Source organism: Sabethes cyaneus, chromosome 3 (genome assembly GCF_943734655.1).
Source record: "Sabethes cyaneus chromosome 3, idSabCyanKW18_F2, whole genome shotgun sequence".
In the NCBI taxonomy this organism is placed as follows: domain Eukaryota; kingdom Metazoa; phylum Arthropoda; class Insecta; order Diptera; family Culicidae; genus Sabethes; species Sabethes cyaneus.
In genome coordinates this window covers 224179615-224251703 of record NC_071355.1, presented here as the reverse complement: position 1 = coordinate 224251703, position 72089 = coordinate 224179615, and the positions used below count along the sequence as shown (strand labels likewise).

The 72089-nt window shown below is 40.6% G+C and overlaps 1 protein-coding gene across 1 annotated transcript; it reads right to left on the bottom strand.

Annotated features, from left to right (window-relative positions):
- Nucleotides 1–24282: 24282 nt before the first annotated feature.
- LOC128744470 (protein Wnt-1) lies at nucleotides 24283–52222 on the bottom strand. Its single transcript, XM_053841510.1, has 5 exons — nucleotides 51918–52222; nucleotides 42897–43159; nucleotides 26765–27063; nucleotides 24843–25147; nucleotides 24283–24762 (listed from the first exon to the last, which is right to left on the bottom strand). The coding sequence occupies exons 1-5, from the start codon at nucleotides 52019–52021 to the stop codon at nucleotides 24456–24458; spliced, it is 1278 nt and encodes a 425-aa protein (XP_053697485.1). The 5' UTR covers nucleotides 52022–52222; the 3' UTR covers nucleotides 24283–24455.
- Between the last annotated feature and the right edge of the window lie 19867 nt (nucleotides 52223–72089).

Here is a 72089-nt window from a genome sequence, read left to right as displayed (position 1 = left end):
CTCACTCTGTCTTTTTCCGAGCCGGTAGGTATTTTTGACGGCGTCTCCCAGGATGTACTGGAATGATTTTGCATGAGCTCGGATGTTTGAAACTGTTTCCACGCTCTCCCATCAAGTTCGTCATTCAACGAAGGCCGATGTGAATCATCAATTGTTCGATTTTGACTGGTTCGAAGTTTTGGGGCCTCCCCATCACTTCAGCATTTCTTGCAGTTGATGGCCAATAAGTGAGGAAGTAATTTGGATAATCGGCACTTAAGCCCATTATTTTATTCGTTATGTTGGAGAGTTGAACCGGAGGCTGCAATCTTTTGATCTGTGGGCTAATTATTTTCTATTAGAAGGAATTAGATTAGCTTGCTAGAGGCTTGAATAGAGAGGAATGCAAGGAAATCTATATTTTCCCGGAGCACTGTTCAGTTCGATAGGTTTCTTAGGTACCAATGCCACGTGGGAACGGTTGGCAATAAGGCGAGAATTGTTCAAATTTATGTAAAATATTTTCCCGCGTGCATAACCGATCGGAACCGATCGATCGAAAGAGCATCCAGAAGGGAGGGAATTTACAATTAATAGATATTTCATACCATAATTAATTGCTTGGAAATTGTTGCGATCGCTTCGCTTCGATTAGAGATAATCGCGAATTTCCTTTTCGGGCCGATCAGCAAGAGAAACCGCTGCGTCGCCGCTGAAGGTCCATATCGGGATGCCAGGAATGCGAACGCGCGATGTGGAATTTTTCGCCAGACTTGGGACTGCGGTCACGAGTAGTCACGAATTAGGTGAGCATTTTTTTGTCCCTTGGCAAGCAAGTATTTTCAGTGGACCTGCAGGTCAGCGTAGTAACATCCTGTCTAATTTGAACAGATCTTTTCTTTTAAAAGCTCTCAATAAAGACAGGTTTCTCCTTACATATTGGTTAAAAGTATATGACTCAGGTAATTTGAAAATTGACTAACTTCAACTCGCCACCAAACTAAGCTCCCTGCAAAACAGTCGCTCAAAACAGCGGTAAAATAATGTCACATTAAAACGGCTCTCCGCTAATAAACAAATTTGCATAAATTATCTCGTCCGGCATTCGAGAGACCCATTAAATTGCGGTCGAAAGATTGCTGCTTTTCCACTTCAACTCATTTGGGCCACCGGAGTCTGGCGACGACAACAACGCCGACGACGACGACGGATTCTACTGCACACAACTGTCCCAGGGGAATGGCCGCGGTTGGATTCTACTCCTTTTTTCCCGCTTGTACATGGTCGATATCGGCGTGCTCGTGACGCGATGTAAATTAAGATTTTATTGATTCATTCACTAATCAAAGTGACAAATTATAGACGAAAAACGGGACCACTCGGTGACTGTCAGTGGGTACCCGTTAAGACGACAGGGAAGAAGTGGTCATACCGGAGCTACACCACTCGATGCCGAGGGCTGCTGGGATTTTTTCCCCGGTAGAGGACTGCAACGCATGAGTGTGAGATTGCTGGCTGGAGATGAAAACGAGAGCAGAATTTGAAATTTGTTGGGACAAATCGTTTTACTAATTTGAGGTTAGGGTAACAGGCAACCGGTTTGCGATTTATATTTTCTCGATCAATCCTGTCCTGCGGAACGCAGGAAATGATACAACCGTGGTTGGCAATATTTATAATCTTATCTTATCCTATCTCACACTAACGCAGCCAATACTTGAAGACATCCTGGAAAATGACGATTGCTTGAATCGAACATTTTTCTTGTGAACGGCCAGGCCAACTGCGCAGCATGTACCGCAAAGATAATTCCAAAGACTCAAATGGAATTAGAAATGATACTTAATTCCATTCAACTCATTGAAATCAAGGGGAAGGAAGAAAGCGTGGACCTCCAGTACCAAACGCTTCCCTTGAAGATATTGATTAATTTACAGATTACATTATGCAATATGCAGTCGTTGGGAGTATCTTTGCTAATAAAAGTTACGTGATACTCCGGACCCTCGGGGATTAACTTATGGCATTAACCAAAGTCAGGCTACAATAGGCCAATAGGTTACAGCGTCTTATTTCGCTCTCTAAAAATAAATAAGACATACCGGCTACCCACAAATAGTTCATTTTAAGCTTAGTTATCAAAGATATATAAAAATTATTCTGCAATAAGTATGTGTGGCACTTGAAGTTAGTGTAGAAAATCCGCTCGCGTTCTTACGTAAAAATTGTCGTGCAATAGGGTAGATGCTCCAGTAATGGAGGGATTATGTCGGGGGGTAGTGTGTAAAGACAATTTAAACGCTCAATTTATCAGTTTTCAATTGAACTACATGATAATATGATGCAGCATAGTGTTGGCTTTAAATACATACCAAAATTATACCATTCTGCTGGTTAATATATCTAAAATATTGATTTTCCTGATATTAGTATGTGCTCCTAAAGTAGTGGTAATGTTCCTATAATAGTGGAAAATTTGCCTATAATAGTGGAATGTTGTTTACCGCCTTAGCAACGCTTGCAATGAGCATGGCAGCATGTGGATAACAACGTAGGCTTGTTAAAATGCTATGGATTGTTACGAATTTCTTAAGAAATTGCACTCTATTGGACTGCAGAAAAGAAATTTGTAATTTTTGCACCAGGCTCTTGCATTTTAACTGTGTATCTTAGATAAAACTGTTAACAAATAAATATTTAACAATAGAAAACTGAAATTATCTCGAAATCCGCCAAAATTATGATATATTTCGAGTTTCCACCACTACTGGTACTACCACAACTACTGGAGCATCTACCCTACTTGGTTCAAGAGCTACGAATTCACAAAACAAGCGATGTCTAAGAAAAACGAAAACTTCTTGCTGTCTTTTGGGAAACAAGAGATTCCGAACTTGTCAAACATTGCCTGGGCCGGCGCTTCCCTTAAGCAAAACAAGCAGCTGCTTGGAGCACCACTTCGAGGGGGCGCCATTTCGCCTACATTAAAAAAAACTGTAGCATTAAATATATAAGTGGTTAACATAAAACTTTCTTCCTTTCCTTTAGCAGCATAAAGCCGGGATGGTGTATCTCACCGCTGTATTGGGTCCTGGGCTATTTGCCACCAATTCGTTGAGCATCTCGACACAAGCATATCGGCTTCAACCTGGTCGAGCCATCTAGTAAGTTGGGTCTCTCTATCCCTAAAGGCCCTCATACACGTACGAACATGTTGGCCGAAAATGTTGGTGAATTCATGTTCGGTCAACACTCTCGCCTATGTATGAGCGCCACGAACCAAGCAGGCAAAAGAAAATGTTGGGCTTGTCGCTCGACCTGAATGACCTGCCAAAATTTAACTCGTTTCCAACCCAACATATGCGTACGTGTATGGGGCGCTTGGTCGATGAAGGTCTAGAAGAACAGATTCACTGCACGGTCATTCGGTATTCTTGCGACGTGACCGACCCATCGTACTCTCCCAACTTTCGATGATTGTACTTTGAGAATCATTCCAAGTAGTTCCTGCAGTGCATGGTTCATACGCCTACACCATTCTTCGCTTTCCGTTTGCGCTCCACCTCCTCCTGATGAAAATCTATTCGCAACAAAACACAACAATCAAAACACTCAGATAAACGTGGTGGGAAAATGGCATTAATGATGTTAAATTATTTAGAAAATTTTCGGAAGAGATTTTCGAATCTCTTCAGAATCCGCAATCCGCAGATTCATCATCGATAAAGTAGCAAGGTATGAGGACGAAGTTTCTGAAGTAACAGGAAATATGAACGGAACTTTTTTGAAGGTTTATCATTCTAATAATGGGTTTCAAGAAACCGAAAATTATTTAAAAGAAATGGCGGTTAACTGTAACCATGACCAGTGTTGCGAAACACGCACTTGTGTGGGCTAATTTTCTCACACACGTGTACTCATTCTAATGAACACAGCCAGCATAAGCATTCCTTTCGAACTCCCGCTCTTGTATATTCATGCACTACAACGCCTTTTACAAGTGTATATTTAGCTAACAGCCACGCTCGTCGCACTCGCACGTCATTGCAGGCTGAGCAACTGATACCGATAACTCACGAGGACTCGCACTCGTACCCGCATGTAGAATCGAGGGCGTAAGATGAAGAAGAAAACAAAAAGTAATGCAAAATCTATACCCCGGTGTGCTGCCCTCACTGGTAGCTGGCTGCTCACGAGTTGTTTGCCTCGTGACTGGTTATGCGGAAAGACGTTACGAGACTGTGCGTTTGCGAGTGTGTAGGTAGTAAAATGTCTGCACACAGCAACGCCGGCTGTTTTTTGTTTGTTCTTTTGTTCTGGGGGCTCCATTTTGATAATTTGCGTGGAACGACAAATTGGCTAGCGCCGGCCCTGAACATTGCCCTCGTGCCCAAGTTCCCCAACCATGCTCGCATTCAAAATCCCAGACAACGCAGCCACCCGGCCCAAAACTTGCACGGCGATTTTACATAATATGCCGAACAGTAAATTGGATTTCCGAAACTGAAATCAAATTTTGTACTTACCTTTAATTTTAGTCGGATTCGGTGATTGTGAGAAACTTCTCAAAGAACTCGCTTGATCCAGCTTATATTTCTATTGCTCCGAGAAAGGGTAGAACAACCTATATTCTTGCTTCTGAACAGATTCAACGCTGATGCAGCTAGAAAGATTAAATTACTGTCCCCAGATAAGTCCATGTATCTTCAGCTGCCATAAAAATGCTCGTCCTTCCGTCAAATCAATTCCTACCAACGGAATGTTCTTATGTCCGATTTCCAATTGCAGGAAATTTTCGTGCTTCCCGTGTTCCTAGTTCGAAGCTCAGCCACTGACACTTTTAAGGTTGATTTCCTTAATCAATCTTCCAGTGTTCTCATTTTGAAACAAAATTCCATTTAGATTTGCACTTTATAAACAAAAAACTGCACAAAAACTTTTTCACGCCTGCTTCTGTTCGCTGTTTGCTACGATCTCGCAACCGTGGTTGGCAATATCTATACCTATAAAAAAAGGATTTCTGTCTGTCTGTCCGTATGTTCCTTATAGAATCGAAAACTACTGAACCCATCGGCGTGAAAATTTGCATATAGAGGTTTTTGGGGCCAGGAAAGGTTCTTATGATAGTTAGAGACCCCTCCCCCCACTAAGAGTGGGGGCTCTTAATCAAATGAAACACAAATTTCTGCATAACGCGCGAACCAATCAAGCAAATGGAACAAAATTTTACATGTGGGTGTTTTTAGAGACAAGAATATTTTCTATGGTGAATTAAGACCCCTCCCCACTTTAGGAGGGGGGGGGGGCTTTCATACAAATGAAATACAAATTTCCTCATAACTCAAAAACTAATCAAGCAAATGGAACCAAATTTGACATGTGGGTGTTTTTGGAGACAAGAATGTTTTCTATGGTGAATTGTAACCTCTCCCTGCTTTAGGAGGGGGGGCTCCTATACAAATGAAATACAAATTTCCTCATAACTCTAGAAGTAATCAAGCAAATGGAACCAAATTTGACAGTTAAGGGGTTTTTGAGGGCAGGAATTTTTTTAATTATGGTTTGAGACCCCTCACCCCTGTGGTAGGGGGTACAAAACATTAATCAATAACAAGACCACCAAAAACTATCAATACTAACATTAGATAATTCAGCGCGAGTCGGCCATAGGCCGCGAGTGTTGCCGGCGACCTGCCGTCGGAAGCGTTGGCCACTGCGGGGGGCAGCCCCCCGTAGAGATCACTTCTATCTAGGTTGATTTATTTTCCTAGATCTACTGACCTCTATTACTTTCCTTCAGTTGGGTCACCCCTGCGAAATGGGACCTTCTTCGAAAAGATGTTCCGTGAAATGGTACATCTCGCGTAAGGTTTTTCGCGAAATGGTATTCTGCGAAACTCTGTATTCCGCGTTATGGTCAACCGAGAATTGGTGTTCCGCAAAATAGTATTCAGCGAAATGGTTCGTAATGATGACGAATATTTAAATGCTATCCGCTTTATTTTATCAGGCTGAGCGATGGGGGGAGTTGTTTTCTACTTTACTGTGAGGAAAATTTGTATATTAAAACACCCATGAACTCCTCAAAAACTTGCAAAACTCGAGATTGTAACAAAGGTCATCCGAGATTCACGATTTATATACAACATAGTTTAATTTGTGGCAATACGAAGTTTGTCGGGTCAGCTAGTTTCTAAATAAAATAAGTAAAAAGCGTGAAAAAGTTGGTTAATTCTTACACCTACAAAGATGCTTCGTGGTTGCTTTGAGGACTCTGCCAATTCTATAGACGAGTTTCTGTGAAATTGAGTGCTTGCTTACCAATGCCAAGTTGTGAACAGATTTTTTGTAAGTTTATTGCTTGTTTTCTGCAAGTTCGATTACCACATTTCGGAGAATGATAGTTCCAGCGGACCCTGCTGCAAGCACTCCATTCAAATAGCTGTAATAGTAGTAAGTAATTTTAACTCACCTTGAGCTGCTCGTCGTCAATTTCTCAAGCGTCTCGACCCTCGCAAGCTAGCTGTAATCGAGACAAGCCATAAAAGTACGTTGGGCCCCTCTATTCCTGGTGCCGGTAGGGCTTTTGAAGAGAATGGATTTCACTGCACAGTTATCCGGCATCCTTGCCACGTGGCCGGCTCACCTTAGGCTTTCCAACTCGTGGTTCATACGCCTACGTCACTCTCCGCTATCCGTTTGTACTCCGCCAAAAATAGTCCGCAACACCTTTCGTTCAAATACGGCAGGTGCAGGTATGTCTTCCGTAAGAAAAGTTACAGTCTCAAGTTCGTAGAAAACTACCGGTCTGATTAGCATTTTGTACATCGTCAGCTTTATGCGGCGGCGAATGCTTCTTGATCGAAACGTCTTACGGACGGAAAAGTAGGCTCGACTTCCAGCTTGAATGCGTCGTTGAATTTCCCCACTAGTATTATTGTCGGCGGTGGAGAGAGATCCCAAATATACGAACTCATCAACAGCTTCTAGTTCATCACCATCAATAGTCACTGTCCGTGGGAGGCAAACGTTACTTTCTCTGGAGCCTCATCCTACCATATATTTTGCTTTAAGTGCAATGATTTGTGATTCAATCTTCCTAGTCTCCGTTTTTAGTCTGGCGTATATTGCCTCCGCCATCCCAAGGTTTCTCTAGTAATGAGGTCGAGGTCATCTGCGAAGACTAGGAGTTGGCTACTATTGCTGAAGATCGTTCCTCTCATTTCGATGCCTGCTCGCCGTATCACACCATCAATAGCGATATTGAATAACATACAGCACAGCCCATCCCCTTGCGCAATCCTCCGCGCGGTTCGAAAGGACTCGAGAGTGTCCCCCAAACGCGCACGTAGCACATGCACATTACTCGCTCCCGGGTAGCTTTGATTAGCCGCGTTAGTTTGTCCGCAAAATCGTACTCGTGCATTCTCTGCCATAGCTGTTCGCGTTCAACTGTATCGTATGCAGCCCTAAAATCCACGAGAATATGATGCGTGGGCACGTCGTGGTCTCGACATTTCTGGAAGACTGTGGGAGAGTAAAAATTTGATCCGTAGTAGCACTACTGTTCACGTGACCCACAACACCCAAAGTGTTAAAGGACGGTCAAAACACAGGTGCGTTGAGACGTGCCAGTTAATACGTTCATACTTTGGTTCTGACGTTCTGAATAACCAAAGTTCCTTTATCAAAGACCAATCCTATACCTTGGTAAGCATGTGAGATTGTTGCAGACACAAGAAACATGGAGTTGCATTGGGATGGACATGTAACCAGAATGCCTGATGAATGAGCTGTCCACGTATCTACAGATAAAAACCAGGAAGAGGTCGTCGCCTGCGGGGCAACATTTGAATCTGGTGGATGTGCGCTGTCGAGGAAGTAAAACGTTCAGCTGGTGTTCGAGACAATTAGAGGACCGTTCCCCAGGTATGATAACAATACAGACTTAAAGTTGCTCGAGTTCTTTCAACATTCGTATTGTCTTAAGATAAATTTTTAACTACAAAAACTAAAAAATTATTCAACCATTTTTACTTAATTACAAACCTTTATACCCAAAAAGTTTCATTTAATTCTGTAACTGCCACTGGCTGAGCTAGCACATAATCCGTCTACTTCAAAATTAATCCCATCACTACTAACAATACAAACTATTTCCATGTTTTTTAACTATTTTGCATATCTCTGGTACAACAGAATAAAAGTTAAAGAGGTTAAGTTCTATCGCTAAATAGATCGACATAGGTTCAAAATCAAAAACTATGAACAACCTGTACGCTGGAACCGATTCCTAGAATGCAGCATGCAGCTGTTGGTACCTACAGCAGTATCGGCGTTTCCAGGGCCTGACTTGACTAGGCCCATGGGAAAACACCGCTTTTCAATTAGAGACACCTTATCGCCAGTGAAAGGGAATCAAACACACTCGAAACGGATTACCGGCTAACTCCTTTCAGATGGTGCCCAGAAGGAATGCAACGAATCGACGAAAAAATGTTTAACCCTTTTTGACCATGTGTGTGCTGGGACGTTTTCATTTTCTGTTTGTTTCCATCTGGCTGACGACAGGCTCGGTTCGAGGTCCCGGCCGGAGTACGGAATCAGTGAAGGCTAATGAGGTGTTCTCACAGGTACTCGGTTTAAAATTCGTCTTCAAGTTGCAAATTTTCACATCCGTTTTTTTTTCAGGTTTGCCGGTCGCACTTGCAAACAACTGAAGCTGGACGGTGTGAACAGGAAAAGAATTTCTGTTGAAATTTATTAATATAGATAAGCTTTTAATTGGCGCAAATAATTTAGCTGTAGAGCTCGATGATAAAGGGATGCACGAAAATGATTAATTTCTGCTTTTAAAAGGTTGAAATTGGTTGACGAGCACGAATGCACGCCGTGGGATATCAGAGCGAACAGCCGACATAATCTATCAGCGGCCTCATCCGATTGGGCTCTAACTGTGTGGAAGTATCAATTTCACAACATAACTTATTCCCTAAAACTGTTAAAACTCACTCGTTTTTGGAAGCTGGACGACGGATGGTCTGCTTCAGACCTCCCTACAAGAGTATAAAGCGTTTTTATAAAACGGTCGAATAAAAGATCTAAACAAGAATCATTTGGAAGGATAGTGGCTGGGCGAACGATGGAAAAAGTATCAAATTCTGATGCGCATGAATGACAGCGCCGTGAATTAAGGTGACAGCCAGTTGCGGTCCAGGTATCATCTGTCCAAAGTCAGGAGCGTTTGACTACTTGACAACCTACTGGATCGAGCAGCCGTTTTTCGTTATACTAATTGCCTAATCAGCTTTGATGAGTTGACTTGCTTTTGCGACTTTATTAGAGTTGGCTGTCTGGCTAGTCAACTGCAAAATTGGATCGAAGTTTCTTCCTGAAGAACTGTAACGTTTCAAAAGACATTACATATGCTGTGCTTAAAAATATCTCAGAACCATGAAACAAGCAATGAATAGTTTATTCTGACAAGATCAAAACCAACTTTGCCTGACCACCCCGCGGGTAATTCCAGAAGAGTGAAGTTATACGCAACAACCTTCAGTGCAACTGTCAGCAGAGTGAAGCACCGTCATCACTCAGCTTGAGCATTGAACCGATTAACTGCGGAAAAACAATCGTAGAACATGATTGTTCAACCACTTTAAGTCACTACCATTTCGGTTGGCGACCTGAACCTGTGAGCCATTGCCACCAACCAAGTTTCGATCTCCACACATGATAGTTAGTTGAAGTGTTTGTTTGATATTCCATTCAATTTAAATTGAATTTTACAGAGACAGCCAGCAAGCAAACAGCTAGCGTGGACATTGCAGCTACATGAGCTATGCCGTGGAGAATAAAATGTACATATTCATTGATTCCCTTCAACCCCACCGTCGTTGGGTTTGATTCCAGTGGATAAACCTAGGTAGGAACGTGGATAGAGAAATTCAAGGCACACTGAAACAGATTAACACCCAAGCTTTGTACACGTAGGCAGGAATTGCGTTGCTATCTTCCTAGACAGTGGCCAGCCGATCCGAACATGGATATACTATGGATGTGCACGATAAAATAAGGTTATAGAATATTTTATCTTAGTAAAATAGAGGATCGAAAATGTAGTAAAGAAAAATTGTTAATTGTTTTGGGTGAACAAATCGACATTTACTTCAACTCAAAGTTTATAAATTTTTATCGTGTCCACTAGCTTTCGGTGGATTGCCTTCAGCCGCTACAGCCGCAACAAAGTCTGTCCAGGAACTTCTACCGCCACTGACTGTACGTGTTTCCAAAGGATCCTTCGCAAATGCCATAACTATTTTTAATTAATTTAAATAACAATGTTGAGGCTTGCCTTATATGCGTTTGGCGTACCTTCCGCTTCGGTGTTGCGTCGAAATGCTCTCCGATTGACGGTATCAATAATGCAAGGAATCTTGCCATTTATATTGACCGTAACAATTCTACTTGCTGCTGCTGCTGCTACAGTGGCGGAAGGGGCAATTGAAGCTGGAAGCGAATCCGATCCGATCGTCAATCAATTTAACAGGTACCTACTCTCGAACAAAAGATGATTAACGGGAGAACGCGCCGCCCGCCGTCGCCGCCGCGCTGCGCCGTCGGTTTAATGCAGGCTGAATATTCCACAGCAAGCTTGTTTGACAGTACGCAATGTCGCGCCGCCGCCGGGACATTCTCGGGAGCAGTGGAATGGATTGTCGGGGGCAAAACCACACACAAAACGCGCCTCACTCGAAGTGTCAGATCTGTCGGATTGCTGACAATAATTGAAACCATTAAAAAGACCCACTCCGAAGATGATAATGATGAGTGTGAGGAGTCCTTCCCCCCTCTAAAGGTGGTATGACCGGGCAGGGAGATGGCATTGATGGAGATGATTATTGCAATGATGTGGCTTCCTTGCAGTATAGATGAAATTGCTTGATCTTCGATTCCGAAGGTATTCTGCCGAAAATCGAACGGAGTCTTACCACCCATATTTTCAGAGGAAGAATCGCAATATGTATAAATTAATGAATGGGTATAAAAGTAGCATTTGGAAGCTATTGATCGGTGTTATTGAGATTAAATCATATTATTATTGATGATTTACTCCGAGCAACAGCTCCGGAGTAGTTTTCTTATATGATAGGTAGTTTACCTTCACAGTTTACGATCAAGTAAGTGTTTTTTTCTGTTATGACAACTGTTATGTTTTCTTTGTTTTGTTATATGCTTTAAATAGCTATCAGGTAGGTATCTATAGAACATTCAATTGCAATGGCAATAGCTCCTAAAAAAGCCGTGGGCTTAAACCGTCATTAGACATTACCCTTCTTTATCGACAGACTTCGCAGCCGGCTGTTTAGAGTACAGGAAAGTTACGGGGCCAGTGTAACGATCCTACTGACTCTATCTAGCAAGTACCATACGACGACTCGAAAATACGTCGACTGGTTTGTTTGACCTAGATTATCCAGTTTTTTTTGCTTTCAGTCAAAGGTTTGGAATTAAAAGATGGTAATGATTTTTATTTTCGATAGTCCATTCTCAATGCTATCCTTTGTTTAAAGTGTATGTTTTTATAGTCACCGGTAGTGCGTCCTCTCGAATATTTACCAAATACAACATAAATTTATATGCTTATCGTACGCATACACAAAATATAGACATTTGCCAGTTCGATCAACTAACTTACTTACTTACTTATGTGTCCATGTCCGCCGGTCCGGCAGAACAAAGGGATGAAATGAGAAATCTGCACTACCGACAGTTACCCACCATGGCTTTAACATGTCGCCAGAACAGGTTCTTGTCTACAGCCCAGATATCGTTGGCCTAGCTGCGTCACCATTAACCTCTGGGTCTGCCTCTTCTATGCCGTCCTTGCGGATTCCAGTCGAGTTCTTCTCTGCAAATCTCGTTCGCTCCTTTCCCCAAGGTGTGTCCAATTCACTTCTAGCTACGTTCACGAGTTTCTGTTGCTATTGGCCATTGACGACTTCGCCGAAGGAGTTCCTCATTGGATATCCAGTTGTCAGGCCATCAGACACGAATGATATATCGCGGGCATCGATCAATAAATATATGCAGGTCTTGCGTTGTCTCCGTTGACACGCCCCACGTCTCACAGGCAAATAGCAGTACGGATTTAAGGTTTGAGTTAAAAATTCGTTGTTTCGTATGTAGAGTGATCTGGTTTGAGCGCGAAATGTTTCACAGACCTGTAAAAGCACTCCTGGGGTACCTGATCGGTGTGGCTATATCAGTCTTGGTACCACTTTCGATCATGGAACATATTCAGAAACGCGAAGCCACCATCGAGCATTGTCTGGTTACCAAGATATTGGAAGGCGACTACCTGCTTAACTTGTTGTCCGCCTACTGCTAAGTTGGTGGGATTGTCCGTGTTCACTACCATACACCTAGTTTTTGCTACAGTAACTGTGGGACCTGCTGCCTGAGAGCTCTCGGAGAGGTCATTACACTTGCCCTGAATATCATTTCGGCGTTGTGCGAACAAGACAATGTCGTCGGCTATAGGTCGATGTCACACGCTATGTCCGAAGGCAATTATTATTTAACTTCCATGCACCTCAGATTTTTCTTCACAGGATGTTAGTATTGGTCAAAACATTTAATTTAGAGAAGGTCCTAAAATATTCTATCTTGGGTTTTTTACAAAATTCAATATTCAAGTTCAATATTCAAGGTTATATAGGGGTCATTCCCTCTCAAATGATCATATCCGTTGTAATCGACCACCTCCGATTTCAACAAAATTTGGTATAATTACTCATTCCGTCCCCACATTCAATTTTCCAAAGTTTTGTACAGATTGATCAATCCCCCTTGCAGTGACGCTTCTCCATTTTTCTCAGTTTTTCGAAAAAACTCATTTTTCATTGCATGTCACTGTAAGGGAGATTGATCAATCTGTACAAAACATTGGGAAATTGAATGTGGAGTTGAAATGAGTAATTATACCAAATTTGGTTGAAATCGGAGGTGGTCGATTACAACGGATATGATCACTTGAGAGGGAATGACCCCTATATAACCTTGAAAATTAAATTTTGTAAAAAACCCAAGATAGAATATTTTAAGACCTTCTCTAAATTAATTGTTTTGACCAATACTAACATCCTGTGAAGAAAAATCTGAGGTGCATGAAAGTTAAATAATAATTGCCTTCGAACATAGCGTGTGTCATTGAGCTTTTCCATCGTTAGGGAAGTCCAAGGCAATTCTCGATTTGGTCTACTGTCAATTGCTCCAACTAATATCCCATCCATAACGATGAGAAATAGAAGTGGTAATAATGTCTCACGCCAGCAGTAACCCTTATAAGGCCGGACAAGATGCCGTTGCGAAAAACCTTGCCCAAGAACGTCTCGTACTGAGCCTGGATGATATGTACTAGCTTATCTGGAAAGCCTCTACGCCTAAGCACGCCCGAGATGTTTTCGTGGCTGAGTCGGTCGAACGCCTTTTCGAAGTCAACGAACACCAACGGAAAAGAGTCCTGGAGCAGGGACGTAAAATGTACTGGTTGGTGACAAAAATGTGAAGGCATTTACCATTTTTTCTTGCTACCAGTCTTGCGACATGTTACTGGTACATAAGCACCGAAAAGAAATGCAAGAACAACGGAAACATCTTTTGTTCTACGTGTCGTACACTCTTCGGTATCGGGGAGAAAATGTCACCAGTCCTGGAGACACTTTTTGTATTCTCTTTTGCCGTTGCGCACGTAAACCAAATAGGGTAAGGTGGTGCAGAATGCACCGCTTAAGCAAAGCATCATTTTGCAGAGCAACGGCGTGTTTGTTCCACGTTTATCAACTTCTAGAAGACTTTGGGATCTTTTTTACACTTACTCCTGGTGAAATTTCCTAACAAAAACCAGTATTTTTTGATATTTTTGACGATTTTTGGCAAGAGTCAAAATCATTAGGTGACGCAGAACGCCAAAGCCCGTGGACAAAACGCTCCAAGTTTGCCCAGCTAGGCGTTAAACGCAACCAAAATATTTACCATTCAATCACCTGTTGGATAAACTCCTAAAACTAGGCTGCCGAAATGGCGAAAGCGTTCGTTATAGCGTTTGTTGCAAACGCTTGTTTGCTGGGACATAATGGTTTCATATTGTCCGTTTCTTTGGTAACAAAACGCGCTGCACACTTTTGTGATGGCTTGAAATCGTCGCAGAAAGAATCTGCTTGGCTGTATGTAAGTTATAAGTATAAATTATGCTTGTCTAACACGTAAGCTATCGATTTACTTGACAAAATAAACGATATTTGCCCTCGCGACGATTCCAGCGATGGTTTCGCCCGCGACGGTTATAATTCATCGCCTACAAAAGGGTGGGAAATTGATAATATTGTAAAAAACTTCAAAATACAAAACAGGGGCAGAATGCATCACAGCGGGATCGAACAGTTATAAAATATTTTTAATTTGCAGTACATCTTTTGTTTCGGATTATTTATTAAAAATGTAGCAATATTATGTATTGTATAGGGTTTAGAATTTGCTTTGAACCTAATTGCACATTGTTTAACTTACAATATTTCATCACACATCAGTTGGAGAAAAGTAGATGATTAAATTTTATTGCCAATTATGTTGAGATATTATCAATTTCCCACCCTTTCGTACGCGATGAATTATAACCGTCGCGGGCGAAACCATCGCTGGAATCGTCGCGAGGGCAAATATCGTTTATTTTGTCAAGTAAATCGATAGCTTACGTGCTAGACAAGCATAATATATACTTATAACTTACATACAGCCAAGCGGATTCTTTCTGCGACGATTTCAAGCCATCACAAAAGTGTGCAGCGCGTTTTGTTACCAAAGAAACGGACAATATATGTGAAAAATATGCATAGTTAATGCCGTTTTTGTGATGAATCATCGAGTATGACAGTATATCAATTAGATAGACTGTATTTATTATAAAATTTGCATACCGACTAGTGGTAAAAGCTTAAGAGAAAACCGTGATTTATTACATGTGGAATGAGATCGCGGATAATCGCTTGATTTTATTGGATGTGGCTATGTTTGATGCTTTTACATGCTACATAATTATGAATTAGCGTGTTTCACACCCAAATAAAATGCGCATTCATAATTTTACCAAATAGTTTCCGCGTTTTTAAGCAATTAATAGCATGGGCCATTCTACCCCCACGGTGCGTTATGGACAGTCCTACCCTACACAGCTTTCCCCCCAAACAACACGGTTTTAAATAAGAAGGTCCCCAATACACCTTATTCTCAATCACTTCTCCATTCTATTCCAACTACAACTGTAAGCAAAAAAACGGCAAATTCCTGTCATTTCTTCACGACATTTTATATGAATGGTCAGCTGACGAACGAAAATACTAGTCTCGACACTTACAAGAGAAAGGCACTGTCGATACAGAAACAGTGCAGAGCGATGGTATTGGTTGAGAGTCTGACATGGAGTTGCATGTGGTAAATGTATAGAAAAATTGTAACCGTTTCAGTCCCTGTCCTAGAGTTCGATGATCTGCTTTAATATAATGCGGAGCGTTATGATATGGTCTACACATGATGGGCTAATCCACCCAGTTAGCTTCAAGGTACGATGCTGGTCTAACAAGCCAGTCGTCGGATATTCGAATCTCGGCAAGACGGTGCTTGCTAGATAGAGTCAGTAGGATCATTTCACTGACCCCTTAATTTTCCTATACTCTAACAGCCGGCTGCAAAGTCTGTCGATGAAGAAGGATAATGTCCAAAGACGGTATAAACCCAAGGCTTTGCTTTTTATGATGAGCTAGCATGGAATCCAGCTTGCTGCCGCCGGAGAGTAGCGTCGATCTTCTCCTGGATTCGGTTGAGGATTACCTTGAGAGTAATACAGAGAACAACTTGATACCAAGCCAGTTAGCGCAATCACCTAACTGAATGCACTAACTGGCGTGGTATCTCGTTGTTTCCTTTTTAGAGACTTTAACCAATATGGTCTGCATCCAGCCTGCCGGAAAAGTTGCGGGTTCCCATATATTGCTGAAAGGCTGATGCATCATCTGGGTTGACAAAGATGGGTCAACTTCGAGCATCTCGGCTGAAATACAGTCTATTCCTGGCGCTCTATTGGATTTCATATTGTTGATGGCTGCTTAAATTTCAACCAGCTATGGCGCCTCAGACTTGAGGGTAATAATGCTGCTAGTTTTGTTGGTTTCTGACATTTGAAACTCGGAAGAGTTGTTCAAAATGTTCACTCCAACGCTTAAGCTGTTCTGTATGCTCAGTCAGTAGCTGACCAGCTCTGTCCGTTAGCGGCATCTTTGTATTCATCCTGGCACCACTAAGGCGACGAGAAATATCGTATGACAAACGGATATCACCAGTCGCGGTAGCGATTTCTTCTTGTTCAGTTAGAGAGTTAGTCCAGGCTCTCTTGTCTAACAGCTTGGTGTATCGTTGACGGGTAGCTGTCTTAGCCGATCTAGTTCGCGCTCGCCTCAATGCCGTCTTTCCCCAACAAACACCGAAGCTGAATTAAAATGCTACTGATTTGGTAGCAGCTGATTTAACTCTGAATGCAGGTGGTAGACGCTGAATAAATAGAATTTGTATTCTATAAGTGTTTAAGCAGCCAACGAATGTGTTATAAATCAGCTGCTCCACATAATAGTGTCTCAAGCAGATTAGGCGCATCTTCAACCTCTCCACAACCCGTCAATATTCTCAATAACTGTGCTATACTAGCTGCATAAACAATTGGTCATCTTAATAAAAAGCCCTTTAACGCCTACTGCATATGAAACGTATCCCAAGTAACAACATTAAAGGGTGTCCCACATCAAATTGTACCACGGTAGAAACGCTGTAGAAAATTACCTAATTGACCGGTCCGATCCTGGCAAACTTTCAGGCAACAAAATAACGGGTGGCAACTAAAATTTTGGAATTTTTTTCTCGAGCTGTCAAAAAAGACAAAGATATACAGGTATACCTCGATAGTACGTACACCCGCACATCGTTTAGCGTACGTACTATCGAAACGTACGTACTATCGAATCACAATTTTTAAGGTAAAGTATTATTTTTATTATACTAAATATTGTCTAAAACTTCCAAATTAGGTAGATCAGATCAGATATTATAAAATAAATAATGATCTTAGTAAAATTATTTTGGAAAAAGAACTACAAATGTTAAAAAATAGTTGAAAAGTAAAGCAAAAGGAATCCAAAAATACCTATTTTTTCAAAATTCTCTCTCAAATTGAAAATTTACATATTTTAATCGAATAAATCTAGGTAAAGGTTTGGTACATAGTTGTAAATATATGCTAGAATGAGGAAACATGACAAGAGGAGCTCAATAGCCGTCATTCGGGATATTTCATTCCAAATCCACTAATATCAATCGAGTGAGCTTCCAGTCTATATGCTGGACACTGAGTGAGTGCTATGAACAGAAAATAGTTAACTACAATAATCGAAGCTGCAGCTGTAGGCTGCGTAAATTGGAGAAGCTCCTATAAGGCTGCTTATCTGCGTAGGAAAGCATACCTATCCCATGTGAATATTGATCGATTTTGAGAAAAATACGGAAGTAGCTTATTTATATCCTAATGTACCTTACAAGCTGTAATTTAGACGGACTTTGTTCGAAAAATTTTCCAAAAAATTTCAAACATGAACAGTTCCATATGCAAAATAAAAGCATAACTGTCCCATAACAATATTGTCCATTATAAACATTTTCTTTTTGCCAATTTAGGTAACAATATTCTTTTAATTTTCGCCTCTATTGAGTGTAATAATATCTTAACAAAAAGATAATATGACAGTAATATTTATTTCTAAGTTTATATCAAAGTTCTACCACGATTTTTTCTTAATCGGCAAAGATTTCACACAGGCACAATTTTCTTCGGCGATGACTGGGAGAAGAGTATTTGATAGAGCGACTTTTCTCTACGTTTCGATTCCACAATGTCCTTTATGGAAATTTTTTTTCATTTGGGAAGTTTTCAAAAAATAGCTCGTGTTGTTTTTTCGACAGCAGAGCATACTTGAAGTTCGAAATTCAAACTTCATCAAGTTTGTATTTAGCAGTGAAGCTGCCCTTTTTTGAATATAGTCTTTCGAATGCCTTCGAGATATTGGGATTCATAAATTGTGTTTTCGAAACCAGACCGCGACGTCTTTCATGGCTTCTTTAATGACGATCTTAAAGTCCTGAAATATTATTGGAGCGTTCCGGTTGCGCATACATTAGTATAGGAACTATCTTCCGCAATGTACTGTTAAAAATTTAAAAAAATACATGTGAGACAGACATGCTTTTATTTAGCAAACGCTTGTAAATAAAAGCATAATTGTCCAATCTTCGAAATTCTGAGAAAAAAAATGCATTTGTGTTTAACTTTACAACCAAATTAATGTGGATAGTTTAATTACTAGTGTAACGTAATTTTTTCTCCGAAGAAAGTAAAATAATTCTTGTATAATGACGACAACATATATTCTCCCGTCGCAGTTGGGAAGAATACGAATCGCAGAAAAGGTGAATTCTCTGAGCAAAAATCTGCAAAATCTAGTAGCGACCATGAGTCTGCCCGGAATGCTTAAATAACTGTTATTTAGAACGCATATTTGATTAATTTACTATTTAAGAACTGTTTTTAATTTTAAAATAATGTTTTTTTACATTATAGAAATAACTAATATTATTCAAAAATTTATAATTATTGAAAACGCATTTGCTTGTATTGACTCATAAATATTCATAAAAATGTTTCTGCTTTATATAGAAACTAAAAAAAATCATTGTTTTTTTTTTAAACTAAAAAAAATCAAGTGTACGTACTATCGAGGTAAATTGTACGTATTATGGAGGGTACGTATTATCGAGGGTACGTACTAACGAGGGTACGTATTATGGAGGTATACCTGTATGAAGAAGATCTGATTTACCGAAATTAAAGATACATTATCCATTGTTGAAAAAAAATAGTGTACATTTGAAAACGGTCCGTAATCAGCTGTTCGGTGAAGCTTTCGTTTGACGTCGAAACAGGAACGTTGTACGGCCGTCATGTCAATTTTGCGAATGCATCTCTTGATTCTACCAATCAACTGTTTGCAATTCGTGGCTCTCCAGTTATTTTTGTACACCAAGGAACTAAAAATCCCGTTGAAATCTTCGATTGGGCACACTGAGACAAATTTTTCGGGTCGTGGTTTCTGGTTAAAAATGGGATCGAATGGGTATTTAGAAATGATTGTGTTTTTTTGGCGTAATGCGATGATGCTCTATCCCGCCAAAACACGTATTGTCCATCTGCATGATGTTTTTGTAGAAACGGGATCAAAATTTTCTTCAAACATTCGGCTGGTGCATCTTAGTTGATAGCCAAACTAGAGGGCTTGTTGTTGAAGAAACGAGAAAGAGAACGATGTCCTTCTGCGTCCATAATTTTCGCTGGTCTTCCACTACCTTGCTTGCGAATAGTTGTTGGGCATCTTAGGATATGGTAAACAGTCGAAGCCGCAACATATTTGCTTTTTAAAGGTTGTACCGTATATTTTTTTGCCGAGATTTCTGTTGCAGTTCGCAGAAATGTACAACGCGCTCCCGAAATGCTCCTTGTTTCGACGCAATTTTTAGCAAAACTGGACAAGCATAAACAAAACAACAAACAAAAAATATTAACGAAAAGAGGAGAGAGAGAGCTAACACATACATACTCTCATTTCTCTCTGAGCTCGTTTGTTGTTGAGCATAAGGGCCACGAAAAAATTCCAAAATTTTAGTTGCCACCCGCTATAAGCTTTTGGCATATTTGTTTCATTCCATTTGCTTCAATACCATAACCGTATGCTCGTACGTATAGAAATCCACTTTTTCGTCCTTTCTTTCTCAGACCTTACCTCTTTGGGATGCGTCCATAGTGCCTGCTTCATAATAGCCTAGTATTTTTCGATGGGCCTTAGTTCCGGTGCATTGAGCATTGGGGGGGGGGGGGGTTATTCATGTCCTTGGTTACGAAAGCTGGCTTCGTACCACTCCAATACAACCTCTGAATATTGGCACGAAGGTAGATCCGGCCAGAAGATCGTAGGGCCCTCGTGTTGCTTCGACAGAGAAGGCAGATGCTTCGGTAAACACTCCTTGAGGTAGATCTGCCCATTTACAGTTCCGGTAGTCACGAACGAATACCAATGGGTAATTTTCTACAGTGTTTCTTCTGTGGTGCAATTTTATGTGGGACACCCTTTATTTAAGCAGTTTGACACAATTGCGTTAAAACCATATCTATAACCTTTTTTTCCATGTGTGGACTCATTACTGCGACCAGTATAGTTGATCTATTGTAATATCGCCCGGGTGTTTGCTGTATGACCTGCACTGCATTTCTTTTTGCTATAATCGCTATTGAGTGAGCGATATACTTATTTTAAATTGTATGCGTGCTTGCGTGTATTGGGGTTTACCCTTCCTTCAAAGCTTGATCTACTTTACCCACTTATTCCTCGCTGCCAGCACTATCCCATATTATAGCCGTCCCTGGCAAGGACTCATTCGTACCTCTGACCAGTACACTTAACTATAGGAGGGACATTTGCACTGTCAAGAGGCTTCAGAGGGTAAATATTGAATTCAGCACGAAGGAAGGGTAAATGGAGGGGCCTGAGAATAAACCCATGCTAAAGTCACTTGACATCGAATGGCTTGATTCTACTAAGATTCGAACCCACGACCACTCGCTTGTCAAAGCAGACTTGGTAACCTTGCGGCTACGGAGCCCCCTATCTATAACCTTTCAAGATCATGGTTCAAAAATAGCTGACTGTCGCAAACCGTTTGAGTGAAATATCGAAATCACCATATCTAGCCAAAAGTCTTTTTCTATAAATAACTAGCTAACCCGACAAACTTCGTATTGCCACAAATTAAACTGTGTTGTACATAAATCATGAATCTCGAATGATCTCTGTCACAATCTCGAGTTTTGCATGTTTCTGAGGAGTTCAACCTTAGATAATTCATTTTGGCAGTTACGTAACTATGAAAGTAATATATACAATATACAAATTTGCAATTTTTCCTCACAGAAAAGTAGAAAACAACTCCTCCCATTGCTTAGCCAGAAAGTGGGTAATAAAGCAAAGCGAAAGCCGGAAAATTATTTTTAAAGTTTTTGAAATTGGCTTCAAAAATCGGAGGGTAAAAAATAATTTGTGGGATGTAAGTCGAATTTTTGTAATAAAATCAATTGTCTGTGGGCTATACAGCCCAAAGAACTCGAAAAATGACTCCATACAGTCATGTTAACGCGTCTAACACCAGACAGAAATGGAAATTCAAACAATAGAATTTGTAAAAATCGCCATTTTTTCTATCTTTTCGTAGGTTTTTGCATGGAAAACAATAACCTATAAATGACAAGCAAGAACAGATTTGGTTTTCACGTTTGAACCTTTGGTAAAAATGCGTTAGTTTTGCTCGATTAAAAAATTCTCTTTCCGTTCAGTTGGCCAACACTAGAAGGACAAAAACTTGATAAAATATGTGTAGTAGCCTTATTGAATAATGTTTTATGGAAGAGTCTAAAATTTCTTGAGTTCGATTAGTTTTTGAGTTACACAAAAATATCTGTTTTATTTGTATGAGTGTCCTTATCCCACTGCTACAGGGGTGAGGCGTCTCAAACCATCATAAAATAAATTCATGTGTCTTAGTGATGGGAGGGGACTCTAACTATTAAAAGAACCTTCCCTGGCCACAAAAACCTCTACATACAAATTTTCACGCCGATCGGTTCAGTACTTTTCGATTCTATAAGGAACATACCGACAGACAGACTGAAGTCCATTTTTATAGGTATAGATGAGAAACAATTACTAATCATTCCATGACAGAACGTCAGAAAAGGGAACATTTTCGGATCCATCATAGCACCACAAAACGATTTTTCTTTTCTGATTGTCATGAACATTTGTTTTTATTTTCGAATTTTTCACTGATTTTGCACGTCAACATTCAATAAACGATTCGTTGCATTTGCTTTGCTGTTTTATTTTTTATTTTACATTCACACGCTACCGCGTTTCTCACAGAGTTACACAAATATACGTAAAGGCTGGTATGACAAGAGAAAAACATCCGTTTTAAATATCTATGCGGGAAACCTATTTTTCTTACACAATAAATTCTATCGATTAGTTTTGCTCTATAGGGAGTAAAAAAAGAGCAATAGCCAATCAATAATATAGTCAAACACTGATATATAGCTGCTGATTGTTACATACTACTGTTGATTGTTTAGAACTAAATGCGTTAAAAACAATTATCACCTGTCCTACTACAAGAGCGGTTTTGTTGTTATTTACAATAAGTAAGATAATGCTATGCTAAGGTATACTAGTATCTGTATCTTACATAGCTATGGGCACTGTTCAATTCTGACCTTGGAAGTAGTTTTTCGGAAAGGTACACAAGGACACAGGGTTTTTTTGCTGGTTAATAAGTTAATAGAATATTATTAAATAAACAGGTCTTCGTACACGGCATGCAATAATAGCTCATTATAAAGTTTGCGGCTTCAATTTCCTAACTCTGCATTACTAACGACTATATGTACACGATTGGCTGCTTTCCTAGTGACGTCGTAGAAAAGCTAAAACTTGAAGAGGATTGATTAGTAACTAAGCAATGATTTTGATTGATTCCAATACAGACACTTTTGTCTGAACGCTTCCGCAGGGCACATCACTAACAAGAAAACTAAATTCTAAAAACCTCAAATAGCTGGATCTTAAAACTGGGATTCGAATGTTCCGTCTCTGATGCTTCAACAAAATTCATACTAAACTTTGGTTGAAAATCATGATGGAAAACTTCAAGGTTCATTTGGAGTAGAGCTTACGAAACTAACCGCCGACGGTTGCGCTCCAGATCCGATGATGTTGTTTGGACCCCCAAAGAGACCAACCGTTCTACCGAAGATGGTGATTGGTAGGGGCCATTGGTCAGTTTCGTTTGTTTTTTAATTAGTGCGAATGAGATAGAACAATTTAACTCCACTGAAAAGTATTTGTCGAAATTATCTATCACAAAACCAACTAAGCTGTTCAGAAAAAATTAAAACATTATTGAGTAAGAATGTTCAAATCGGCAAAAGTCTGTAGCTAGTGAAGTATTTCCAGTAAACAGTTTTCTTGTTACGAGATGCGCCGAACAAAGTTTCACACAGGGTTTCTATTTTGCTGCTATCTAGTGCCTGAACTGTAATTTTCACAATAAAAAAACAGCTGTAAATTTTGAAAACAAAGCTAACACTTTCTTTGTTTTGAGGCAAAATTATTTAATTTCTATCAGTCTTTTGTTTGATTGTTAGTCAGTTCTAAATTGTTGCTTGTCTACAAACTAGGGCTGTTACAATTACGCAATAAGGTACGTACAACTAACTAAAATTTGTTTTGTTCTCTGTACATCTTATCTAAATAAAACAATTTTACATTATGCCAACATTAAATAACTGGGATCTCGTTTTTGTTTTACTTAAAGAACTAGGTCACTGTTCAGGTTTGTCTAGGATACACAATACTATATAGTTTACCAGAGATTAAATGGAACATTTAATACTGAAACAATTGTTTGCTGCTTGTATCGCATCAGTTGTAAATCGAACGATTGAATAAATACTTATATATGGTACACACACAGAACTACACATACAGCTCCTAACGAAGGAAAACGGTTGCGCGAAGGATGCAAGCAAGGGAAGGGTCTTCTTCTTAAACATTATTTTTCCCTCTCGGATACAAAAAATAACTAAAGAAAAAGTTTCCAGGCAAAAATATATAATATTTTTTGGTCGTCAATTCAGTTAATTAAATAATATTTATAAAAAGCAAAAGTATTTACAATTTTTTGATCCGTCTACCCACGACCCTACCGTGAATGATCTTCGGAATCACAATCTTGCCACAGTTTTTGTTTTATCTTAAACTTTTCCAGCTACTTCCAGAAGAGTTGAAATTCCAGCAGATTAAAAAAACGTTCTCGGTCGTAGAATCACCAAATGTCATCCATTATAATTTAAAACAAAAGTCGAATATTTAAGATAAGGAGATGTTCACGTTTTACTCCATCTCCCACTCTCTTTCTTCAGTACGCGGCGTAGAGCGAACTTTGGTTCCCACATAACGGATGGTCACTCTGGACTAGCAGAGTGGACAGCCAGACTGTCGCACAAGGTTTTTGTCTGTCGTTTTTTTTTTTGTTCAACTCCGCTTTAGCTCAAACTCCACAGCAGGATTATGATTCAGAGATCAACGCAAAAAAGCAAACACGATCCAACGACGACGACGACGACGACGATGATGATGACGGAGAAAACGCATGGAAAAAAGCATAAGCGAACGTTTTCTTCATGACTCGACTGTGGTTGCTACCCTGCTATCTCCTCACAGACATGTGTGAATAATCTTCTTGGTCCGACAAAGCTTACACTTTACCTCGCAGCACCAGTGGAAGGTACAGGCACACCGTTCCACCACGATGACCTCCTGGGTTCGGTAGCCCCGACCGCAGCACATCAGATCGCATCCGTCAACGCCTATTGACGTATCGTTGCACTGACGACCGTGCGTTCCCTGAATGCCTAGACGCGGATTTCGCTCGCAAAATCCAGGCGACGTTTCGAGATATACCAGATCCTTCGCACCGGGTGGTTTGTGATCCGGATTGTGAGGTTTCAGCTGGAAGTTGTATCTGTGGGCGAAAAGGTGGAAGAAAACGAAGGGAAGTTATAGCCGTGAGCCTTACCGGTGTATGAAAGCTAGCAAACTTACCGATTGATTTTCTTCTGCTGATGACTTCTCGCGTGGATTGAATTACTCGAAACACTGTTCGGGCTGGAACCGACCTGGTTGGGATTTTTCAGCCCGTTCGGGTTCGCTCGGTTCGAAATGGTAGCCTCGTTCACCGTCGATCGCAGGCTGTTGGAAACCATAACCCGCGAGGCGCCATCAAATCGATCCTTAAGTAGATCGCCCACGACTCGGAAGCTCGGCAATCGCATCCAGCAAGTTTTGACGGTGCACGAGCCGGACATCCCGTGGCACTTGCATTCCTGCCGCATCTCCGATTGAACGTGCTGAAACGGAGAAGGAAAGAAGAAACAAATGATATCATAAATCGTCGGAAGATAATTTACGATTGCAGTAATCTTAATCGTGTTGCTGAGCAGGGAGATGAACCGTTGCAGCCGGGAAAAGGTAAATATCGCTAAAAGCGATTGTGATTCCGATTTGGATTAATTAAACGATAATTGTTTTTCATTCAATGGTCCCTCGCTAATGACTATATATTCAGTTGTTTGCAATCGAAGGTTTATCTACGACGGCTTTCAACTCTGACCGGCGGCCAAAGCAGATCATCGAATCAGCAAGGGGTACCGATGGTCTCTTCTTCAATAATTTACTACCTCCGGAATGCAGTTTACAAGTTCATTTCCTCTATCGGAGGATACCACGGATGAGCGTCTCCCCTGCAATCAAACATCACAGCAAATCTCAGATTTATGGCAACATTAAACCGCCATTAATTTTGTCTTGAATTCACATAAAATCCTATAAAAATCAATTAAATACCATCATTGGAAAAATTTCGCATTCTTCCCGCTCAACTTTTTGTGTATAATCCCAATCGCGGTCCGTTTTCCCACAGGTATCCCACACTTTAATTGCCATTCCAGAGGTCCACTCCTTGATCACCAGAAGAGAGAGAAAAAAAAGTCTCAAAAAACACCAGCGCAGCGAAACCATTAGCCGAACGAAGAGAAGAAATCGAAGCAACTTCACACTAATCCTTTGGAAGGCGGACCGCCCCATCAGAGGCGAAACCGGCACACATCAGCGCCGTTGCGATGGCCTGCTGACCGCGGCAGGACTAATATGTCACTTAATTACAATCACCACAAATTAATAAAATTCATAAATGATTTCATTAGGCCTTTTATCTGCTGTCAGCGAATATAAAATATGCGCTGCTGCAGATATTGTCTCTTTTTTCGGTGATGGGGCGCTCCGTAGGGTGGCTCGTTTTGCCTGTTTCGATGACATTAATTCAAAAAGCTGTGGAAGGATTATTTACTTGAATGTTGGTAAATATGAGCGAAGTCCAGCTGCTCTTCTGATTAAATTGAGCTAACTTAATGACTCTGAATACTAACGGAATCGCTCCCAAAAGCAGCCGGGAGCCACCCTAGCAGTTCGCCACCAATGAAGTCAGCAGGCGTACTTTTGAGGCTCACGCGAGCCCGCAGCGAAGAGGATTAAAACATTTATTAATGAAATATAAAGAAAAAGTATGGCAAAATGGGCTTGCGAAATCAAAGCTCCCGTTATCGGCAGTAACAGCAGCAGCAGCAGCTCAGATGGTAGCCACGAGGGTTCGGTTATAAATAAATTTTATTTATTCGATTTCTCCTCACTGACTGCTGTGGTAGCCCCCAAATGGGCTTTCGCTTATCCCTTTACTGTGTATATTGCTTTGCGCAACTTGTGTGGCGCGGGTTTGCGTTAATCTCACCTGAGCGCACTCCAGCCAAGTCCCCTCCCCTTCTCCGCTGGAAGCTAGTTTTCCCGCAGATAAACTCCCGACTTTATTATGATTGTCTGTTGAGTGCCACTCGAATTAAACCCATCAACCTCCCGTGCAAACGGTTCCCTCGTCAAAGTTGGAGAAGATTAAAAAAATTATCTACACTCACCGCTCGTCCGGCTTCGTTGTTGTGAAGGTTCATCTTCTCACGTAGCGTTCGGCCACGCTCTCCAGTGTCCACGAATTCCCGCGAGAATTTGAACCCGAATCCGATGTTGTCACTGCAGCCACCCCACTCCCAATCCCGCACGCCCGCCACCGCTCCCATGCTGTTAGCCTGCGGGGCCCTGCTTTGGTGCGAGTAGTCACAAGTGCATGACTCGATCGAACCCTCACTGCAAGCCCTGGCGATGCTGTGCGTCACCGCTGCACTGGTGATCGCGTAAATGAAGGCCGTCTCTCTACATCCTAGAAGAAAAACGAAAAAAAACGACATTTATCAGTATCACAGTAGAAACTATATACGCTCACACAGAGGCAGAGAAACCCGATTAAAATAAATTAAATCGTTTTGTAATCCTACTTATGGCCAGTCTAATCATATCTAAGTCGTTCAGAAACGGTCAGGCCTAACGAGAATATTTTCGGTTTCGGAATCCTCATCTCCATCATCTTCTCGAAGAGGGCTCTCGAAAGATCAAAACTTAAGAGGTACCTACTGACTGTGGCCTCTCCTTGGAACTTTGACGTCCAACGTCGGGCCAGAGGTCGATAAAAAGAAAACATAAACCCTCGGCTGGTTTGCCCTTTTATGCTCCCGTTACTGGTGTTTCTGTAGCGGTTGTTGTTGTGGTTAAGGTAGTGTTTATTAAATTTCTGCTATTGCTGCTGGTAGGTGGAACTGTTAGCTACTTGTTGTTTTTGGGCGACGACACCCCATCAGCCATATATGAATACGTTTGCCATACAGACGAATGCCATAATGTATGTTTGCCATAATAGACGGGAGCCATACAGACCATAATGTATGTTTGCCATAATGAACAGCAGCCATAATGTACGTTTGCCATAATTCACATTGTTGGTATGGAGGCCCAGAACTACACTTCGACCAGTTCAAAGCTTAAAGGACCAGCGCGAGCAAGTCGCAAGAGGCCTAATTGATTTAATTTAAAAAAAAGCGGCTTTGCCGCTTTTCATTTTAAAAGGGTATCTCGATGCGAGGACTAGGGAAAACTAACTAGAGGACGGTAAACCTAGAAAAACGAATAGACCTAGACAGTGTTTACTGGCGGGACGACGACACTATGTAGGCCTTTGCAACTTACAAGGTACTGCGTGTGAACGTTGTTCGTCTGCCAGCGTGTTAGTCACGATTCTCAGCGCGGGGTTTCGGTCATGACTAAAATCACGAGGTTTGGTCGATTTTCACAGGCACGGGGCCTCGAAACCCCGCGCTGAAAATCGCGGCTAACACGCTGTCAGACGAACAACGTTCACACGCAGTACCTTGTAAGTCGCAAAGGTCTGCATAGTGTTGTCGTCCCGCCAGTAAACACAAAGTTGGATTAAACTTCTCGGTCGGTGGTTTCTACAGTAGGTGGAGGAAGAGGTACAATTTGTGTCTAAAAAAATCCAGCACCTCTGTGGTTCATTGGTACACGGGTACCAGCGAGCCACATGCCCTGGCGGGTGTTGTGGGTTCGATAATCTCAGATTAAAGCTTGGTTCGACCCAAGCACCTTCCAGCATCGGACAAAAGGTAGGAGTCACAACGACAACTTGTTAAGCGTAGCTACCTATTAACAACCCCCCCCCCCCCCCCCCCTACCTTTCCCCACCATTCCCGAAAAATCCTTCATTACTTTCCCTTGCCGTCCTTTCATCAATTGTAGAACCATCATTTAAAAAAAAATATGAATCTACAAGTTTGTACGAAAACAGTTCTTCTAACAATTTTGACGAAATGGAGAGCATTTTACTCTATTTTTCTCGATATAAAGAGATGTAAAAGTCAATATCTCTGGAATCCGTCTTTTTCACCACGAGAAAGTTTTTTTCCAATGACAGATTGTTTGATTGTGGCAATACTGAGCTGTTGGGCAATAATTTTCTGGCGTAGTGTCACGAAAAATAGAATCATATGACATTCGTTTGACCGAAATCATACAAACAAACAAATAGATGCTACAAAAAAACTCTAAATTATTTGAATGCATATGAAAATATTTTTCTTTTGATGAGAAAAGATTGTATCTATCTCAGCGGAATCTAAAGATAATCCCTTTTACATCGATAAAATTAGGTTGAAATGCATCCATTTGATCAAAACATCAGGAAGCAATCGTATGCTACAAACAAAAGCGCAACCATCGTATTCCATATGAAAAAAGCTTTCTTACGATGAAAAAGAATCGATTTTATCCCGAGAGATTCCAGACATATTGACTTTTAGATCCCTTTCCATCAAAAAACTATGGTGAAATGTCCTTCATTTAGCCAAAACTACTAGAAAAGCGTGTGTACCGTGAAGCGCTTCTTCATTAAAATTCATTATTAAAATCTTTGAACAAAAAATATGTACTGAAACTTTTATAAGTGTACTTGTTACGAAAAATAATTTTCATTTCAAAAAGACTTTCTTAGGAAAAAGACAACTTTCTTGAATGGCTAACTTTGCCGCTTTAATTTAGCTCGATCTCTGATGCGCGCCTGTTTAATATTCTTTTCGACAAAATGCGGATGTCGTCGTGATATTTTTTCACAACTTTTTCTGTCGCACAAAAACTTCTATTATTTAACAAGCGTTCGAAGAAAACGGGACATGAAAGTCTTATTTTTCCGTCACGCATTGTTTAAGTTCTAATTCCTTCAACATCCTTTTCTAAATTAGCCCTCTTATATCCCACCCAAGTCGTTCGCAAAACAATTGCACACGCACACAAACTTTCTCCCTCACCCTTCTTCCATGCAGAGCCAATTCTCGGTCCCAAGACGATCATCATCATCATCCAAATGGATTTGTCAATCATCTATAATCGGAGAGGCAGCAATCCTCCGAAGCAGCAAAAAGCCCAGCAATTTCTGTATGTGCATTTTCACCCCGGCTGCAAGACATTGTCCAAAATTGCAATTAGTAACGCCCAAATGCAAATGAATGCATTTTTTCGGTCCTTTTTCTGTTGGCCCTACTGCAAACGTTCGCCTATGCATGATCATCATAGCTTTCTTATATGATGTCACTACGCTCCCATCCTTCTCTGCTGCGCAGAGCAACAGCACTACAAGAAGCAATAACAGTAGACAACTTCAAAGGATCTTCTCGCTGGCTCAGGATGAGCCCAGCGGATGGTTTCGATCGAATGTGAACGAATATCCGAAACAAAGCAAAACAAAACGAATCGTAACGCCCATTGCTCAATTTACCCCATTAAACTAATTGTAATTTAAAGAAAATAAGCGAAATCGATCCTGGTTCAGACAAAAGCCTAAAGAAGACCAAAAAGGAAAGAAAAGGGGGAAACCGACCGGATTTCCTTTCGTACCCAAAATACGAATCATCACCAAGCGGCAGCGGCCTGGGTGCTATTGTGCACCCTGATGGACGCTCGTGAAAACCGGTAATTATCTCGGCTAGCGCAAAAACAAATCAAAAGTGCCCGCTTTTTTTTCGGCGCTCCTCGACTTCCTATTGTACGGGCCAAAACTGGCTGCCGGCTGAATGGATCGTAATCACCAAGATCAACAAATATTTTGGCGTTTTCAAAGGAATTTTTTATTCAGTCTCAGTTGGTTGCACCAACATCAGTCGTAGACACAGAAATCACAGATCTCATTCAAGCGACAAAGGGGTCCACAATGTGCGCAGTTTCGTTCATTCACATTTCACGTGGCATACGCGCGCGTTTGTCTGGATGAAGATCACTATCAAAGTAGGACAAAGCGTCAAGCTGGATGACAGCTACACCAATCTGATGGCGTGTGAACTCGCAAAATGATGACCGCGCGTCCCCAGCCCGACCTGTTCGACCAACCGAAAGCTAATGTATTCATCAACGAGTTGCGAGCAGATTAACATTTTTTCCCGACACACTCCCTCCCGAAATATGTTCCGATGAAGGGTTGCGAGCGAGCGGGTGGTTCCTCGGGAGGGTATCAATTACCAACTGTTGTCTGTTTCCCTGCTCGAGATGAACGGAGGGAATCCGGTTGAAATTCGCTGTTGAAATCAAGGGATTAAAGCCCGGCGAAGAACGAGGAAGGAAAGATTTAATCCAATAATATATTCATCATCATCGAGTATGATGATCGCGATCGATTGCTTCGACCCCGTGTGCCGAAGCAGGGGGCAGAAAGAGACATAGACAGGAGATGGATGATACAACCAGGCACGATCATTTAGCTGATGCCTAAAATAAATAAATACACGACTCTATTTCAGAGATTGACTTGAATGACACATCCCAATAAATCAATTAATATGAGATCAATCAAAAGCTGTATCACTTTCTCGCAGGGTCTCGCGGAAGGACTGGATAGATCACTGTACTGACAAATGACATCAATAAAAATTAATCCGCTGGCTACCTCGGCCTCGGCTCTGTTTAGAGAGATTCTTCCCATTCATTGGCGAAGAAACTCCAATAGGTGCTGTCAATTTCTCGCACGATAGCAGTCAGAGATTAATGGCGTTCAATGATTCACGCATTTACGGACCTAAGAAGCCTAAAGACAGCTAGACAAATGAATGTTCCCCAACCCATCGGCATTCCTCACATATTCATCGAAATCGGTTCGGTTCGGTTCGACTTCAGGGCGCGGTATATGGCCATTCAGCCTTGAACAAATGAATGAGGTTTTTTGCGGTTTATCACCGAACGCCTTACTTTCGATAGCTTAAAAGAATCAATAATGTTTCACCTCTTGTAATACACACAAAACAACCTTCAGAGCTGATTGCCAAATCAGCTTGCCAAACAAACGTCTCAATTTGAATGGAAAACAACATTATTGCCTAGCACAGTCCCAGGGGGCCCACCCAAATCCGGCCTTCGGCCTTCGAGAACCGTCCAGGACACTGATCTTCTCGGGACCAGGAACCGAAAACCCAATGATCGATATATTGAGCGTAAAATTTGACAATTCAATTGTAGGCCTACGAGGAGGACCGGACTAGTGCTACCAAGCGGTTACTGTAACTTCCTTGAAAGCAACCAGATGTTTTTGTCAGTCCCTTGCTTGCCTCTCAATTACGGAGGATTCGCTTCTGCTGCCTAGGTTAGGTGTGGTCAGTGCACTTGACTATAGCAGGACCAAAGCAGAAGGTGAAACCAAACCCCACAGGATACCAGTGCTGCAGCACTGGCGCAGGTTATCCTTCGGCCGACTCCCGTGTGGATTTATGATGATTGATTGTTGCCCGACTGGGTAGGGAATTTATAATTGACGATCATCTCTCGGCTAATATGCGAGCTTAAGGGAGGTGATAGGTGTGAAATTGAAGGTAACATGAATGCTAATCTGTCCATCGCACTTTGGGTTTAGGTGGGAAATGGTTGGTTTTCAGTTTCATTGAGATCCAAGAGTCTATCAATCCCAAAAAATGGCGCCTCTTGCCAAATACAGTTCACAATCGGAGCCACGTGAGTCGTGGCATGACTCACGACTATTCCACATCATCTGATTGCGATTAACTTCGTTCAATCGAAATTCTTTCGGTTCCAAAAAAAATCAAATAGTAGAACCTAGATCTTCTGATTTATGATGCATATAAAATCGTTTATAAATATGTATCGATACGCTTTAATAGTTGTACCAGCTTTCATCTGCTCTGTTCCAGAGAGCTGTTCGATTCCCGCCGAGCACACCCGAGATAACTTCCAGTCTTTGTTGCTTCTTCTTCTTCTCAATCTTCTTCTAGGTCTGTTGATTGGTCCTCTCTAGGTTGTTTGTTACCTCTGCTGTTGCTACGAAATAGGGTGCAAAAAAGCAATCAACACGACACTGAAGAGGAACGCACGGATCCCGAAAAAAGGAAGCATCAATATGAGAAATTTTTATTGCCGGTATTATAAAAATAAAACTGTCATCATCACCATCAGCCTTCGCTTTGGGACCTGAAGCGAGGCGACATCGGCAGCGATTGGGTGGTCATAAAAGTCGGAGCCTTTGGGTGATCGGCCGGAGTGGTCTAGGAAATGGAAGAATGGAAGGCGCGCACTCAGAGATATTCGATTCAATATTGTGTGGTTGCACAACCCACTCGCGCGGCAGCGGCGGCGGCTGCATGGTAGGATAACCGAAGCGACCGTGTGACAAGATTTATAGCTTCTAATTGCCTCCCGGTAATAAAGTTGTAGCACAGGAGGCGCTTCAGCTACTCCTGTGGTCAACCGCATCGACCGCTTGGAGAAAATAACTTGAGGTAGCCTTAATTTGCTGGTCAATTAGGACCCCGTTGCTGCTGCTGCTGTGGCTGCAACAGCAGCTGCCGTGTGGCGCAAGTCTGTGCGAGGCATGTGCGATAAACAAATCGAAGTGAGGAGATAAAATCGCGATAAAAATGTTCTCACGGTCGGATTTTTTCTGCTTCGATTTGCTTTATGTCACAGAGGTCTGTCCGTCCGTCTGCGTAGCCGGTTCAACCGGTCGTCACACGGTACAGTATCGCAAGCTGATCAATCTTTGTTACTCCCAACGCTACTCGCCCCGCGTGGAGCAAACCGAAGATTATGCCGCGGTTCCCCGTAAAAACATAGACGCGCGGTAGCGCAACTCTAACAAGTGCCACCACTTGTCCCGAGGTCCGGTCGCAAATCAGGGACCACACCGCCGCTCGATGAGATTGCTCTCGCTCGATTTTCGACTGTAAAATGATGAAATTAAAGAAAAGATAAGCCGCTGAAACCAGATACAGATATCGAAAGGGAGTACCAACCACTCTCTTTTTTCCATTTTATCGTCGTTTAATCTCCTCGGGAAGACTGCCACCGACAGAGCTGAAGATGGGTCCATCATCAGCTAAAGGAAACCCAGCTTGATTCGAGAAATCGAATGACATCACGTTTCTTTCCCATTAAAGTTGAGATAGTGTTTCGGTGGAAGGCGAGCGTGGCGTGCAGCTACGAAGTGCCTATTTCAAACAGTTTAAACATAATTACGACAGAGTCGTCGCTCGGCGGGCGCATGAAAGGCGTTTATTGTCTTATGGGCTTACCGGTGGGGGAGATGCTGACGCCTTCTGCTCTGCTGCTTCGTGCGGATCTATGAGTAAATACAATTTGAGCGACTGTTTCAGAGTCTGCCGCTACCACAACAACACCGATAGATTGTGCTACCAGCCTACGACACCGACGACGACGACGACGATGATCACTTCAGTTGCAAACTGTTAGACTTACCTACAATAGGGATTTATAAATGGCTTTTCAAAAAGAGCAAACACAGCGCCGCGAATGAATGGTTCGTAGGTGGGCTCTTCCAGCAGTGGGTGGTGGGTGTTTGGCATCCTCCAGTGTGCGCGCGGGTAAGAAGGTAGCTGTTCAAACAGATGGGGTCGAACGGCCGAACGCGGGGTATGCCGATTACTACTGTGGGAAAGATACATTTTCCCCCATGAAGTCGACCGACTGAAGCATGGTGTGTGTGTGTTGAATTTAAATCAAGCTGATTCGTGTTAATTGAATGTGAAAACATTTGTAACTTTTTCGTGCTTATTCCGGCTTCGTAAATACAGTCATTGTAACTCAATCTACCATGTAATTCTTTTAGTTGCATCTGCAACGGCCGATGGAAATTCCTGTTCCAGTGAATTTATTACGCAATCGTCGTCACAAAATGGCACTTTGCCAAATTCGCAGTGCAACAATGGAAGACGAGTTTAGCAGTAACTCAAAATGCATCACGCCTCTACCTCAATATTTCCAACGCCTGCAGCAGCAATCTCGCGCCCAATACGATACATTTTGTGTATTATTACTTATCTACCGTATGCGACCAGACCACAAGCCAGATCAAATCGTTCTCCGTCCCGCTCTGACCACCCCCGCTCGCTGGCTCCCAGGCAGCGGGCAATTAATTTTGCATGTTTACTTAATCAATCAGTATAAATTCGCTATAACTGTTTGGTAAATTGCCATTAATTTTCCGACAATTATTATAATTTATCGCCACCACTAACCCACAGAGAGCCGTCCAATGGCGGCCGGCACGCCAGTCAGCCAGCGTCCACCCAGAGCTCCAGATGTGTGCGCAACTAGCCAAGCCAGCACCACCAGTGCTGCCTGCCCTGCCGCGTCGTATTGGTCGCCGCGAGAGTTCGCATTAATTAATGATATAGCGGGAGCACCGCCAAGATTGCAGCAACCGTCTCTAATGGATCGCCTCGGACCAAACCAACCGAACCGTTCCCGCCGTCTTTCGTCCGACGGACCCGCACCCGGCCGCAGTCCTTGGCTTGGCCTGCAGCGGCGAGCCGAAGTTGCGATGAACAATGACTTAATTTCTTTCACGCGGCTCGCACGAGACTTTCTCCGATGATCGTCGGGAGGCAGCAGTCGTCGCCCAGCGAACGACGATGATTGAAAGCGACACCCATCAATATAATTAGAGCACTCGCCTTCGCCTGTCCTACGGGAGGTTTGAGCAGAGTACGAAATGTTACACGCTTTTTTGTTCAAGGCGACAACACCGGTGGTGCTGCCCTTTAGCGAGTGACCCCAGAGGGAGTGGATTTGCATATTCAGCACTTAAGTGCAAATTTTTGCAGAAATATTTAAACGATCGGATGATTGGATACTATTTTCTTGGAGAAAACCCAACATGGTCTCAGGACTGTAAAGACCGATCTTAAACGTTACCAGGAAACGCTAACGTTGGATAGCGCAAAACAAAATCAACGAAGAAGGGAAATGTTTGACCAAAGCAATAAAATATACAGAAAAAATTAGCCCAATTATCTAGCGTAGATTGGACAAATGTGGCAAAATAATCAAAACACCTTCGGAAGTATGACAAAAGGGAATCGAAACTCAAATTGATTTGAACGAATTCATGGCAATACTTGGATGAACATGAATCGAATCCGAAACCAAATTATAACAGAAATGATACACTAATAATTGACTCAACCTAAAAAAACTCAAATGACATTGTAAAACCAAACCTAATTTAGAAATCAATCAAAACAAAATACAATCCTCAGACAAATTTCGATACAATTTCCGATTCTAATTTGAGTACCATAAGACGGTGCTATGATAGTTTTTCATTTTAGTTCCACTTCGCGTCTGCCAAGATCAATTTCGTTGCAATTTTGCTTAAATTTTTGCCTAATTTTTTCCGAAGTTTGTCACCATTTTGCTCAATTGTGCTCAGATTAGAATATTCCATATCATATCATATTCAACTTTATGATTATTTTGGTTAACTTTACGGCTAGGTTTTTTAAATGTGGTTTTAACCATTTAGCCATTCACCATTTACGGCTTGGTTAACTTTGTTTTTCTTTTTCAAAAAACAATCATGTCTGTTTTTGGATATTTTGTAGTACAGCAAAGATTCGCTAACTGGTGATTCGCTAATCAGACGTTGGCTAGTTGGTCAAAATTCACTGTCAAAAAGAATCATTTGAGGGGTCTAGAAATGCGATTCAAGATCATATTCATTGTTGCTCATGGGATAATCCGCTGGATTCAACATCACGGATTACGTCTAACTTTTTAGCTAGATGTAATGTGGTATTTGCGCTTTGTCGCTGTTCTTCCCGACGATACAGCCATTACCTGTTTGAAAACAAACTAGTCAATCAAATAATAAGGCATCAATCAGTCGATTTTAAACTTGACTAAGTTTTCAATATGTATTTCGAGTCACGAAAGTTTTCAAAATCCGAGACAAAAATAATTTGCGTACCCCTCAATCAACTGTCGGTCAGCCCAATTAACGAACACGACTCGATAGTCGTGGTCCAATTAACGAATTCCGGTTGTACTTTGTAATTTTATGAAAATAAGTACCTTCGAGATTAAAAATTGCATCGATTTTGTTCAAAATTTGTATACCTATTGTTTTTTTGGAAAATTTGAGACTCGTATCTTTGTTACTGGGCCCTTCTGAGTTACGGTGGTTCCAAAAAATCATGCGACGTATTATTACATATTTCCCAAAGAAAATTTTTCTATTTTACTTTTACCATTTATTTTATTTTCTGAACCACTTAACCTATTTTGATAAGTCTTTTAGGATAATTAGGCACTGACGAACTAAAACATGACACATTGTAGAAAATTCTTTAAAAATATCGTTCTACTTACTAACACTTGCACGCTAACACCCTCCGTTATGCATGTATGTTGCGGAGTAACGTATATTTGTAGGGTTTTATGCTGCAGTGTTTTAACATTTGTACGGTTTTATACTCAACACTTGCAGAAACACTCGAGCGCTGCAGTGTGGTCATGTTGTGCAATACACTTTTTGAAAATGGAATGATTTTTTGCGTGGACGATAGAATCAACGCAAGTGTCTCGTCTGTTTGTCTGCATAATGGACAATATGAATAATGGACGTTAGGCATAATTTCGCTTTCCTATAAATACACACTTGACTCAATCATCGCTACGTCACAATACAATGAGAACTGGGGCCGCCGTTTGACATAAAAATATTGGCATAAACATAAGGGACTATTTGGCAGAAAAAACATTAGGCATAATGACCTTTTGGTTGAACTTCCTAAAAAACATTTTGTGAACTTTTATGGATGATTCAGGACGAGACGGGTGCACTCCGCGAGTGTTGCCCACCGTAGGATGTGGCGGTAACTATGGGTGCAATACCCCCCCTCCCCCACCAGAAATTCTTGGTCTATCGACTACCCCCCTAGCTTTTCTAGGTCTACCGACTCTTGTTAGTTTTCCCCGGAGAGGCAATTTTCTGAATCAACAATAAGAAGAAGAAGAAAACGAAAACAATCAATCTGTCACTGAGCTGGCTTCTCTCTCTTAGGTTTTCTCTAGCCCTCGCAGCGACTCACCGGGTTGGTACCGAATGACCGAATAACAAAAAGCCGGAATCCAAATGGCAGAATTTGAACAACTGTCGCAGAAGGCCGAAATTGTAACTGGCCCAACCACGAAAGGCCGAGCCCCTACTTAGCTGAATCTAACAGAAAACTATTTTCTCGAATGATAATGATAAAAATAATCTCTTAAGGTCAATGATTGAAAAATTATTTTCCTTAAGTTAGGCCATTACAAATATTTTAAAACGTTTTTGTCCCTCCGGTGGGGGGAAAAACGGGGGGAGGCGAAAAAAGAACAAAGAGAATTTTTTCATCGAGCAAAAAAATATGGATTTTAGGCATTTTTATTTAAAGTTTAAACGTGATAACCAAATCTATTCTTGCTTTTAATATATACGTCGTTATTTTCCATGCAAAAATCTACGCAAAAAAAAACAAAAACGAAAGAAATTTTTTTAGCCGATTTTCGGAAATTCCGCTGTTTGAATTTCCATTTCTATTTCATGCTAGAAGCGTTAACTCATCTCATACACTCATTTTTCAAGTTTTTCAGGATGTAGAGCCCACAGACAATTGATTTTATAAAAAAAAAAATAACTCATATCCTACAAATTATTGTTTTGCCCCCCGATTTTTCAAGCCAATTTCCAAGGGGGGAGAGGTGACAAAAACTTTGAAAATGATTTGCAATCTATCAATCTAGAATTACCTACGAATGACCGAATCACGAAAAACCGAAAGACAAGTGAACGAAATAACAAATAGCATAACAGATCTAATGGCCGAAACACGAATGGTCGAATATCATAGGAAATATTTGCGGCCTTCGACCTGCTCAGATATTGGATATTTACAGTCCTACGAGCGGTAGCGTTACAGTTACAGTTACAGTTACGGTTGTTAAAATTCTGCCATTTGGACTTCGGCTATTAATTATTCGGCCATTCGTAGGTATTTCCTGCTGAGGCGGTTAACCTACGAATGACGGAAACACAGATGGTCGAATCACGAATTGCCGAAATACAAATGGACGAAATAACAAATGGCATAATAAATCTAATGGTCGAATCACAAATGGCCGAAACACGAATGGCCGAATCCATACTGACCAAAACGCAATGGCCGAATCACGAATGGCCGTATGTCATTGATAAAGTTTGCACCCTTTCACCTGCCATATGTTGGGCATACATTGTCCTTCTTTCCACTGTCCTCAACTAAAGGATAACCGCTACTAGTCAGTAAACCAAAGAAAATGCATGCACCTAAATAGAGGTAGGTGGCCCCCGGCCCCTTTCAAATGACTTAATGCTAAATGGATTGCCCCGATTCTCATAGTGTGAATGTATTCAAATTGATCACGATCGGTGAAATATCAAAACTCAGATGATTACGTTTCGGCCTACTGTCTTTTATTCAGCCATCATCAGATAAAGGAAATAATCTTATCGCTAACTAAAAACAAAACTTTTGTCGTCCACTGTAGTTTCATCTACGACGCTATGTCCGTCCGTCTGCGTCGTTCCCTTTTGCTCTGTTCAAACTATTCTCATAGTATTGTGACAAGGCGATGTTTAGCTCAAGTGCGTATCAATAGGAAAGCGAAGTTTTGTAATTTATGCCTAAAGTTCATTATACCTAACGTGCATTTTGTCTACCGTCCATTATGCACATCGCCCATTATGCCTATCACCCATTATGCCTACTGTCTACCCTGCCTAACATCCATTATGCCTAACGTCCATTATGCCTAAGGCCCGTATGCTTAAAGTTCGTATACTTAACCTCCGTATGCCTAATGTCGCACACCCGAACAAAATTCGTTTCTATTCCGCCGGAATCTAGAAAAATTCACGTTTCATGTTAAGAAAACTATGGTTAAAAGTCTTTCATCTGACCAAAACTGATAGCTATTATTAGACATAGGTTATTTCTTTTGACATCGAATCACTATTATTAGCCCCACAACTATCCTGTACTCTAACAGACCTAGCTGCGTAGTCTTTCACATAGAACACAGAAGGAGAAGCTCCTAATGTTCTTTAAGAGTAAAAATTCTTCTTTAGAGTACTTTAGAGTTTAAAAATTCAAACCAAACTAAGGCAAAAATCAAGTAATAAATAGAATCGTTGACCTCGTCGAAACTATCGATATTATTTTAAAATCAATATTTTGGATTCCGATTTTAATTTATACTAATTTCATCCGAAATCCATTCACTGGAAATACAGGAAAACAATTCACAAACCTAGATATTTCACAACTCACAATACAAATGCGATGCAAAAGGGCGCTTCTTCTATAAAATCATGTTATTTTTAATTTCCTGTTCTTTCACTTTTTCTTGCTGTTCTTTTTTCTCGGAAACTAAACAACGCATCAGAATGACTTTTTTAGTTGTTTCTATAGATATTTGGAGGTGATTTTTATAACTTTTGAGCGTTGTAAATACAACACAAATTTTGTTTCCTTATGTAAGTATTGCCAAATCTGGGCTATAATTTAGGATTTAACGATAGTGTGCTTACTGGTAATAAAACTGTGTTTGCTTATTTTCTATGGAAAGTTTTTTTTTCAGACATTCATCATTCCATTAGTTTAATTAGACATATATCATTCTAGTAGGTAGGAAAATTTGCATTACAAATATAATTGGCAAACAGAACAAAACGAAACAACCACCTAATGTATGGCGATTGCTATCGAACTAATGAAATAATAAACTTTAAGTCTGATTTTAGCAGAGCGAAACTCCTTGAATTTATTGTGACGCCTCAGAATGTCACGACGAAAAAAACCCTCCTGCGTGAAGCTCTAACTAGGCAGACATGCAGAATTTCTAAACAACTTTATCAGAACTGTCAAAATAGCTTCGCAAACATTGTCAAGACCACGAGTGTGCTACTCTTTGTCCGGAAAAGTAGTTTTACGGCGGTAATCAGCAGGCCATAATAGAGCGCTTAGCTTTTATTGACATTTTTACTAAATTGGCCATGAAAACCGCCAATAGAGTGCAATGAAACTTAAACTGTTTCCTGGGCAAGGCAACCGCGTGATAGCTATACACGCATTAAAGAGAGAGAGAAAAAAGCCTCGTGTAAAACTACGTTTGTTAACATGCATGACATGCTAATAAAAGGCACATTGACAAACCATTATAGTATTTTAATTTTACATGCAATATAAAGTAATGTATAGTAACTTTTAGTGCATGTTGGTTTTTTATTACGGTTGACTTGATGTAAAATGTTTAACAGATATCTCATTAGGTACGTTTTATTTGACGAAAAATATAGGTCAATTTTCAATGTTTTCAATAATTTATTCCATTTTAGTTGGAATCAAATTCAAATTCAACTTTTGGAACTATGTATTCTGCCAATTTTTGTGTTTAGGTCTATTTTTGAATGGTTTTGTTTGTTATTTACCGGTTAAAATGATCGCTTAATCGGAACTATTCTGAAACCTTTATCTTCCCCTTTGGTCTTGAGATACGGCATTGAACTGGACTGAACTGGACTGGTGCAGGGCATTACCCGGAACGCTTGGTAATCCGGAACAAGTCATTGAAATCCGGGACTGTCCCGCAAAAATCGGAACGTCTGATCAACTTAAATTAGCAACACTGAAAAATAGTTAGTAACCAGTTATCTAACTCAAACTGATCCACAGTAACCATCAATCCGGCAACACTGTCCCATTTTGCTGGCAAAACGGCTAGCATGCCGCAGCCCCTTACACAAAACTAGAAAATAAAAGCCGAGTGCGCCTCCTGCCACGATATCATGTAATTCGAGAGAGATTAACCACCCAATTTGGTTTTTCTTTCCCGTTTAGGTACTTTATTTTCCGACTCATTGAGCGTCGCCGAATGTTATTACAAGGGTGCTTGTGAACTTGTGAATGTCACCAGAGAATCCCTCGTACATAGTTCAATTGTTCAAAAACAGTTTCTTTCCTCGCCTCTCGTGCATCCACCAGGCACACCCAAACTCAAATTCCAAAATCAATGTATGCAGCAAGCAAAAATTAATCCTTGAAAGCCGGCTCAGGGTCTCTGGTGCAACAAGACGGGGAAAAACACCAAATTGTTTGTTATTTCCATTGACGATATACTGCGCTGGTTGTTGTATACATATATCGTACACACTTTGATGTTGATTTTTCTTCATTTCCCCTGGTGCCTCAGCGAATCCCCGGAACTGTCCCGGAATCAAACGTTCCGATCCGAAACGGTAAGTGGCTCGATTGCAGGAAGAAGGAAAACATGCCTAGAGAAAGGAAGCAGTCATTTGACGACGTTTAGCGTTTTCTTTCTGTTCCCTGTCATCAAACCACTTGAAAAGACGTTAAAACTTTCTGATTTAGGGACCTCTTAACTCTACAGAATCGACAGCACAGACCAGACGGAAGAGGCTCTAATAATAGTAATAAAATTGTTGCGCTGCCAAAGTGACAGATGTGTTTGCTTATCTGATGTACGGTGCTTAGGGAGAGTACCGGAGGAAAACAAATCTGTAACAGTTCATTTTTGCAACATTAGGCCTCCGATTACGTACCCTCGGCTCGCCAAATGCCTGCACGGACGACAGCAAACAAGGAAGGGGAAATCGACAAACCTACGTACGTAATATGATCAAATTACAACAGATCTGGCATTGGAACAAAAGCCCGGTGTGAGGGGTCCACCAACGAGGCACAATAATCGTGTCTAGTGTGAAAATTAGCGACAGTCTCACTCTCGATCTGAAGCGTTTTGCCGCCGCCACCGCGGCCACTAGGGTTTCCTAGCCGTGCGCTCGCTCTGTGGTGACTACGTGAAGGGTCACTATCAGAGATCAACGTGCCTTTTCGGTTCGGACGACGACGACGGTGTGACATTGAAATAATCCCGAGATGGACCAGCCGCGGCGTCGGGTTGCGTTTGCTGCGGTTCGTAAAATCTACCCACACGCTGCTGCCAGGCAGCTGCTGCTGGAACGATGACGGAACCTACGCTATCACGCCACAGCACGGAACACGACGCGAACGCCCAGCAGAAGCACGTTATGTAAAGTAGCAAATGCGATGGCGTACGGTAAAGCTTCTGAATGTCAATGTGTACCTACAAAGTTTGCTAGAGCTCGCCTGTGAAAGCGATTGCGATCTAGCTGTGTGCGATGGAGACAATTATGGAATGAAAATTGTTAAGTCGAATGACTGAATCGTATAGGAGAATTTTTGTTCTTATTTTACGTTGACGGAATCTAGTTTTAAGTGGTGACTCTCGGATGCTTACCTCGTTCCACGATCTTTCCGAACAGATTCTTGCCACGCAGGAAGTTTCTCGTTGAACAGTTCCACCTCCGGTTGCGGAACTGATGCTGACACTCGTTGATCGCCATATTGGCTCCTTTGGCAATCGCAGCCAGCACGCCGGGGTTCTCCCGAGCCAGCCGTCGCTGTTTCCTCCTCAGTGTAGCGTGAATCGCCGGATCCATGTAGATCATCCCGTTGGCCAGGGGTGAAATGTTGTTCGGCTCACCCGCTTTGGCGATCCCCCTGGGGAAAAAAATAGTAAGCAAATACGAAAGGAAACAATAAGAGAACGGAAAATCAGGAAATTTTCGCCCGCAGCCTCATCTGTTAAAACAAAGCACCTCCTCGAACGGAACACCGTTCATGTTTGTTTTCTACAACAGACTAAATTCCTTAGGAAAACAAACTGTCACCTGCGTGAGCTGCACAAGGCACTCTGTAAGGGAAAAAGTCAACAAACGTCAGGTTCAGGAAGATGGATTAATGCACTTTAAGCGGTACGGCCGGAACCCTGAAGAGGCTCGGCTTGTCAAATATTGACCCCCGGGTAAGGCTCGAATGCCTGCATACTTCAGGCATTAAATTTCACACAATTCAAAGGCCAGGCTGGCTGACTGACCGTCCGGTCATCGAAAGGAAGTAACAAGTTAGCAGGACGTGCTGCGCTGCCATGGTGTAACGAACGCATTCCTACACTACAGATGTCGTAATCCTTGATCACCGTGCAGGCGGTCGAGAATAGCTTGCAACAATATTTGCACCCCCGGTTGAAAGCGAAAAGCGCCCCGAAAAACGGGAGCTCTTTGTGGTGGGTGATTTTCGACGAAGAGTTGCGAAATAATCTAATTGTTGTCTTATGCAAATTTGATTTGCTTTTCGCACTTTGTTCAATGATCGCCGGTAATCAAATCGATTGTGACGACGCCGACAGAATTCTGCTGCAGTGCAGTGGCAGTCGGTGCAGAGGCTTGGCCTGGTTATCCGCACTAAATTAATGTTCAAATATTTTCCGTGGAAGTGCCGAAAGCATTCATCGTTGACCCATTCGCATTGCAGTGTTACCTCGGTGAACGATAATTAATTGAGCTTAGAAAAAAAACCTAACCTCTTTTCGTGACGCTTGTCAAAACAAATATGTACTAGAAATAAAATCGGGGAAAGCCAAATTCAAAATTTAACTGCCGCTCTATTTACTCTGTTCCATTCCATAAACAAACTCTATCAAAATAATTTCTAGAAAATTTAAATCTTTAAAATAAAATATTAGTGTCAACAATAATGTACTTGACAGGTTGAGCAATCATGCCGAAAATTACATCGAAGATTTCAACTAAATTTTCAAAAGCAAGAAAATTAATATACTCCTTATTAAGCGCACATTTGTCTGCAGCTGCACTGGCAAGGATCGTAGAGCAATCTGCTCTATCTATAACTATCTCATGCTGTTCCGTTCCGTCCAGACATGTTTTGTCCTGGTTTTGATATGCGTAATGTTATCATCGGTGTTTTAATTATCAAAAAATGGGTATTTATTTATTTAAAAAATGGGGTTTATATACTTTCAAACTTAAAATTGTTGATTTGTTGTCATTTTTTATCGTCTTTTGTGTCTTTTTTGGTAGCTCTTGATGGTTACTTTTTGTCGTCATGTTTAGTTTTTGTGACATTTTTTGTCGCTATTATCGTCTTTTTATCGTTTCTTCATTGCCTTTTCTTATCTACATATATAGTCTATTAGTCATTTTTTATTGTCTTTTTCGACATTTTGTCTCGCTTCTTTGGTGTTTTTTCGGAGTCTTTCCATCGTATTTTTGTCGTCTTATTTTATATCGTTTTTTGCCTACTTGTCATTACTATTTCCTCATCTTCCCGTCATTCTCACGCTGTTTTTTCACTGCGCCGCATCGTTGTATTTTTGTACTATCTTTTCGTCATTCTGTTATCGTCTTTTCGTAATTTTATTGTTGTCTTATCGGCGCTTTTTCGCCTTGATCGTATTCTTGTCGTTTTGTCACGGTCGTCATTTGTTGACCTCTGGTTTTTGGCATTTTTGTCACTTCTTACGGTGTCTTTTTGCCGTCTTAATGTCTTTTTCTTGCTGTTTTTGTGTGATTTCATTATCATTTTACTGTCATTTTTTCATTTTTTTGTCGTAGTTAGTTTTCAAAGTAACAAAAATGGTGTCTCTGTACTGCCTTTTTGCCATTCTTTCGTCATCTTTCTGCCGTATATTCGTGAACTTTTCATCGTCTTTTGTGCAAGTTTAGCTCTTTAAGAACGGCACGTTTTTAGTCATTTTCCCGAAAGTAACGATAAACCTACTTTTTTAGAACGTATTGAGCTATTGAGATACGAAGTGTAACTTTTAAACTAATGTTGCTCAACTTTTATATTTTGTAGGTCGCGGGAACGATTTCATTCTTTTTTCTGCAAGTTCTAACTCTAGTTCTTTGAAAGATTTGATGCATTTTAAATGCCTTTTTGTCATTTTTTGTTGTTTTTGTCGCTTTTTGGCGTCTGTTTGTTCTTTGATTCATCATATTATTTCCGTCGTATGTTCGTCGTCTATCGTCGTCATTTCGTCATCGTATTTTTGCCATCTTTTAATCGCTTTTTCGTCATCTTTCCATCGCATTTTCGTCGTATTTACGCTGTCTTTTCACCGTTTCTTCATTAGTAATCATTTCATCGCATTTTTATTGTATTTCCTGAGAGCTTAAATGTTCGACAGTTTTTAATTATCGCGTAGAAAGCAAATTAATGTAAAAAATTAAATAGCAAATTAATTAATGCAAATGGGGCAAAGATTCCAGCAAGTTGGTTTTAAAGAATAACCCAATTCGCTTGACTGTAGTAAAACATTTTGAAGTTTTCTCGAACTACAGAATCCATTTAAGGAATCATCCGTAGAACTACGAATTATTCCATAGATTTGACATCATTGCAGTCAATTACAGACTCTATAGACTACAAAAGTGTTAAAATACTCAAATGTACTCCATTTTTAAATCAAAACAGAGAGTTTCTTTTATTAATATTGAAACTCTCCACCTTGACCTTGCTTCAAGGCAATAAGGCAATTCAAGGCACAAAAGTTACTTCATAGTAGTCAGACCATGTACAGTTTTATCGTCCGTGCTTGGAAAGTTGAGAAATTATGAAGAAAATGACTCCATAGAATATTTCAACTAAATTTTCAACAGCGCACCAAGAAAATTCACTATATTCTTCGCCCCAAGTGCACGTGTTTGTCTACAGCTGTACTGAATAGTGGTCAAACTGATGTCTGTGCTAGTAAAACACCTCATTTTCTTAGTAAATGTACTGAAAAGTACAAAAATAAGATATTTTTTTAAAAAAATTCACAGTTTTCTCTATTTCAGTCAATGCGTTGAATATTTTCCTCTCGGTTGGTGCAAAAATATCAAAATTTGAACTGGAAATCACTGAGTTATTAATACTCAAAAACTAACCGCTTTTTGTAAAAATTGCTTTTTAATAATTTTTGTTCAATAACGTAATCATACCTCAAAATTTTGAATTGAACGTTCTGAATTCTACAGCTTTTTTTGATACAAAACAATATGAAGAGCAATGACAGTAATTTATATCCGTCATTTCGTGAAACGAACAACAGCCAAGACTGAAAGATATCAACCGAAGAAAACCGCATCAGTCATCACCATCATCATCATCATCATCACGGTCGTCGGCAGCCGTCAACGGCAAAAGTGTGACAAAGTGGTATTGCCATAAAATCACCAACAATGATAATAAAATAGAATAGAGACCCCGGTCCATCGGTCCGAGCGGAACGCGCCAGCGATCGTGGTCATGTTTGATCGCGCATGTTTTGTTGAATATTTAATCAAGCTCAAGCCAGACCAGGCCAGGCCAAGCTGACGTCAAAGACCCCAGGGCAACGCTTCGGTTGGTGCTCTTCCAGGGCGATGGTCACTCGCTTAGAGTTGGGTATTTTTCAAAATTATCGTACAGGTTTGGCCCGAGAAAGGATACCTTAATTCTTTGGAAATTGGTAGGTGCGTGACTTTCCTACAAAGGAAAGTCAAAAAAAAACTTCATTCTTAATCTTAAAAAAATTTCAAAATATGTTTTACTTATTTGCCCATCCATAATTTAGAAGTTGGGTTGTAATTGACTCCCATTATAGCTTGATTCGATACGCGAATTCCTCAGCTTGACTAGGGGGAACGTTATACAAACTTAATAAGCATTCCCAAGCCACAATTTAGGTCTTATTATAATTTTATGAAGGTTTTTATGACCGAAATTGGTCATACAACCCACAATAAGAGCGCAATAAAACCCGCTTTGTTACTTGGGTTGCTTAAATGACCCAGCTAGCATTTTCATATGTATAAGAAAAGGTAAAAATCAGCATTACGTACAGATATACATTCTAAATAAATCGTATTTCATGCGCAAAATTGGCATATCCGCCTCCAAAATAGTGGCGATATACGTGATTACGAATAATTTTGAGCGTTACGACTATATAAGTATTTATATACGATAATATCCTATTAAGCGCGAGTCGCTCCGTACTACTCTACGATTTTGTGCTGAAAATCGTATGTATGTCAGTCATTATCATTATATACGACAAAAAATCAACTTGAACCCACTTTATCTAGCTTTAGTTACGATTTTGAGTTTGTTAGGAGATATTTACGATAGTTTTCGTACATTGATATACGAGTTGGTGCTAGCTGGGGACTCTCCTTTCCGCTCTTTTCCCTTCACGCCTTGTTGTTGTTTCATTACTTTCTTCTATCGTTTTCAGCATCGATTATAAAAATCTACCGGGAAATTTAGCTTGAAGTTTTTTCGGAAAATGGGGGAATGATGAAATACTCCTTTCGATCATAAGTCCACTAAATAATGGCTCATAATTAACAATTTCATGCAATTCTGAGACCCATCGGCCCATTTTGTACGATAATTTTGAAAAATACCCAGTTGTGAAAGTCGCACACACACGCACATCGACAGTGCGACAGTCAGATGGCGCTTACCAACCAAGGTCCAACGTGGTCAACCATCGCAATTTTTACTACCTATCAATCCACATGCAATTGGCGGAAGACAAATCGATCTAGGCGCACCTTCCCGAAGGCAGGCTTAGTGTCCCGGATAAGAACTAAAAAGTGGGTGTCCGTGAAATACTCATTAAAAAGCAATGAACCGGACCCTCAACTCAAATTACTCCACTTTTCACGTTTACGAGATTTTCAATCTGTTTGGGTTTCTTCGATTCCTTTCGCGCAACAATAAAAATGATTTCTCAATCGTCAAACGGAGAACTCCCAGGAGCAAGGACGTTCTGTTGCCAAACTGGTACCTAACCTCCCAAAATAAGGGATTCCTTATTTGACAGTCTAGTTGATGCACCCGGATGGCATGGCAGGCAAAAAAAACGAGGTGCCCCATACAGGTAGACAGACCGACAGACTGATGGACAACCAGTACTGCACGGCTCATAAATTACCTTCCCCCACGACGCGAGGCGGCTCGTCATCTCCCGTGCGTAGATGATGAGTCCGTTTGATGATGATGGGATGAAATTTTTAACATTCATTTATGGCACTTGGCCCGACGGCTACGCGACGACGGTGTCTCACTTCGGTGACGGAAACGGAAAGATTCACACGAATCTCTCGAGACAGCCGAGCGACCCGAACGGAGGAAATTGCCACAATCGGCACCTGAAGTTGTGCCCAGAAACAGCATCGCAGTCGGGCACACCTTACTACATTCGGGACATCCCACCTTATTAGTAATTTTCAATCGTATACGATCTTCTTCGGTTTTATGCCCTTTTTAATGCGTCTTCCTGGTGGACCCAGAATGACACTGTCAACACAGAACCAGAACTGATGGCCAAAGAGCGCAGAAAAGATGATTTACAGTGCACAGCAATGTTGTTTATGATAATTATTATTACTGCCTTCGCTTTTTGTTGGACGGTTTTGTTTGGGACCCGCACAGTACAGACGCATTTATTGTACACTGTACTTCTGTCCGTACACTGTCTCTCGTCTCGTACTGGGAGTTGACAATTTGCTGCTGCTGCTGCTGCCAAAGCAATACCCTCGCAGGAAGACAAACTAATTTATATGGCATAACAAGAGTTATTATGTAAGTGTGGTCTTTTTGTTTGATCCCCGTACAGATCCAGGGGTTCGACGATGAACAAAACGCCGAAACCACAATGGATTGCACGATTGGATCTGTTCTCGACGGACCAACGAGCGACAGATCCAAAGGCGCAAAAACTGCATCATTCCACGTACTCGTTACATTCTGTTCCGTGGCGTCTCTTCACGTACGTGCTGGCCCAGAGTGGTATAATTCATCAATTTGCGGACCACGATTGGTTGCGACAATGGAATTGGAAAATTCCTCAAATTGGAATTTACACATCTCATTGCTCCGCTACTGTTTGCCAACATCTGGAGCATTGAATGTAATAAAATCGCTGCATTTAACACCCCCATCAACACCGATTGCAAAATAGCAGTAAATTATCCAACAATTAGCATCAATTTTCAAAGGGAGGCTAGAACAGTACATTGCGGACAGATCATAAAATATCGTTTCCATCATCTAAGCTGGCTGGCGCTTAGGGTGCCAGGATCGATATCCAATCTCGATCGGTTGCAACGATATAATTATATTCCAATCCGTTGCCGGTGGCCTGCTAGGCCGTTGGAAGTATCAGATTTGCAATAAAACAAAATTAATTTATCAAACGACCCGTTCTCTGAATGTTCTCGGACTCGTTTCGCTGCGCCTGTCTGTTACTATTAATCAAATTGGTAATCATTATTGCCTCTCTACTGCAGCAGTGGGCCGCTGCCGATCGGTCACTCTAAGCACCTCCGCGGGGAGAAGGTGCACGACATGATAGAGGATGATGACGAAAATACGGCCTGTCGGTTGAAAAATGACACTACAGTGTTAATTTGTCATTTATTACGCTATTAACAAACGCCTGTTTCTGCCGCACGGCGAACGGGACGAAGTCCTGCAGGCTGGCAGGAACCCTACCGAAGACTAAGGATGCACTTTGTTGGACAACGACCGCAGAATGACTAATGAATTGATGCTTTCAGTGCTGTGTGGTTCGCTGCTTACACGCGTTGAAATCTTTTGTTTCTAAACCCGTCGCCAGAAGGATTTTAGCAATATATTCAAATTAACCGCATAAAAAAAGAACCTAAAATATGCGACAAACAAAAGTATCGGAATTTTACGCAGCAATGAGCAAGAGCTCGCGAAGACTTGGAGATATTCTTTCCAGCGAGGAACCCGACCAACGGCAACAAACAGCCGCGCTTGATTCGGAAGGACAGAACAGACGCAATAAATTGCCGTTTCGCGCGAACGTTAACAAGCACGAGTTTTCATGTTTCGAGTTGACAAGCAAATTAATTGCATTTCACACCTGATAGATGCAACAGTAACTGGCACCAATCAAGCGGGTGATTATCGCTGCCGCTGCCGTAGTCGACCGACCGGTGACCTGATTTTTCTATAGCGACTCGAAATAATCGAATTAACGAGTGAACTTTATTTTTTTTCCTGCAGTTATCTTCACTCGCTGTCCTATAAAAAATGCCATCAAAAGTCAACCTTCATTCTGAACGCTGCGAGTCATCGGAGACGAAAAGGCACATTCGCACGCTTTATGACATTGTAGTGATCGTCGTCGTACACACTCCGTTCGGCCCTCGTCCAGCGATAAGGATCGATTTGGGTTACACGCGCAAAAAGACACTTCCAACCGCCGGAGCTCGTGCATTCGGGCAGTACTACGTATGCACAATTGAAATGTGCGAATGGGGCTTAATTAAACAAGCGAAGGGAAAATGGTTAATTTAATTAACGCGCAAAGCCGGAGAACAGCAAATGAATACAAATCAATTTTGTGGTGTCGTAACTTCGCTTTTGGCTGGTCACATAGTGATGAAAGCTCGTCGGGCCGTAGAGTGATTGCATGTAAATTCGCAAATCAGTGGTGCATTTCCGCAGCCTGCCTGCCAGGAAAGTGAACGTTTTTGCTGATTGCACAAAAACAAATTCGGACACTTCCGATTCGAATCGCCCTTTCCGAAGGCTTAACGGCATAGGTAACTTATAAGCAATGTTAACGAGTATGTTATGTCTTGTACAACGTCGAGTCGATAATAAAATTAATTACTGAAATAATTATAATCTGCATCTATAATGATTACAGTATTGATTACACCAGTTCTCGCAGGCAAGCCATTAATAGGAAGCCGGTTGTTGAGAAGCGGGGGAAAACAAGTGCGTAACTTGATTTTCCAAACGTGCTAACGTTTATGGGAGTTCTAGCTATCTAGTCTCATGCATACCGTTTGCACTCACATCATCGTCATGCTCTTGATGGGTATGATTAGGAAGTACGCATCAGGCTGCTGCTGCTGCTGCGTCCAGGAGCATCTCAGAGTCATGTGTTTTTAATTATTCGTAATGGAGCTTGATAAAAAAACAGAAACGATCGAATCGTAAAAATACGATAAAGATAATTCCTAATGAATAGCACTTTATTACTGAAGGGAAGAAAAACGTTTGAAAAAGCGATTGTACACTGAGATGCATTTTCTAAAATAAAGCGAGCGAGTCGCGAGAAAATCTAAATCTACTGATGAAAAACAATAATTCATCATCTTAGAGGCTTTCAAAAGTTCAACTATATGTAAACTCCCTCGATATGTGCGACCGACGGTAATAACACTAATGAACTATAAACTGATACCATTCAAGGTTGCTAAAAAAATCTATTCACGTTTTGAAACACATTTTCAAAACTTTTTAAATTAATCCAATTTCCAAATTTCAACGTAAAAACAATCCTCACAAGCAATCAAAGAATTAAACTTTACAATTAATACGATTCAAAGGACGACAAGTGTCAAATAAACATAGGAAAAACTACCCAAAAACCGTCACTTACCACCACATGGATCCTCGTCCTCGACCGGGTTTACTCTTACTTTCTACCTCTCCATTAGCACTGACCGCCATCAGGCAAACAAGAACAAATGTCACCAGTTCCATCCTTGCAACTTGACTCGCTCTTTATCGAACTTTTCTGTACTTTAGTAAGTTGCACACCAAAACTAAAAACAAAACTAAAACTAGCTCACTTCTGCAGTTGTTTCACCATGCGATTAGGGTAAGATCTTTCCCGTTTTTTTTTGCTTTCATGCACTCACAGTAGCCTGACCTGACGTAACGCAACCGATTACACTCGACTCCGCCGCGAACATGACTTCACACGGTCTATCCGAATTCGATACCACTGGGCACAACCGGAAGGATGCACGATCCTTTGCCAAAGGATCTCGAACAGAAAAAAACTCCCACAAGTCCGAGCCACTTGCAAGACTGCAGCAGCAGTGGCCCCTGGGTTGTACGATATTTTCGTCGAACGTTCGCGTTCTGCACGCCGAGATCGCCCAATCCACTGTCGATCGATCGCTGCCAGCTGTCGCGCGTGTATTGCAACAGAACCATAAAAATCAAATCCTGCCAGCCAGCCAGCGCCGAGCACGGTTAAAGCACTACACACAACCAGTCGGTCGGTCTCTCCTAGATTTCCTCTAGCTTTCCCAGCTCTTGGGGGCCGATGCGAACATCAATCACGATCGCGCACGAAAACTGTTATGCTGACGCTCAGCGATACTAGGCCGACGATATCCTTCGGGCAGCACCTTTCTCGTGCCTGCTCTGCGTCTACTGCCGAGACTCTACCTCTTCGCCCCTTGAGTGGTTTCTCACACTTGCCCGGCGGAACGCCGCCGTCGATCTCTTTTCCGCTCTACTGCACATGCTCTCGTTCTCGCTCGCACTGCCGCCTCTAGCGCCTCCGAGAGGTTAGTATTATTTCGCTATTCGTCCCCTTCTATCGTTCACACTCGCTCTCAGATCGGCACGCTTTTTCGCTTTGCCTACGCTTCACCTTTTGTTTTTGTCCCTCTTCTTTCACCTCTTCGCCAAATGTCTGTATGCTTTTCGGACTCGTCACCACCTCCTTTTTTTGTTTCCTTTCTTCGCTCGATCGCCTTCTCTCTCGAAATAGCTGTGGGATTTTCCAGCAATAAAACACGAAATTGGCTGGTGTGAAAAGAAAAGAAGCTTTTCACTTTTCTTCTTGCACCTAACGCTGGTCGGTTTCGGACTCTCTCGGTCTTTCGCGCTCTCACTGATGCCGAGCCGACTTGTTTTCGTTCTTTACCACTCACGCTGGTGAACTCGCAAAACTCAAACGATCACGTCGAAGAGCAAGCACTTCATTAATAAAAATACGTACATAAACAAACAAACAACACAACACTTCAGCGTTTCAACACTTCCCGGAGAGTGCCTCCATTCTCTCTGAGTGTCGCGGGCGGTGATCGACTGCTGGTCTCTTTTATGCTATCAACATAACAACTGGCATTGCAGTCAGTCGGATCGAGTGATCATCAAGCATTTAATACCAATCGTAACAATCGAACTAAAACTCAAACCGCCGCTAATTTGACTATTACAACTGTTAATAGTGGCCAATAAACGAGCACCGCGCAACGAGCTTCTTTCCTGTCGCACTAGGAAATGTAACATGATTGCTATCCAAGCCGATGCTTATGTTAAACTGAAACTGTTTCACCTTAACGCAGTTTATGATTACGCTTTTGCTGCCGCGCTCGGTCCACGGCAGAGCCCTAGTGTTGTAGAGCAACAAGCTGCTCCCTGCTCTCTGTATTGGTTGCCTTAGGTAGGTATCGGTTGGTTTGGTAAAATGCGTGTCTCATTCCGAACCACATCCGACGACCGAATGGATGTCGTGTCGACTTGCATGACAATGTTACACACGCACAACGGGAGTGTGTAAATCAAAACACGGTCAGGATTTTTTTTGACTAACATGAGAATAAAAATGGAAGTATCTTATTATGTGTATGGTGTTCCTGTGATGTAATGGTTTTTTCTTACTCACGTAAAAAAAATTAATTAGCCGCTTAACCAGATATTTAGATGATAATTAGTTAAATACCATACTCATTAACTTCGTTAGTGGGCTGATTTGTAGTCATAGCGCAGATTCAGGTACTATGAAACAATGATCATAAATAAAATTACAAAACAGGCAATACAAATACTATTATTTGTTGGTTCTTCCAATTTACTTAATTCATGTTCGTGAGTTATAGCATGGAACAAAAATAAATTACACATAGGGTATTTTTTTAAATCATCATACAAGTCTCAGAATTTCATGAAATTTTGTATCCATAATCTATAGACTTATTATTTAAAAAATCGAGCTTTCAGATTTTCCTAGAACATTCCTATTTTCCAATTTTCTCTGACATCGGTTATTTAAAAAGTTCATAACGATGTTCGCACGAAATACATCGCTCGATCCAATTGAGTTCACTGATCAGTCTCGTCAGTTTGTCAGGAACAATGTTTTCGTGCATTATTTCTCATAGCTGGTTTCGATCAACTGTATCGTATGCTGCTTTGAAGCCAATAACAATGTGACGCATGGGCACATAGTACTCCCTACATTTCTGCAGGATCTGTCGGATGGTAAAAATTTAGCCCGCAGTGGCGCGAGCTCCCATAAAGCCCGCCTGATAATTTCCTACTAAAGTTTATGCGATCGGTGATAGCCGACGTAACAGAGCGGCTGACGGTATACCAGCAATAGCTTTGAAACGCTGCATTCAACCACTATCAAAGCCAACAACTGAATGGAAGACAAGAAAAAACATTACAAACGATGAGTCAGCAACTATAGGGGCTTCAGATCACTATGCGCACACTCCAAGCTAATGGAAATTGTTGTGAATGAAGTAATTCTTTTCGCGTATAAAAACTATATTTCTACTGACCAGCATCATACCAAGAAGGCCAATTGATACAAATTTGCTAGAGTTCACTACATTTTATATTAACACAATTGGCTTGAGCAACCAAGTCGATACCATCTACACAGGTCTTAAGGCATCATTTGATCGGATTGACATGATATTGCTCTAAAGAAGTTCGCCAAGCGAGAGTTTGCTCGACTCCTTTGTCGCTGGTTTTAGCTGCAGGTTAAAATCGGATCATCGGTTTCTGATATTTTACTGAATGATGCTGCAGTTCCTCAAGGAAGCATCCTTGACCCGTTGTTATTTTCGCTATTTTTCAATGATGTGACAGCTCTATTTAACGATAGATGTACACTGGTATATGCCGACGCCTTAAACATATATGAAGTTGTGGAAAGTTTGGCCGACGGTTACGTTTTTCAGTGTTAGTTGAAAAATTTTTCCAAATGGTGCCGAGAATCGAATCGAATGACGCTCTGCATTAATAAACATGTCGTGATTTCATTCCATCGTTCCCGTTCGAGTTCAACGAGTTATCATCGGTGTTCAAATGAAAGCTGCTTCAATTACTTAACACATCTATAAGCTAGTATTACCATAATATATTCAGGTTTATTCGTTATCTATTTACTATTTTTCTAGTAAATTTTTATTTGTGCTTTATTATTATGGTTGACTATTTTTTGTAAGTTTTTATATTGTTGAACGGTAGTTCATAATTCTTGCAGTAAATGGATGCAATCTGGCAAAAGGAATGGATGACCGCTCACTTTTCTATGACGTTTCACTTTTAGGACATCAAATTGGACAAGATTCAATGTTTAACGAAAGAAATTGCACTCGGGCGTACTTCCCAAGCACAGATATCAAACTGGGATAGGTTTAAACGTCGTAAAGAATCGTCGTTTAACGAAAGATATCGGTTCAAGAAAAGGGGTGGTTTTGCACTCTGGCGTACTTCCCAAGCACAAACTGGTATAGGTTTAAACGTCGTAAAGAATCTTCGACCTGTTGGGGCAAGGGGGTTTGATTACTTTTTTGGTAAATGGAAAACACACTAAACAGATGGTGTGTGTAACTGTCATCGCTACCTGTGAAACAAGGTAATCATGATGGAAATGTGTGGGGAAATATGACCTTAAATCTTTACAAATATTTTCTCTATTAAGCGTATAAAAGATTGTTACAAATATGTTACTCTAAAATTGCTGGACATTTTACTTATCCAACTACATATTAACAGTTATGTTTTATTCAGCAGTATAGTAGCTTTTAGCATTTGAAATCTTTCATTCAAATGTTGCAATTCTATTTGCATTTTCTTTCGGTATAGTAGACAAAGACGAAGTCCAACGTCAAAATCACAAAGTCGTTGAAGTTACCTAAATCAACATACAATCGTTCGGCAGGAACACAGCGAGCGTCGGAACTAAAAATCAAAAGCATATGAAGGACACCAAACAAACCCGAAAGTTATACAATGTGTTTTTTATGAAACACGACGGATGCATGGATGTCAAAGCGTAGAAAATGTTGCAAATCGACCGAGAAACAAACGATGCATACACTCACGCGAGCGAGTATGAGAGGTATTGCATCCACCGCTTACTCCAGTGACGCAAGCGTACCGCCAGTGCTGTGTGCATACATTCCGCGACATACATATTATCGGGCGCATAGCCTCATAGCCAGGGATGCCACATATAATTCTGTGTTTTTTGTTGGAAAAATCTGACAATTTGTATGGCGAGAAAAAAATATCTGTGCAAAAATCTGTCCAATGCAAAACAATGAGAGTGAAAGAGATAGAGAGTCATTTTTCTGACTATTTCCGTCTCTTTCACTCTAATGTAAAAGCTCAAAAATCTGTTTAATCTGTGTAGTTTGACGAAAATCTGTATTCTATGCATACAGATTCTGTACAGGCGATTTTTTTCAAATATCTGTTAAACACAGAATAATCTGTGTATGTGGCAACCCTGCTCATAGCGTCTTTTTGCACAGCCCGCTTATGAGGCCAACAACTCGTGAGCAGTAACAATCCCCGAACGGGTGCAGGTGCAGCACACTAGATGCAGATTTTGCATTATTTCTTCTATTTTTCTTGATCATAACCCTTACGTGTGTAAGAGTGTGAGTCCTCGGGAGCGATCGGTATCAGTTGCTCGGGTTGCAAGAATGAACGAGAAGGACGACTGTGGCTGACAGCTCAATACACACCAGCAAGAATTCGTTGCAGTGCATAAATAAAAAAAAAGCGAGAGTCCGAGAAAAGAACTCATGTCGGCGTGTTCGTTAGATCGAGAACGCGTGTGTGAAAAAATTAGACCACACGAATACGAGTTCGCATCACTGAGCGTAGGTGAAGATGGATTACGGGCAGCTTCCCGGATAAAAATTTTATAATGCTACTGATCGAAATTATGTTATAGCAAGTAAAAATTCGTTTATGCCGATAAATTCACAAGAAAGCTTATGATCTGGCAAGGCATTTGCAGCTGAAGGCGAAAACCCAGGTTTTCCTGATAATGCATTTCAAAGTGTGCAAGTAGGAGTCCCTGGGAAAAAAATTCTTCCGTATATTAACCCTCTAACAGGTAAAGCGGTCTATAGATGGCCTTCGCTTTTAGAGCTCCAGAACCACATACGAAATTTGCTTTGAATTGGAATTATGAAAAATTGGCAATAGCCTATGTGCTCAGAACAGATTTCTTGACATTTTGACATTAACATCACAACATTCTGACCATGCGCTGAAAAGTTATTACACAGAACAGAAGTGGAAGTCCGAACGATTCGGCGATCAAAACTGGTAACAGAGTATTTTTTGTTTTTATTTTTCTTTGGGAAGGTTTTCGCACAGAAGCGAATAACAGCAATATAAGCAGAACGCTCGCTGCCAATCGCATAGCAGCTTTCACATGCTTTCGTGTGCATTCGTATGCGTTCGTGTGTTTTCGTGGAAAAAAGTGACTCGCTACCGCCAGGTTCGCTAGTATCTGTAGAAAGTAGCATGTACGTGTTTGGATTTCTATTTCCACTTCTGTTCTGTGGTTATTATCTTTTAAAAACAAGAATTCTGAAAAATTGTGAAAAAATAAATGCGAGATTTTTTTTTTACTTTTGAAGGAAAAGGGCAACTACAAAAAAATGATTGACCACAAAACTTTCCACCAGATAATTAGTTTTATGTGAAAATCCAAACTTGAGCTTCTTTTAAATGTACTGTCACCTCCAAATAGTCATTAGCTTGATCGCATCGTTTTTACAATGTTCCCAAGCAACACACTTTTCACATTTATGGTTGCAGAAACTTATTTATGACTGAAATTAGTCATAAATCGGTTGCTACAACTGGCTTCTAACAACTGTGCTAGTAGGGTTGCCCGCTAGAGCGTTAAACCTCACAATGGACCTGTAAAATTTCAGCCTAATTTGGCAAGCTAAGGAACTACAGCAAAGGTGACATACAACACTACACTACATCACTGCTAAGTACTACAGTGGTATCGAGACAACGGGGTGGATTTCTTCGAAAAGCAGCATATCACCCAACTGCCCTCAATTCAGCCCAACATTGTCAAACAAAAGTTGATTCATTATTCATGGCTCCGAGGTAGATCCGTTTTTTTGCGTCCAGATATTAAATACCTGAAGTTTTATTATCCAGTATATCACTAGACATCCCAAGCAACAATGTGAGTTTTATTGCACTCTTATTGCGGTTTTCATGACCAATTTTGATCTTAAATGCCATTATAAGAGTATAATAAAACCCAAATTGTTACTTGGGATATCTGCTTTTGATAATTGTTGAATCATTATACTTAAAAATATGTTTGGACTAGGTTTCAGTTAATCGAATGTTTCTCAGAGATATCCTAACCGAGTAAAATTAAAGATGTTGCGCAAAGGCTCCGAAGCCTTAGCTCATAATAATGCAAATTTTCAAACTTTCCGTGTTATATGACGATCAGTTCTTATAAACGAAGTATCATATATTTCTATTCTGATTTTGGAATAGGGACTATTTGCAAATGAGAGATTCTTTTCGTGCATTTTCTCTTACACTTATCTGATGCAAATGTACCTCAACGCATCTTTTTTACGCCTTTAAAAAATAATTAAAAACACTTCTTTTTCGTGTGAAATGGTTGCTCGCGTCACAAGCTAGCTAATCGTTAAGGAAAATCACACAATGATAAACGTAAGAAAGAAGACACAAAAATAATTTCTCATTTGCAGATAGGACCTATTCAAAAATCAAGCATGATTTATCATTGTAAAGTGAAAGGCTTACGTGGTCCCTGGACCCTGTGGTTAACATGACAGATCGGTGAACTATCACGGTAGTAACATCGGGTTCTATTCCCGATCAGGTTGAGGATTCTTTTCGGATTGGAATTTTTTTCGCTTAGTGCTGGTGTACGATGCATTGTAGTGCTGCTCATCACTCTACGTTATCTCACGAAATGTACCAAAATCCCATGGTTTGAAAAAATGCAAAAAAACATGTTGCGATATTCGTGCTTTGTTTTCAGCAAAAATGGAAAATAAGAACAGGAGAAAAATTTGAAACTTTGGAGTTTGATTGAAGTTTTTACAGTGTCTTCGTAGAATACGAAACCTGAAAATTTTCGAAAACAGGCAGTGATGAAGCCTGCAAGTTATAGGAAAAATACGTATCTGTCGTGAATAAATAATAATACATAGTGAAATTTAATTTGGAAAATGGTTTTTCTTTCTTCAATTTTCTGACTGACGTTTTTTTCAGAACATCTATTTTAGAGAATGAAGCTCCTTGTTGAAGATTATTTGTTAAACTTCGTTATGTTCGAATTTTAATTTTAATGTTATGCCATAAAAATCTGCTTTCAAAAAAAATATTAATGAAAATATAAATATTCGAAATCTATTTAAAACATAATAATTCTGAACAACAATTTCATTCCAATTAATCCCATCATCTACTCACTGTGAATTATCCGCTCGTATTTTTGTATCCATCTGATTACACTCAACCAAAACAGCCAGGCGCATGAAGACAAACAAACGAGAAGAGTAATCCACGCGAGATAAAGACCGAAGCGTGTGTGTGAAATCCATTCGGTCGTGTTGTTGCGTTGCTCCATGCACGCGTTTCGTTTGGCCGTCGAACTGACTACGTGTGTACACAGCGTCAAACTTCGCAGACATCACGGATTCTAACTCTTGACTTCATACGTACTTGAACTTTGATGTGCCATACAACATCTCGCCAGCCCGGAACATCAACAACGATCAACTACAGCAATCGGTAGGGTAGTTATGATCTCCGGATGGTGGCCACTGAAACGCCGTTCCCGAACAGCAGCTTCGGAAAACATCTCAAGACGCGCGCCAGCCCAAACAAATCCACACTCCTTGGAATACGAGAACAAACACCAGCATTCGCGCGAACAAGGAGAGGCAGTCAAGAGCCAATATCGTGTGCTCCTACGTTTCTTTCGATCCAGCATCCCATTATGGTAGCTCTCTGCATATCTTCTTTTGATAATTGTTGAATCATTAAATCCGGCCGATGATTGGTTGAGTGCGCTGCGAGGTATGGTGTTTAACGTCTTCGCTGACCCACTATCGTCCGTCAGTCGACCAACAAGATCAAGTGCGGTTTCCTAGAAATGGGTGCCAAAAAGAGCATCTGATTTTACACTCCGATAAGCGCTGCATTACGGCCGGAGGCATAACTGGCGTCTAAATGTATTGAAAGCCATTTGGATTGCATCCGAGTCGTAAGAAAAACAATCATGCCAGCTACACCCGAATATAGAAGTTAGAACCAAAAAAGAAAACTAATTATTGCCTCGTCATAATTACTAGAAAAATGTGCGAATTTTGACTTTTCGGCAATCACCTTCCACAACTCGTCGTCGGCCCCTTGCTGAGTCGTTTGTTGTTTCTAGTTTTTGCTGCTTGAGCTGAGCTCACACTGGGAGATGATCTGATTAGATATGATATAATTATTACGGTTAGGTGAAATGCAACACAAAACACAAGAGTAACAACCAGCAAACAAACCAGAAACATCGTAGGTACGATTGACTTTCTGAAGTGGCACACAAACTGGAACGCTTCGAAGGCAGTCTGAAACAATCGTTTCGTTTGTTGTTCTTTCCCCGTGCTTGTGCCCTCTAATTAGTGTTTGCTGAACATTTAACTATTCGTTTGGTTGTTGTCAATTATTACAAACTGGTGAAAACCGTATTTTCGCTCTCAAAAATTGTAGCAAACAATAAGAAAATGGGCTACCAGCGCGGTTGTTGTAGCTAAAATAAGATGATCTTATCAAAATGACCTTTACTAAGTCGAAGGGATTAAAACTTTTTTATTAGTTTACTCAGGTAAACAAGTCCGAAACGTTTTGGTCTTTTCAGGTATTACAACATACCTTGATCTTTGATCTTTGGTCTTGAAAACATTTTTAATGCTTGAGTGGATAATTCAGCTCTCGTGCTTGTCAACTTGTCTTTAGGATATAAAGGTTTAACTGTTTCTTAAAATTGCTCAAATGTATAAACAAAAAAATCACACACTAAGCTATTTATATTTAGGATGCTGAAATGCAGGTCGAACAACAATAATCATCAAACAGAAAACAACAACTTCATGAGACCCAGGTAAAGCTAACTGGTTTTCAAACAAATCAAGCGACAACCAATGTTGGGCAATCAAAATAATTATAATGTTCCTTATAATACGAAACACGACACGATCACTTCTCCTTATTAAAGTGTGCATATAAATTAAGAAATTACAAATTATGTTGTGATGCATCCTGGGAAACGATGATGTTTTTAAAACACATATGATTTGTGAAAAGTGTTGTAAACGAGAAGAGACAGGTTTGAAATGACAAGTGACTTGCTTTATACAGTGTATTCATGACTCCTATAGGTGGTCATTTTGGTCGTTTTCAGCAAATGTTTTTTTTCTATAAAGAAACATGAAACTTGAAAGGAATACTGATGAAACCTGCAAGTGGAAGGAGAAATGTGTATCTGTCAGAAAAATAAAACCGTGGACCCCCGTTCGTTTGACCGTTTTTAATCTGAACACTTTTTAATTTGAACCCCGCTGGTTTGCACGATGTGCAAATTAAAAATGGTTCAAATGTCATTCTCAATATGGCATCATTTGCCTTCGCAGACAATGCACATAAACACGATTTATTTGCATTGATCTAGCGTGTTTAATCCTAGTTTAATCAGTTTTACCTTTCGTTTCCCAACGATTACGATAGAAATCCGATCGGATAATAACATATTCGCTTGTTGCAACTACCAACTAAACGAGACTAAATCAAACCACCAAAACAATAACAAAGAGTAGGGCGGCCAGTTCATACAAGTTTCAGCATATTTAGGGTTGCTAGTTGTTCAAATTAAAAACGAACCCCGTTAGTTTGCATGAGGAATCGTTCAAACAAACGGGGGTCCACTGTACCTGAACGGTATTTATAGAATTAAGAGTTTCATTTTGCTCTACCTCCAGTTTCTATCTAAACGCCCAACAAATAACTTTGGACATTTGCTTTCTGGTTTCACGTTCAGGGATGGTTCACAAAATCACACCAGAATTCAATCTCAAGATTGACATGACATTTGTTACTATAATGATATGAAACTAAGACCTAGCGAAAAAGTAGCTTCCCTATGTCGTTCTACGTAATTCCGTAGAGTTTCACATTTACACGATATTTGTATCTAACTGGACCAGATGTCAACAACTCTCCAGGTGAACGGAATAAAGTCAGTAAGTACCGGTAAAATATCAAATATTACATTGGCGATCCAGCTAAAATGAACCTTCTGAGTGTATTTGCAAAATCCAAACAAGGCTCAAACGTTCAAGACTTGACCCTTTTTTATCGACAGAGTTGCGCTGCCGGCCGGTAGAGTACAGAACAGCTATGGGGCTAGTGCAACAATCCTACTGACACTATGTAGCAGCACCGCCTAGCCGAGATTCGAACATTCGACGACGACTGGCTTATTAGACCAGCATCGTACCTCGAAGCTAACTGGGCGGAGTGTATGTGCAGGTATGTTTTTAATGTGGTGATGAAGAATGTTGCTCAGGTGAGAAAAAAAACAGTTTTGTAGCAACAATTACACGTGTCAAATGAGTTACTCATATTTAACTATTTCTTCATCATTCATCATCTTTGTTGGAAACTAAAATTTTTGAAAATTTGAGGTCACCTTCTGAGGCCTCTTTGAGCCGGAAATTAAAACTTCATTATTCGCGAGCCTATTCAACATTGGTTGTACAAAATTGTGCGAAGCTGACACCAAAACCAGTCCTAGAAAGCAAAAGACATCATCTATCGTGGGCCCAGATGAATACCGTCTGTAATTTGGAAAAAATGTCCCAGTGTGCTGTATAAACCTGCACAGAAAATGGGTTCGGGAGTCCAAAAAACGATCTTACATTTTTCTAGTGTTTAACAAAAAGATACAAGCGTGTAGGATGCTATATCGCTGCATATTAATGTTGGTAAGAGGAAATGCTTTTCGACTTAGGGACTATATTGGCTCGATTCATTATGTAAAAAGGTACATTATACATGTCGGACTCGATTATCCGAGCGAAAAATAAAATTTTGTTAATGGTAAGCACGTTTTCAACGTACACATTTCGAAACCCATTTTAAAGAAAAAATTTCATCCGGATAATCGAGTCCGACCTGTATATCGCAATTTTCGTAATTACTGGCTTAACAGAAAAAAATTCCAAGAACATCCAGGTTAGTCCCATATAACTGGTGCTTGCATATTTAATATCGTTTTGTATGGCAATTTAGCATCGCTTGCTTTCGTGCCTCGCTTGTTGCATTTTTCTGACAGTGGCTGTTTTGGAAGCTCATTTTTAATTAACTTGGGCTCACTTAGCAATGACGTGTTTACAAACCAGGACTTATATTGACGCTTTATAAATGAAACGAGATATATGTCATGCATTGGAGTCGTGAAAACGGTTACCTAGGAACATCGCGCGCGTAATTTCGAATATATGATTGTCGAATATCAAAAATTTGATAGCTTTTGAACAGCTCCCTGACAAAGTAGTCCGGGTTTTTAAGCATATTTTATGATCGAAAGATTCCAAAAGGTATCTCGCGCAGCCATGATTTGTCGTATTATAATTGCCAAATAGACACGTTTCGCATCTTCGCATAGCAGCAAATGTCTATCGATATCTAATAACTTCTAGCGCGCGATTTTGGACGAATCGAATAGGTGGGTAGCACATAATCTTCGGTGTCAGCACATAATCAGTCGGTGTTGATTTCTCATAGATTATTCTTATATCAATATGGCGGATTTCCTAAATTTGAAAAGCATAATGCAACCACTCCAAATAGGTACAAGATATAAAAGAGCATACAGCAATGACTTATAACCCAAAGATTAAAAATAAATGCAATGACAGAAGTAATTAAAGAAGATGACTTAAAAAGCCAAATCTTTGAAGCACATAAAAACAATAACATCAATAATTGAAAGGGTCCAACAAGGTACTTGTTCGAAGTAATGTGCCCGGCCCGTCCCGGCCTCTGCCAACCTTGTGGATAACGAGCGGGCCCTTCTCCCCACCTACTGGGGTCATTCTGTGTTGGGAGGGCTTACTTAACTATTGACTCTTGTTATCTAGTTTGTAGAAGGCGATTCTTAAACATTCCTGGTACGTGCAAGTGATGTTGCATACCGACCGATTCCCTTTTGAGGACGAATTTATCTGCTAGTTTCGGACATACTTGACGATCCGTAGCCTCTCCGTAAAGCTCTACCGCGTCCTGCAATTTCTATAATAAGTCCGGTGTTCCACAGGGAAGTAATTTAGGATCGTGGATGCTAATTGGTGGTGTATGATTAACCTGGAAATCTAGTATCGAGCGTGTCAAAAGAGAATCATCAGGAACGCGATTAGATTTTTTTCATGGTCAGATCCCTCAAACCTTCCACCATATAAGGTATCAGGTATCAGCATCTTTGGCTCGAGCAGCACGTTTCTCACAATCATGTGGAAGATTTGTGCCTTGCCCATCTTGCCCGTGTCATCATTTACCTGATGAGAACGGGAAGGAAAACAGGAGGAATAGGAAGGGGTGGATGAGGAATTTGGACAAACACAAACACATACATACCGAGAGATTTTTGTACCTCCGAGGGGATACTGCAATCCTTGGTAGTTAACTTAACAATAGTACACCCCTGGGGGGTATACTTATGATAAATGAGAGCTTATAGCTCAATACCGTATTCGGTAAGAAACATCAAAATGTCTCGTAATTTTAGTTTCCTAAAATCCGATTCACTTAAGACGTAGGATCCAAAGATCCTATGACGCAATTGTGCTACTGCAGGACAGTTGCAAATTACGTGATATGGTGTATCGTAGTCGGATTCACATAGATTACAATAAAACGATTCAGCTCGCTGAATCGTAGCCATATGATAATTTAGTCTGCAGTGACCAGTCAGTGATCTGACAAGAATACTGCAATTTATCTTTGAGTGTTGCAAAAGAAATTTCGCAACCTTCTCACAAGGCTTAACAATGAAACTTTTCGTTTGACGACAAGTTTTAAGATTTTCCCAATAACGTACATGTTCAGATAAAAACCAAGATCGAATCTTTTGTTTTATCCAACATGCCGCAATTGGTAAAGCAGGTTCCGTATAAGAACAAGTGTAAATTATTAATCTTTAATTAAAAGAAAAAATGTGTCGAAAGCCAAATTTACTGCTATGCTTTTAAAATGGCGAGACTTCATTCGACCCACATCTCGTCGTACCACGTAGGGAAATCATCTGCCGGTAGCAACAATTGTTTAACGTCATTTGCCTAATATTGCACACATTCAACCCAATTGTTGCACGGCAAAGAAAAAATATTATATTAGGAGAATTACCAATTCTGTGTTATCAAGTAGAGTAAATTGACATAGGGTAAGGAACGAGTTAAGCAGTGTCACCTATTTTAATCAGTTGAACATAAATGAGCCGAAAATGCACTTTTTTATTCATATTTTCAAAATCTTTTGATAGAATCATCTTCACAAATCGCTTAACCATACATTTGATTCACACAAACAAATTGTTGTCCAAAAACGTACATTTTTCAGCTGCTGAAGGCAATCGCCACCTCGCTACTAACGAATCCATCACATTTTTCAGCACTGATTACAACCACTCTAAAAGTCAAGCACTCAATTGTCACATACCATATTATTCAGTCTCTTTTTTTCTATTATCTAAGGCTTTGTCACTAGCCGAAAGTTTTATTATTTTCTAACAAAACTGAAAACAAATTCTGAATTGACGGAACCTGTTCACCACTAGCAGCAGCTGCAGCACAACTGATGAACTGCCAAGACACTGTTTCGGTTCTGGAAATAAGAATTTTAAGTTTGAAATTAACTGAAACCTCCTATGGTGAAAACGTGGTTCAATATTTTCAAGAGAAATGTATGTTCATAATTAATTTTTCTTTATTAAAAACAACACAAAAGACATAACAATAATTTTCGAAGATTTTCTCAGTGATTTAATAAAGCTACGATGTGTTTCAATGTTATTTGCTTTGACAACACTGTTCTGAGTCGGATCGTTTGTACTGCTATATGTTTACCTCTTTTGTTCTCCCACCATCCTTATGAACAGCGAGTGAGACGTCAATCTCGCAGTTTCCCATAAGAACACCAGAGAATAAAAGAGACGACGAATACCGTTTGCCGAACGGTGCGGTGAGTGTATGCCCCGATAAACAATTTAGACAGATGGCATTTTACGCATCTATGCCGATACGCTATGCCGATTACGCATCAGATGCCGATTAGTAGGTCGCGGATAGGACCGCGTACTTACTGAATAGGGGGAAAAGTTCGAGGGATTTTTTAAGGGGATGTAAAAAAATTCAGATTTCAGGATTGCTTAAAAAAGCACCTTGCGGGTGAAAATGGGTTCGGTCTGTTCAAAATTAGTTCCGCCGCTCCAACTTTTAAAGCGAAAAATCAAAAGTTTAGCTCAACAATAGTGTCTTCCAATGGTAACAGCTTGAAGAACTAAAGATAGCAAGAAGATTGGTATGCTGATATTCCCCACTTAGTCAACCCATCGCTTGTAATAAGGTAAAACAATCAGTGACCCGCTTAGACTGCTAAACTAGTTCTTTACCCTATAAAGAAGAAGGAGTTCTTCAGCATCTTCTTATTGCATTGAATTGATATGTGTATTAATTCAAATTAATTAATATAATTTTGTTTAACGGTGTTTTTCATTTTTCAAATATAAACGCTGTATACGTTTTTGGTTTTTTTACATTCAAGTGTATAAGGGAAACCTCGATTTTTAAGTTCTTTTAGCCACAACACAACTTTTCTCTCTCTCTCTCTCTCTCTCTCTCTCTCTCTCTCTCTCTCTCTCTCTCTCTCTCTCTCTCTCTCTCTCTCTCTCTCTCTTTATCTTTATCTTTATCTTTACAGATGCTAAGGTATAGTTTTACGTTATAATTTTCGTTTCTCAAGAATTTCTCATAACAAACTTCCGCACACATTGTTCCGCTAGTCGTCTGTGGATAACGGATACGAAAATTATTTCCTATTCACTAAAATTGTTACACGCCGGTAAAATCATTAAGCTTTTGAGGATTTACTCTTCAAAGAAATTTAAAAATGTATAACAAAATCACTGCAGTCGTTTATTGAATTATCATAAATCCACGGTGTGCGAGAGACGTTGAACTTGATGCTCAGGGCTTCAATTGTTGCAGGACAATTCTGTCAAATTTGGAGGCTCGACCAAATCTCACGTCTTGATGCGTCGTAACAGTTTTTCACATGGTAACGCTTGTATTTGGCCAATTGAGTTCTGCATGTGAAACTCAAGTCAAAACTATCATCCCTAATCACTAATAAATCTGATATACCCCAAAATAGTAACCTAGGACCACTTTTAACTATTTATTTCTTTAACAACTTATACTGATAATCCTAAAATATTTTTGACGATACGTTGCATCGAGGATTGTCGACATCTTGGAAAACTTCGTCTTCTTCGACGTCTGTTTGTGCATATGAGAGATTATAGATCTTTTATATTTATATACTGCATCACTGAACTGCATCAGCTGCTTAGGGAACCACCCATCGCTCACACCGCAAAAATTGGTCGCCTGCGACGGGCTGGGCACGTCGTGAGGATGTCGGACGACACCCCGGTTGAAAAAGTTCAATAATGATCCGACTGGAACGAGACGACGGGGCGCGCAGCGAGCAAGATAGATCGATCAAGTGGAAGGCGACCTTCGGACCCTACGTACACTACGTGGCTGGCGAATTGCGGCCGAGTGGAATGGAGACGACTTCTTCTCGTGCAGTAGAGGAAACTACGGCCTGGAGCTGATTAAGTAAGTAAGTAATAAATAGACGAGTTAGTTCTCGGGGTTACGACGCTTAAGTTGCTCATGTTTCTTGTATCATATCGATGTTCATTGAGTAACTGTAGGTTCAAATTGTTTTTGACCAAATTATTTTTAACGTTAAATATAAATAGAACAGCCTTGTAGTATTTAATTTGGCGCATGTTCATTATTTGTTATTTGTTTTTACGACTGGCTCCGCGTAATCTGCCCCGTCGTTTGATTGGACTAGAATCGTTACAACGTCTGCGTAAAACATGATAGGCTCCTTTGCGACTTTTTGTGGCAAAACTGAATTTAGGTTGACTCTCGGAAATTTTACTGTCGCTATTGAATTACCGTGCGTCACAAAGAACGCTGCATCCATCTTAGCTGCTAACCAACTGCTTCACCGCATTGAGTTTGACCATAATGAACCTGCTGCATCGTGTATTAGGACATTTAGTCGCGTTGCGCAACGTTTTGAGTTATTTAAATAAGTTTTAACAAATGGTGATAATATCCAATATACTATAGAATACGTGCTTCATTAACACTGCCAAAAATTAGATGATTGTTACTTACGTTTTACGTTAGTTAGTTAAGTAAAGTAAAGTCACATCATGGTCAAGTTACATTATAACCAGACCTAGCCAACAGCCAGTAAAGCAAGTAAGTGCTACAATGGCACAATGACAATAAAATCCAGTTTTGTCCCAGAAGAACTCAATTCACTATATAATCCTCAGTTTTATTCAATAGAGAAGTATTTTTTAAGTAAGAAGTAATTTTTTAATCATGAATAATGACGGTAAGAGACTTATTTCAGATTTTTACATAAAATACAATGTTGATATCTTTGTTTTATCCTTAGAAAGCGTTTCAATTTAAAATAAAATTTAAAAAATACACACATCTGAAAGTGTCCCATTTTGAAATGATCTAAGCTAAACGGTCCTATGACACTTAAGTCAACTAAACTAGTATCTCTTTGGAGGATCAAAAATGACTGTCAAACCTTTTAGAAACATTTTATTTCATAGCTCACAACTCATATATCCTGAAGAAAATGTGCAGAAATGTATTGCATAATGAAATCATTTTTATAGATATTTGACATGCTTTCAGAAAACAGAATGAAATAAAATGTGAGTCCTCCAAAAGCATGAATAAATAGCGGCAGCAAAGCAATTTCTGAATGACTATTGCATCATCTAGCATAGACAACTGAATTGAAACCACTGCACTGGTATTGCGTATCAATCGTTCCAGTCATGGCGAGTGACCGTCCGCATACTCGAACAACAAAGCCTAACCGAAGAAGTGGGAAACGAACGTAGCCTACGTTCATTCAACAAACTACCACTTTGCTAGCGCTGTCGAAGGGGGTGGAGTCAAAACCAACCAACCGACAGCAGCTGCAACAGCTCTCGTAAGTCACTCACAGGAGAACCCTCATGAGTACAAACCAGCATGACGCAAGTGTGCGCGTGGAGGGGAAACTCAACTCGCTTCAGTTCGGGTTTTGCGAAGTATGTTCTGACACATATTTTCAACCAGCCATGAACATTGTTCATTCATAGTCTCCCAGCAAGAGTTGTCGGCATGTTGGCGCCAGGGGAGAAAATGAGTTACTGGCTGTATGCTTTAAAGACTGGTAAAAGGATTGTTGAGGAATTCAATACACAAAATCCGTTTAAGTTCTCAATGAAGCTAATGGTTATTAATACACAACTTCTTGCGAGATATAGATGAAGAATCGTTTTTCTTAAATTGGTCTAAAATTTTAAATCACAAAATTTTCTCACGACCTGCAGAATTCCACTGAGTAATCAACAAAAAAACTCAATCAACTTCAGCGTTAAAGCGTTAGGTAATTATAACCCCCAACAAATAAACTGCGTTTCTGCTTTCGATTTATGACCCCTTTCATTGTACCCTGTGCGGCCAGGTTGTGCTAAAAAGACGAACGAATCAGCAAGAAGCGCAAAATCAATTACCGCTGACCGGGCGCTTTTGATAGCAGAAGGCTTCCGAGCAAAAAAGTAATGGGTAATCTTTTCCGAGCTAAAATGTTTTGCCGGAGAATTTAAACAATTTGAGCAAACCGTGAGAACTGGACAAACTGCGGGCGATCGCGGCTCGAAGATGGCGATCCGGAGTGAGAATTCACAAAATTTCATTCCGAACCCGGGCAGGCCTCCATTCTTAGTAAGTATTTTATAAAGCGTGTTTTGCTATCACGTAAAAATATCATCGAGTTTATTCTTAAATTATGATTACTTATTTCAGCTAGCTGATGATAGTTTTTCCGACACAAAGATTTCTAGATGTTTTACCCTCGGGCTGTAAAGAGTCCTTAGCGATTGTACATAGAATCATCCTATTAGAGATTAGAAATCGATTAGAAAATCGTTTAAGAGATTCTTTTAAACAGACCGTAGAACTAAAGACTCGCATTTTGGTATTACACTTAAACTAGGACGGTGATTTGCTTAAATTAAAATTATTTTTTACAGTAAATTTCAGACAAAATAGCAGAGAATAGACTTAGCAAATTCTTTACACATCATAGATTCGAAAGCATTATTTTACTGGCCTTAAAATAAATGCAGCATTAATCAATCAAAGTCCATGCATGCGAATAAATGTTATCCTAAGCAGCCACACTACGACACTCAAAATGGATTTCCCAAAACCAACGACTCTGCGGTCAGCCAATTGCATTAAAAGTTACAAGTTTAATGGCCAATGGCCGGGGCATTTTCAAGCAACCATATAATTTTTGAATCTTTCTCTCCGCATTAATTGCAGACCCAAAATGGCTCGCTGGTCTGCTGCTGTCTGTGCTGTGCTGGCTGGATGGAAGAAATATAATAGCCCCATTGAGCATTGTATTTTCCACGTCTTTCTCACAGTTTAACCACACCGTATAGGTCGCTCACCAAGTATGCTGAAGAAGCAGGAGAAGAGGAACAAGAAAAAGAAACACATTCACCACAACAACGCCGCAACGAACATTCAATTAACCAACCATGAGAGCTTAGGACGACGGGGAAAACGAGAAAATCTGCCTTCGCCAGCGATACCCATCGGAATGTGGGCTGCGCAAGAAAATGCTCGCAAGCTTTCGAACGATTTTGCGGTACCGTGCAGTGGAGCGCCTCTATGCACTAGTTAGAGTAACTTCGGGAACAAAGGTTTCTGTAAGTTTTCTAGCAGTACAGGCTCTCAAAAAAGCTAGATTGAAAATGTTTCTCCACTGAGTGCGGTACCGAGAACCGCGAAAAGGCCAGACAAGCTTTCATTATTTAATAAACATGTAATTCTTACTCGTTTTACTCATTGTTAAGTGGTTTTCAGCTTGTGTTTATTGCTTGATTATAATTTATGGTACAGCAAAATGAAGGAAAGCCCCCGTGAGGGTTTGATGGTACCTTAAGGGGGGGGGGGGAGAGGACGATGGTGAAAAAATGAATAATCACCTCCACGGTCAACGGAGCGTGATCTTTTTTTACCACCGCTTTTCCGACAATTCGCTTCGAAAGTTGTAAAGATGCGCTGCCAATGCCTGTGCGGTGTGGTGTGTGTAATGATGGCGATTAAACGTAACAGTTATGACCTGAAGAGGTGCTCTCCACCGCAGACGAAACGTAGATTTGCAGAATATTTTATCTAGGAGAACGGTCACTGCTTTGTATTGTATAAAACCATAAAACTGCACTTTACATGCTCAATTTAACACTAAATGCTTACGTTGTTGGACGCGCATCGTAATATGCCAGAACTGCCGTTGTGAATAATACCGATGATTCAGCTTA

Bases quoted from the DNA above. Each gene is read 5' to 3' on its own strand.
- LOC128744470 (XM_053841510.1), bottom strand. From the start codon at position 52,021: ATGGAACTGGTGACATTTGTTCTTGTTTGCCTGATGGCGGTCAGTGCT. The intron at 43,160-51,917 runs GTAAGTGACGGT...TTTTTTCCCCAG, and splicing joins GGACGAGGATCCATGTGGTG to GGGGATCGCCAAAGCGGGTG. The intron at 27,064-42,896 runs GTAAGCATCCGA...TTTTTCTTCTAG, and splicing joins CGGAAAGATCGTGGAACGAG to GATGTAGAGAGACGGCCTTC.